We start from the raw sequence: 66,127 nt of genomic DNA, 5'->3' as shown, positions 1-66,127 counted from the left end.
TTTGTAAAAATTTTTGCCCTAAAAACTTGAAAAAAGTCCGAAAATTGTCTGGTTTTCTATTGAAATCTGGTCAAACTTTCAAGGGTCTACGACGCGAAATAAAGAAGTTACAGGCGTTTAAAGAAAAAAAAAAATTTGTAAAAAATTTTGCCCTAGAAACTTGAAAAAAGTCCGAAAATTGTCTGGTTTTCTATTGAAATCAGGTCAAACTTTCAAGGATCTACGACGCGAAATAAAGAAGTTACAGGCGTTTAAAGAAAAAAAAATTTTTGCCCTAAAAACTTGAAAAAAGTCCGAAAATTGTATGGTTTTCTATTGAAATCAGGTCAAACTTTCAAGGGTCTACGACGCGAAATAAAGAAGTTACAGGCGTTTAAAGAAAAAAAAAATTGTTGTAAAAATTTTGGCCCTAAAAACTTGAAAAAAGTCCGAAAATTGTATGGTTTTCTATTGAAATCAGGTCAAACTTTCAAGGGTCTACGACGCGAAATAAAGAAGTTACAGGCGTTTAAAGAAAAAAAAATTGTTGTAAAAATTTTGGCCCTAAAAACTTGAAAAAAGTCCGAAAATTGTATGGTTTTCTATTGAAATCAGATCAAACTTTCAAGGGTCTACGACGCGAAATAAAGAAGTTACAGGTGTTTAAAGAAAAAAAAAATTGTAAAAATTTTGGCCCTAAAAACTTGAAAAAAGTCCGAAAATTGTCTGGTTTTCTATTGAAATCAGATAAAACTTTCCAGGGTCTACGACGCGAAATAAAGAAGTTACAGGCGTTTAAAGAAAAAAAAAATTTTTGTAAAAATTTTGGCCCTAAAAACTTGAAAAAAGTCCGAAAATTGTATGGTTTTCTATTGAAATCAGGTCAAACTTTCAAAGGTCTAGGACGCGAAATAAAGAAGTTACAGGCGTTTAAAGAAAAAAAAATTTGTAAAAATTTTGGCCCTAAAAACTTGAAAAAAGTCCGAAAATTGTATAGTTTTCTATTGAAACCAGGTGAAACTTTTAAGGGTCTACGACGCGAAATAAAGAAGTTACAGGCGTTTAAAGAAAAAAAAAATTTTGTAAAAATTTTGGCCCTAAAAACATGAAAAAAGCCCGGAAATTGTATGGTTTTCTATTGAAATCAGGTGAAACTTTTAAGGGTCTAGGACGCAAAATAAAGAAGTTACAAGCGTTTTGAAAAAAGATTTATTTTCGTCCTTATTTATAGAAAAATAGAAAAATAAATTGACAATAGATAATACGGCGAGAGCCGTCATCATGGAATAAATAAATAAATATTTAAATAAATAAATTGACAATAAAATTTTGCCAAAAAATCTGTTAAACTCATATCCCCATATTATCATAACCAATTTCAAAGCTTTATCGTTTCCAGTTTTTTCAGTTTAATGAAATTTATTTAATTTTAAATTTAATAATCATAATTTAAAAATTCATTACTTAAATGTGGTTTTCTAAACCATACATCATTTCTTCGATGCTGTTGACTATACGTATGCTCTATGAATATTTTTGTAATACAATTTTGTATCTCATAATATAATAACAATCTCCTAAAATTACATTTATAAAAATACGAATTCTAATTTATTGAACAAAGCTACAGATTTCGGATGATTGCTAGCAGTGCTAACAATAATTTTATCTGTATTATAACTTCTTATTTTTAGACGTGGAAATCATAAAAAACACGCCCAAAATTATGTAATCGACGAGATTTATGCATCTACGAGGATTCATTAATCTTTTGAGAATCGACTCATGATTTGAATTCCTCGTTAAAGATTCATATGAATGACTCTTCACAAATGATTCATTAAGCACAACACTAAAGCATTCCATTTACAGAACTCCTGTATAACTTTTAAAATTGCCTTTTTAACTATGCAAATCCATCTATCAGCAACATTTCCTGCTTCTCTTTCTAATGTTCAGGCGATCCAAACAAGAATCGTACAGCTGAAATTTGTTGTTAAGAAATGCTGACCTGTGATCGACAAAATTCGACAAAAGAATCATTTTGCCGCCCTCTATGTGTTTTAATTCGCACTACAGAATATGTAAAAGATATTTATATTAAAAAGGTGCAGCATACTGAATGATCTTTCATTCTGTTAAAATAAAAAAAACAGTTTCTCTCCGCAGGTTGAAAACCAATAAAAGATGTTATCTGTATATAAAAGAGGTACTTTACCCAACCCGCCTGTGTCCCGAGCTCTGCGGTTAAGGAGCTTGGCCGCCAAGAGACTCATCTGATGTGGATGTGTGGCCAGTGTCGCGATTCCTACTTCAGCGGCTGGGCGGGTCACCGTGAGCTGCTCACCTCGGCCATGGCTGAATTATAGCGCGAATTGTCTGCTGAAATCGAAAAACGGTTTACATCGGCATTCGCAACCATCAAGCACGATTTGTTGATGGCTGCTAAGAGCCACACTCCTACTACGCACACTAAGCTACGTGACACTGGCTCTATCATAGCACCTTTAGTCACTAATACCACATCAACTACACCACTCGTCACTCCACGCATCGCACATACATCGCTGAACCCTATTAGCCGTAATACGCCTAAACGTAGGCTAATCGATCGCACTCCTCCAACCGTTATACCCGCACCACCACTATTGCAAGGAACTGCTACTCGTGGCCCACCCTCATCCACACTGCAGACTGTCCCTCAACAGGAGCCAAGGTTTTGGCTCTACATTACCAGGATCGCCCCGTCGGTTTCCGACAGCGTGGTCGAATCCTTTATTAAACAACAGCTCGGTACTAACGACATGGCAATATACAAGCTGCTTCCCAAAGATCGCGATCAGAGCACAGCAACTTTCATCTCATTTAAAGTTGGCTTGTCGCCCTCGCTTCGCGAAAAAGCGCTCAACTCGTCCACGTGGCCCCAGGGTACAGGGAATTTACTAACCACCGCATGCCCGTTACGAACTTTCGCATCCCAACCTTCCGATTCACATCAGGGCCGACTGCCCCTCCTTTCAACAATCCTGAACCAGCACCAGCCGCTCAGGATGCACCAAATATCACCGCTGCCACTTCCTAATGCTTCGATACACTCGCGTTTTGTTCTACCGGATAAAGACATAACTGCACACTTCGATCCCGTTACTTCATCAACGTCGCACGCACCACGCGCTACTACCACTCGCTCGGGTTGTAATACACCTGACATTGCTTCCACTGCACACCTCGTGAACGCTAATCCAACTATGACAATATACTATCAGAATGTAAGAGGTTTACGCACGAAATTGGATGAACTTCGCCTCGCCGTGTCCGAATGTGATTTCGATGTGTTGGTGCTTACCGAAACCTGGCTCGACGTCACCATACCGTCAACACTAATCTCCGAGAACAGCTTCGACATTTACCGTTGCGATCGCAATCCTGCTAACAGTTCCTGCTCCCGTGGCGGTGGAGTGCTGATTGCTTGCACACCAATACCTCGCTGGAAGTGGTGTGGCTACGCATTAAACTCGATCGTCGCGTTTTATTTATCGGCGTCATCTATATTCCGCCGAACCGAAGTGTTTCCGCATCAGTGTTTGAAGATCTCTGGGAAAATGTAAGTACGATAACCGATAGCATGAAACCATCGGATCTGCTCCTGCTGTTCGGTGATATTAACGTACCGTCGCTCTCCTGGCACCATGCATCCCCGTCTTCAAATCATCTTATACCGTGCAATGTGGCCTCAAACAATTACGCCCTCATAGATGGAATGAGCTTCAACGGACTTCTCCAAATTTCCGGGGTGAAAAACGGACTTGATCGTCAGCTCGATCTAATATTCGCCAATGCAAAGGCAGTTGATCTGTGCTCTCCAGTTTCCAGCCCGCCAGTACCTTTAATTCAGCTGGAGGCTCATCATCCAGCTCTTGAATTGTCATTGTCCAATCCGCTTAACGGCCCAACCGAATCCGGAGCCCATCATCACGACGTACCCCGTCGCTTAAACTTCCGGAAAATGAATCATGCTGCACTATCGAATATCCTCTTAGCCGCTGACTGGTCATTTCTTGATCGGGAAACCTCCATCGACACTGCAGTTGCTAGGTTTAATTCTATCCTTACATCCGCTTTTCCACTATGTTGTCCTTTCCTTCGTTCCTCTCTCCGTCCGGCATGGTCGAACAGATCTCTGCGGAATATGAGGAGTGACTTCAAAAGGTCACTTCGTAGGTATCGACGCCAACCAACTCTTCACAACTTACGCATTTATAAGTACGCCGCTAATGCCTACCGAACATATAACCGGGCACGCTACAATTCGTATGTCTCCTTGCTGCAATCGCGCTTCCGCTCTAATCCCTCGTCGTTTTGGCACTTTGTTAATAGTCGCCGCAATTCTCACAATATTCCCTCCTCTATGACTCTGGATTCATTAACTGCCTCCTCCCCTTCAGATGTCGTTGCCCTTTTCGCCAAGCATTTCTCCAGTGTGTTCGATGCTCCTGTGAGCGGCTTAGTTGCTTCGGCTCCTGGTGACTCATGCTCTCACGCGAATGCCTTCGACTGCCATAGCATACCGATGAGCACACCTATTGTTTGTGCTGCGTTACGCAAGCTAAAATTATCTTTCTCGCCCGGACCAGACGGTATCCCCGCATCTATCCTTAAAAATTGTAGCGATGTCTTAGCTCCTATTTTGTGCAAACTGTTTTGTCTATCTTTACGTACGTCCTCGTTCCCTTCACTTTGGAAACATTCATGGTTAATACCTATTTTCAAAAAAGGTACACGTAACGATGTTACTAACTACCGAGGTATTGCCATACTATGTGCTCCCACCAAAGTGTTTGAGTCTACTGTTCACTGTTCAATCCTTTCATGTGCCCTTAACTCCATTATCCCTGAACAGCACGGTTTTACACCAAAGAGATCAACAGTAACGAATCTTTTATGTTTCACGTCTCGTGTCTCCGCTTTGCTGGATGCTGGTCATCAAGTTGACACAATTTATACTGATTTCAAAGCGGCATTCGATCGGCTACCGCACGGTTTGCTTCTTAAAAAATTGGAATCCTCTGGCGTGGGCAGATCTGTTTTAGTCTGGCTCAGCTCCTTCCTGCTAAACCGATGCTACCGTGTTAAAGTGGGACAAAATTTGTCCGATCCCTTTTCTTCCTCCACTGGTGTCCCACAAGGCAGTGTACTTAGCCCACTGTTATTTGTACTCTTTGTCAATGATGTTGCCTCTGTCCTTCCTTCGGACGCATTCCTTTGCTATGCGGATGATATTAAGATCCTCCGTCCGATTAAATCCCTTCCCGATTGTATATCCCTCCAAAACTATCTTCATGTTTTTTCTAACTGGTGCTCGTCTAACTCTCTCATTTTGTCCCCAAATAAGTGTCAAATTATTTCTTCTGTAAATTCCGCAGCTCCTTACTTTATAATTACAACCTTTGCGGCTTACCGTTGACCCGGGTATCTTGCGTCAAAGACCTAGGTGTTCTCCTGGACTCGAGACTCACATTCGTCAATCAAATTGATGATGTGGTGTCGAGAGCCAGCAGAGTCCTTGGTATGCTGCGCCGTTTGGCATCCGAATTCAGAGAGCTAGGCTGCTTGAGGATGCTATACTGTTCTCTGGTGCGATCCACGCTGGAATATGCCTCCATTATTTGGTCTCCGACCAGTAATGCTGCGATCGCACGTGTGGAACGAGTACAGAGGGTTTTCACTCGCTTTGCCATCTATAATGTTTATGGTACCACAGGCTCTGCAATGCCTCCGTATCCTACACGTTGTCAGCTGCTGAGCCTGGAGACTCTTGATACTCGTCGAACACGCGCCCAATCATCCTTCATTGCCTCCCTCCTTCTTAACAACCTCGACGTTCCTTCTCTGCTCTCCTCAATCAATTTTTATGTTCCTTCCCATCGTCTTCGCCCTCGTCCTCCCCTGGCGATTGCAACACGGCGAACTGTTGTAGGCGCGAATGACCCGCTGCTCAGGGCAATTCGAAGTTTTAATTCTTCCGCAGAGCTGTTCGACTTCTCCATCTCCTTAGCTTCTTTCCGTGATCGTCTTCGATCGTCAGCCACTCCTCTCACTTAAACTCCTATTAGCAATTAAGTTAGGTTAAGCAACATTGTGCAGCTTAAAGCAGACAATAAATACGTACCATACAATACAATACAAAAAAAAAAAATTGTAAAAATTTTGGCCCTAAAAACTTGAAAAAAGTCCGAAAATTGTATGGTTTTCTATTGAAATCAGGTCAAACTTTCAAGGGTCTACGACGCGAAATAAAGAAGTTACAGGCGTTTAAAGAAAAAAAAAATTTTGTAAAAATTTTGGCCCTAAAAACTTGAAAAAAGTCCGAAAATTGTATGGTTTTCTATTGAAATCAGGTCAAACTTTCAAGGGTCTACGACGCGAAATAAAGAAGTTACAGGCGTTTAAGAAAAAAAAAATTTTTGTAAAAATTTTGGCCCTAAAAACTTGAAAAAAGCCCGAAAATTGTATGGTTTTCTATTGAAATCAGGTCAAACTTTCAAGGGTCTACGACGCGAAATAAAGAAGTTGCAGGCGTTTAAAGAAAAAAAAAATTTGTAAAAATTTTGGCCCTAAAAACATGAAAAAAGTCCGAAAATTGTATGGTTTTCTATTGAAATCAGGTCAAACTTTCAAGGATCTACGACGCGAAATAAAGAAGTTACAGGCGTTTAAAGAAAAAAAAAATTGTAAAAATTTTGGCCCTAAAAACTTGAAAAAAGTCCGAAAATTGTATGGTATTCTATTGAAATCAGGTCAAACTTTCAAGGGTCTACGACGCGAAATAAAGAAGTTACAGGCGTTTAAAGAAAAAAAAATTTTTGGTAAAATTTTGGCCCTAAAAACTTGAAAAAAGTCCGAAAATTGTATGGTTTTCTATTGAAATCTGGTCAAACTTTCAAGGGTCTACGACGCGAAATAATGAAGTTACAGGCGTTTAAAGAAAAAAAAAATTTTTGTAAAAATTTTGGCCCTAAAAACTTGAAAAAAGTCCGAAAATTGTATGGTTTTCTATTGAAATCTGGTCAAACTTTCAAGAGTCTACGACGCGAAATAAAGAAGTTACAGGCGTTTAAAGAAAAAAAATTTTTTTGTAAAAATTTTGACCCTAAAAACTTGAAAAAAGCCCGAAAATTGTATGGTTTTCTATTGAAATCAGGTGAAACTTTTAAGGGTCTAGGACGCAAAATAAAGAAGTTACAAGCGTTTTGAAAAAAGATTTATTTTCGTCCTTATTTATAGAAAAATAAGAAAAATAAATTGACAATAGATAATACGGCGAGAGCCGTCATCATGGAATAAATAAATAAATATTTAAATAAATAAATTGACAATAAAATTTTGCCAAAAAATCTGTTAAACTCATAACCCCATATTATCATAACCAATTTCAAAGCTCTATCGTTTCCAGTTTTTTCAGTTTAATGAAATTTAATAATCATAATTTAAAAATTCATTACTTAAATGTGGTTTTCTAAACCATACATCATTTCTTCGATGCTGTTGACTATACGTATGCTCTATGAATATTTTTGTAATACAATTTTGTATCTCATAATATAATAACAATCTCCTAATATTACATTTATAAAAATACGAATTCTAATTTATTGAACAAAGCTACAGATTTCGGATGATTGCTAGCAGTGCTAACAATAATTTCATCTGTATTATAACTTCTTATTTTAGACGTGGAAATCATAAAAAACACGCCCAAAATTATGTAATCGACGAGATTTATGCATCTACGAGGATTCATTAATCTTTTGAGAATCGACTCATGATTTGAATTCCTCGTTAAAGATTCATATGAATGACTCTTCACAAATGATTCATTAAGCACAACACTAAAGCATTCCATTTACAGAACTCCTGTATAACTTTTAAAATTGCCTTTTTAACTATGCAAATCCATCTATCAGCAACATTTCCTGCTTCTCTTTCTAATGTTCAGGCGATCCAAACAAGAATCGTACAGCTGAAATTTGTTGTTAAGAAATGCTGACCTGTGATCGACAAAATTCGACAAAAGAATCATTTTGCCGCCCTCTATGTGTTTTAATTCGCACTACAGAATATGTAAAAGATATTTATATTAAAAAGGTGCAGCATACTGAATGATCTTTCATTCTGTTAAAATAAAAAAACAGTTTCTCTCCGCAGGTTGAAAACCAATAAAAGATGTTATCTGTATATAAAAGAGGTACTTTACCCAACCCGCCTGTTCACTCTGCTGCACATGGCCGTACGGTCCATGTGACAAGAATTGTAGACGTGCGTCACAAAGTCGCTCGTACCACTTGTTTTTTTTTGCGTCTCATCCATCCAAACATAATGATGCTCGTTTTAATCGTCCTGCTAAAGTCAACGTGCGAAATAATTAATGTGTCATAAAACAAGTCATCTAAATGGTTGCTTCCCTGTAGGTCATGGCCTCAGACAGATGGTGTTAGCCCTCAAAACAGTCTACATCCGATGTATATTGTACTAAAGCTGCCTTTAAAGTTGGTAGTGCTGTTCTATCACGCCTTACTTATTATTGCTATTCAAGAGTTAATACGTTTATTTCAAGTCCTTCGCGTTAATGGATTAGGAAGTCGAATAAAAAAAGGCATACACTACAACTTCAAACTATTCTTAATCGCACTGTTCCGTAAAGCTGCTATAACGTACAAGTCCACTTTAGAGAAGATTTAGTTTCCATTCAGCAGCAGCGCGGCAGTGGATGTGGATAACTAACTCTCGCGCGTCAGTACCTCCCCGAACATCTTCCAACGATGAAATCCATCCAGTTTGCGAACGTCGAGGAGCAGTATCGAAAGTATGCCGGTGAGCTGCGTGCTTCCGATGTTCAGAAGTTGCGTGAATGGGTCAGCAATCAACCGCATTTACCACCGGTCACTGAGTTGGAATTGATTCTATTTCTGCACTCAAATTACTACGATTTGGAAGCGGCACTACGTACGATCGAGTGCTACTATACCTTTCGATCGAGCTGTAAAAACCTGTTCGGGAATAGAAACCTCGAAGCGAAATCGATACAGATGGCCATGGGTGTACTGTAAGTTTTGGATAGTAAGGTGACTTTAATTCCCCTGATGTACTGACCAAAACATCGCCAACATTTTCCAGAGATCTTGTCATCCTTCCTGAGTTGACGCCCGAGGGTTATCGTGTCATGCTGGCAAAGATCGTTGATCCGGACGCAAGCAAATTTTCTCTCAGCACCATACTGACCTTGTACGTATCTGTCATTAATTAAGGCTACGTTTTCTACCAAAACTTACGTTCTTCCTTCTTAGTGCGATAATGTGCGTGGATATACAACTCTTTGAAGAAGGATGCAACAATGGTTCAATTCTTATCATCGACATGGACGGTATTCATTTAGGCCACCTGCCAAAGCTCGGTATATTTACGCTCAAGGATCTGCTGTACTTCATCCAAGAGGGGCTCCCAATACGGCTGAAGGGATTACATCTGGCCAACGTGGTACCGTTCATCGATCGCATCATGACCATGATCAGACCGTTCATGAAGAAGGAGTTGTTGGAGATATTTCATTTACACACCAGCATGCAGACACTTTTCCCGCATATCCCACAGCATCTACTACCGGCCGATTATGGAGGTATCGCACGACCTCGCAAAGTACTCAGAGGTAGGTTTAAGAATGACATATAACAGACGGTTGAGAAGATGCGGAGCGTTTTATTTTAATTTTGAATTATCCTTTTATTTAGATGACTTATACAACCGTACCACCGAATGCGGAGATTTTCTGGTCAATTACGATATGATAAAACGCGTAGACGAGAGCAAACGTATCGCGAAACAACGCACAATGGGTAATCTATTTGGGTTGTTCTGATCTAGGAATTTTAAAATCTTTTTCTACATTTTTAAGTTTGGTAAAATATTGTCCTTTCAGTATCTGTTTTCTTTCTTATTTTTGGGTGCTCTATTTCATATTTGATTGTTAATACCTTTGCATAAATTTTACGAAGTAATAATTGCTAGCTAAACAAAAACAAAGGTAATTTTGATAACATATAGGATTGAAACAAATTCACTTACCTTTTTTGAACGACGGAAAGAAAACGTTTTTCTTAATAACCCGAAAACAGTTCACTGCCAAATTGCAATACGCCTGAAGTTCTGCAATAATTGTTAAATCGTCATTCATTCGAATAAAAAAAAACTTTGAGTTTTCCACGTAGCTGCGCTTTAAGAAACTTGACAAACCACAAACAATCGTTTATTATTCCATCCTGTTTTAATTGAATAAATATTTTCCAATGCAAAAAAAATTAACTCAATAATTTACCCGTCGCATCAACTTATGACGCTCACTGTACGTCGCACTGCAACCATTCCGTTTGATCCGTGCCGTTCGAATATTCGTGTGTACAACACGAATAAACGGAGCGGAACTTTATTGTTCGAGATTTCACAGCTGACGGACGCATTGATGTTCGCTAGCGCTATTTTGAAGATTTTCCGGCGAGAACGTTTTCCACCGCCAGGAAAACACTGAACCGTCGAAACTGATAGCGAACCGGAGTGATTGTATCGTTCGACGGTACATATTTTACAACTAGTGAGCGAAAGTTTCGAATTGTGTGCGTGCGCGTGTAGTGCTTTTTTATCGGGAGAAATTTTGGTAGTTCCATACACTTCCACCCCGTCAGTCGTCCAGTGGGTAGATGGGTAGAAATTTGGCCCCCAAAAGTGTATGCGTGTGTATACAAACGCGCTCAGGCGAATACCTTGACGGTGTTTTGACCCTCAATCGCACGCTAACTGTGTTTGAGTGTAGCTAAGTTAGATTTGTTATTTTTAATTCCCGGCTAGTCGTGATGCTTTGCAATGTTGCACATTACAGCTTTTTCGCACATTGCACACCAACTGACAGGTGCATAGCGTGCAAAGTTTATGAGCTCCTGTGTCCATAGCTACTGCTGAATAGTAGCCGCGTGCTAAACCTACAAAACCGTTCTCTTACCGAATGTGAACCGAGAACGGAGTGCGTTCGACCCTAAACGTTGCGTTCGCTTGTCATCTGCAGGTCGGAAATCCGTAAAACCGTCCAAATTGTGATTAGTAATCGTTTATCAGTTTGTTGTGCGAGATCGAAATCCGTCCTGCGCAGTGATAGGGCGTAAGGGAGTGATTGGTTTTTTTAGTGTTGGGCAGCAGCAAATAAACATGCAGTGATTAAAGCAAGAAGAACCAGACCGCTTATTGTTCGATTTCGTGAAGGCCATCCGCTCTTGGTGGTAATATGATGGTAATTGGTTTTGGTTGCACTCTGATGTTCGCGCAACCGTAGGTCCGTCCGGCGGGACCGTTCCAAAGGTCACAATCTCTCAAGATCGGTGCCATTTAGTGTACCACTTCGTGCCTGGGCGTGATTTTATAATTTGCTCGCAGCACGTGTGAAGCAAAAAACAACACCTCCGAACAGTGAAATCAGTAAAACGTGCACGTGTACATGTGTGTTTGTGTGCGCGCGGAAACAACTTCAAACGTCATACCAGCGGTGCCTGCTTATATAATTTTATGATCCCGTGTGTATCACAAAAAAGGGATTTACGTGTAAGTAAACAAAGTGATCGCTGTCTCTTCGCACGATGCTGTTAGTTGGTCAAGACTCTTCCCATCTATCTAGCTGATTTGTGTACCGTGACACGTGACGTCATTATTTGGATGACGGAAGAGTGTTCTATTTCACCGAAGCACGCGGTTCGTTTCGTCACTCTGTTTAACACAAAACATTAAAAAAATGCTTTGAGAATTTCGTGCCTCTCGTTTCTCACGCAACCATCCTAACGTTTTGCGCGAGTATGTGTATGTGAGCGCCCAATAGCTCTTTCTCATTTCATTCAATGAAACCGGCGCCACGAACTGTCATATGACAATCTACGCTACCATAACAACGTGCTGTGCTTGTTGACCCGTCGTACAGGCGGAGCATGCGTAAATTCAAGGTCGATTCTTCGTTCCGTTTACTCTCCCATTTTTAGTTTGATAAGGCGATGGGTTCTGTAGGAGGAAGAAAGAGAGTAAAGCAAGAAAGGAGAATAAAGTTAAAAAATGTTTAAACACTATTTACACGAGAGTTCGATGGGGTGATGTCTGGAAACTTACTAACAAATTGTAATGCCTTCACGCTATTTATTGTGCACCGTTGAGATAAGGAGTTATTTATTTTATACGTATCATATTGCACGTCGCTTGTGATGATTCTTAATTGTACGCTTACATACAATTACAATACGTATGAAGCATTTAAGCAAATTGCAACGTAGACGCAGCTATGCTTCCGTTTTCAAACTCCCCATCTTCTGCAACACACCAAACTTAAATTATTTAAAGAATCTTTATTAACGCATCGCACGTTGGCACATACGCTCCCAGACAGTGATTTATGCTTGCCCACCGAACATTATCTTCGTCGTAAGATTGTTCTGGTTGTAACCATGGCACGAAACCGTCGGTTAAAATAGCAGCCAAACGATCGTGTAAATAAACACGCGCCAAAAATCCCGCGCATCGACCGGGCGAAACGATTTGCAACAATGTTGCTAAATTGCGAACAGTGTTGTGTCATAGGAACGGGCAGTGGAGGATCAATCCCCTTGGAGGCCCAGGGCGGAATTTTTAAAGGGGGGGGGGGGGGGGGGGCTATAATTTTGCTACGGCATTATCGGTGTTAGGGAGGTGTACTTCAAACATGATTTAACAACACCAGCAAAGTCTTTCCGAGTTGGGAAACAGTATCAGTTGATGGCGATTGGCGAATTGACGAAACCGACGGCCAATATGTCATGCAAAAGATACGGTACAATCCGACATGTAACAGCTTCTTAACCATATCTCGCAAATGTTGAAGGCGCAGTAGTTCACATTCAAGTAACCACGCTGCCCGTTGCTTTACTGTACCTAATTCGCACTGCCAAGAACAACAATCACTGCTCTCCATAACACGTTACAATTTGCATACGTGTTGTGCTGTTTCAGCTTTCCAGCAGAAACAAAGTACACACAATGTTATTAAAACGTCAACAAATTGTACAATCAAATCGAATTCGTTTGTGCGCGCATCTTTGCAAAATGAATACTAGGTTAAACCCCACCCTGTAGTAAGTTTTGTTTCATTGAAGACAGTGTGAGTGGCTGTCCGATTATCTTTGTTGACTGACGGGGGCAAGCCGCAACCGAGGACAAAACAAAAAAAAAGTCGTATGCTTATGTGGCTTCCTTATGCTTCCTATCCCTATAGCACTTCTCGCCCAACAAAACCACATTCACACGTATCTGCAAACCTGATTACAGCTTCAACACCGCGGTGGGGTCACTTATCAGTTGTTTTTTGGTACAATATAGTACAATGCGAAAGATACGCAGATGATCATCATCTTGATGTGCGTCCGCATGTAGATGAGCGTCTTATCGGGTGCCATAATGACACTCGCTCGATTAGAAATTTTTATAATACAGCTTCATCATGTTGATAGCAAGCGCAAAGCATACAATGTTGCAAACACTTCCGAGAGCATCCGTCTACCGAGTGATCGATCATATATTTGTGTTACTGTTACCCCAGAAACTAGAGCACTGGTTAGGCGGAATTGGGACACAAGGTCGGTGTTTCCAACTTTCAATCGACCTATCCCAATTTTGTTGGTGTAAAACACCTTAATTGGGAAGCATATTGCGAACAATGGTCTGCACCGAAGAACGATCCAAAGATCAACGTCTAGCCGCATTGGACGCATGCTAATGGAAGCAATAACCAGACTGGATCGTTGCCCAGTGCCCTGCCAAACATTATGTAACAGATGAACAGCGCAAGCTTCAGTTGTAGTTTAAGTGCCTTTAATTGCCCAGAAGATGAAAGAAGACCGCAGCACACCAACATGGACATCTCGTTTAGCCCAGCTAGACTGTGGCTATTTGGAAATATTCACGCTGGTTCTTACTGCTTCTAAACAAAATATTCAAACACTTTTCGGTACCGTACCTCTGACAATGAATTGCATTTGATGAAAGTGTAATTTTCCTTTGTATGTCATACTGCATGACGAGACAATGATCAGCTGTTGGCATCGTGTCTTCAACAAGGTGTATCTTCAATATCAGTTGTGTCAATTCAAATGAAAGATAACGTCCAGGATTAACTTAATTAAGAGTGTTGTAATCATTGTCAATTGCATTTTGTTGGAGTTTGTGTGTGTGTGTGTGTGTGTGTGTGTGTGTTGGGCATCTCTTATCTTTTATTGTTCAAAAGTGCTGATTGTTGCTGAAGCCTCAGTTGAAACTGCAGCTTTATCGGCCACATCAGTCACTAAAAGGCAACCGACGTCTTAAAGCACGCGGTTGAATCTTTCCTCTTTATATGTACCTGCAAGATATATTTCAATTAAAGGTACTAATTGCGAAGAGCCGAAATTAAAACCCAGTCCACAAAAATCTCTCTCATGGTCCAAACCGCTCGGCAACTCAGAAGAAGAACACAAGGTGCCAACGATCTTCTTTTGCGACGCATCGAATATTTTGGGTTCAAAAGCAAACCCAAAAGAGTGGTGCTCTTTTCGAATTTAGCCTTTGACACAGTTTCCTGCGGAAGGCTCCACATAACAGTCACCTCAAGAGCCTCTTCAGGTGCCTTTTCGGCATTACAGTCCCGTATGTATACATACACACTCTGCGCTTTAATTCCACTCGAAACAATATAAACAATATAAAGCAACCTAACAAAAGCCACGGACTTGCATGGTTCGGCAGGAAACAAAATGAACATTCCATAGAGACACGATCTTTGAACTTACTACCTCTCGTCACTGAACGAGACACCCTTCAACGATCCCGCCTAGAGGGTGATTTCTTCAAGCACGTGCAATTACTCGAACGATATCTCTCGCCGCGTTGACGTGTTGTGTATGGGTGTGTGAGAGATTGCCGGACACGCTTTCCTCGGATTTCCCAAATGGTTAGGCATATAATGAGGTGGTTGGCGTTCGCCGCCTGGCAGTCGCTCAAATCGGGACCGACCGTGAAGCAGGCCACACCGGCGCTGGGCTTAGAATGTCATAAGTTTTTGCATTTAACGAAGCGTGGTTGAATCGTGCCGGACGAAAAAAAAAAAACAAGTGGTGGTAAATAATTAGATGCTGCTTATAAATCGCAACGCGGGCAATAATGTAGCTTACGAATTGTCCGCAATTAAGCAGTTAACTGACGCGCTCGTCACCTAAAGCATCTAGCTTTGGTTTGCTTTCTAATCAGTGTCTTTTTTTCCGTCCGCTCTTACAGGTGTTAGCCGTTTGTCGATCAAGTGCCGTAGTGGAACGTATGATATTTGATAAGCATCCACCATCCACATCATCATGGCTTCATCGTTCGGTGTGTGGGACTATGTGGTGTTCATCGCGATGCTGCTCGTGTCCGCCGGAATCGGAGTGTATTATCGGTTTTCCGGTGGCAAGCAGAAAACAAACACGGTACGTATTGCAGCCCGGTGAAAAATTGGCCCTCGAGATGTGGAAAAGCATCAAACAAAAATGGGCATTTCGAGTAAATTAAAAGAGCTTCTAAAACTCCACAATTCGACAACTCTTAAGTTACACACCACACAAAAACCCAAATTCAACTTAGCACCACCAATTGGTACCGTGAACCATTTTGAAAGCATACCCATAACAATAACATACGATCGTGCGATCTTTCGCTGGACTTTGGACCCGCGAAACACGCCGGCGAACCCGATACATAGCGCTCGTTTTCTTTCACGCTGTACCGCTGTTTTCATTCCCTTCCCGCACAGGAGTACCTACTCGCGGATCGCAACATGTCGATCTGGCCGGTATCGTTCAGCTTGATGGCCAGCTTCATGTCCGCGATCACGCTGCTGGGCGTGTCGAACGAAAACTATCAGTTCGGCACACAGTTCGTGGCCATCAACCTTTCATACGGGCTGGCCACCCCGATCGCGGCCTACCTCTTCCTGCCAGTATTCTTCCGCCTGCAAGCCTGCAGTGCGTATGAGGTAAGACCGAACCGGGGTAAACCGAATGCAAAACATTCGACGTTCGAAGTGATCATTAACGATTTTTTTCCCCCCAGTATCTAGAGAAACGTTTCGGCAAAAAGACACGACTGGCTGCGTCGTTGGCGTACACGCTGCAGATGATTCTGTACATGGGAATTGCGGTGTACGCACCGGCCCTAGCCCTACAGGCTGTTACCGGGCTGGATCAGGCCTATTCGATACTAGCGATCGGTGGCATCTGCACGTTCTACTCAACGATCGGTGGCATGAAGGCGGTCCTGTTTACTGACGTCTTTCAGTCGGTGCTAATGTTTGCCGCCATCTACGCGGTCATTATTTGCGCGGCCATTAAAGCCGGCGGACTTGGACCGATCTGGGACGCCGCGTCCGACGGTGGACGGTTGGAGATTTGGAAGTAAGTGTTGGCATCATTCTTCTCCGTTACCCCGAGTTCTCACGTATCGTTGTTTTTTGTTTGCTTACAGCTTCGATCCGAACCCAACTACGCGCCATACCTGGTGGACGTTGACAATTGGTGGTATGTTTACCTATCTGTCGCTCTATGCCGTCAACCAAACGCAAGTGCAACGGCTTAAAACGGTGAAGAATTTAAAATCTGCCCAGAAAGCACTGTGGCTAAACTGGCCCATTCTGTCGCTGCTTAGCCTCAGCACATCGTTCAGCGGGCTAGCGATCTATTACTTCTATCGCAACTGTGATCCCTTGAGGCAGGGCCGTATTAAGGTGCGCGATCAAACTATGCCACTGTTCGTGGTCGATGCTATGGGTGATATGCCCGGTCTCCCCGGCCTGTTTGTGTCCGGTATCTTCTCCGCCAGTCTGTCGACCGTATCGGCAGCCCTCAACTCACTGGCGGCGGTTACGCTCGAGGATTATCTGAAACCACTGTACCTAAAGGTGAAGCGGAAACCATTGCCCGACCTGCAGTCTAGCTTCCCGAGCAAGGTGATGGCGTTCCTGTACGGTATGATCTGCATCGCTGTGGCTTTTCTCGCGCAAAAGATGGGCGGTGTGCTGCAGGCATCGCTCACGATTTTTGGCGTTGTCGGTGGACCACTGTTTGCGCTGTTTTCCATGGGAATGTTCACAACGCGTGCCAATCAGCGGGTAAGTCAAATGTTTCGATCAATATTTTTTTCCATATCTTACATATTCTGTTCTGTTTTTGATGTGTACCAGGGCGTGATTACGGGATTGCTAGTGGGGCTATCATTTTCGCTCTGGATAGGCTTCGGGCAACCTAGACCACCGATAAAAACGCTCGACTTCTCCGTGGAAGACTGTTCCGACTTCGGGGGTTTCAATCAGACGAGCCTACCGCTGGCGATGGCTCAGCGAGCCGCAGAACCGCGTGACGATTCTGATTACTTCTACCTTTACCGGGTGTCTTATCTGTGGTTCAGTGTGCTTGGGTATCTTGTGACGTTCATCGTTGGCTACGGGACCAGCTTATTACTGCGATGGCGCGGTGCTCAGGGTACCGAGCGGATCTACCTGGACGAGCAGCAAACCTATATAAACACAGACTTATTTTCACCCCCGGTTGCCCGCGCCATGAAGCAGCGGATGGCAAAGTTTATCGAAAACGGTGGAGATGTGCGTATGACTTCGCTGGAATGTTCGAAATGATGCGAAACCATCCAGCATTCCTATCATTCCCCCCTATCACCATCCTGCCAAGAATACTAATCGCTTAATTTTTCTTTCTTACTCTCATTTCTCCTCACTAACGACCTGCTCCCTGATTCCCGTTGGTTTGGTTAACGCAACAGATTGACGCTACAACTAGGCAGCATCACAGTAGTGTGGAGATACCTACGGCTGCTAAGCAAGGTGCAAGTCCACTCTAATTGCCAATCAGACACCCTCTTATTCCCATCCCATCCCTATCATTCAACGGCTGTGTAGGATACATGTGATGTGTTCCACTCATCAACAAGCGCACACAGAAAATGCACAACGTGTGTGTCACCTGTATCGCAAGCCAGCTTTGCGTTTCTCCTCGATCCTTCAAAAGGATCGCAACTCTATGCACTGGCACGACGTAAGAACTGGCCTCCGGATCCGGTTGGTGAATGCGTTAAAGCTAAAATGTGCTACAAAATTTAAAGAAAACCAAACAAGTCTTCCAGTAGCGTGACACACTACCGATTAAGCTACCAAGTAGAACACAAGAACAAAGTGTACATGAGTGTGTAAGGAAGTTGTTATGTACGCGCTGTGTGTTTGAATGCGCAACATTTCCTGCAACTAACGTTAAGCAACGACCTGAGACAAATAAATTAGCTAGTAAATTAGAAGGCGTATGACTGTAAACACGCGGTAGTAGCAAATGCAAATGTGCAGCACACGTAAACGTACTTCATTGTTTAGTTTTGTTTAGTTGATCGCCAGTATAAGCTACGAAAGTGAAGTTATATATGGTAGAGTTGTAATTTATACACCCGTTTGTATGTGATCGTTTGATGTATATAATAGAGGCAACATAGTTGTGCAGCAGCGAAGATCGCTTAGGAAAATCAGGAAACAATAGGAAAGTTAAACCAATATACACAATGCGAACTGTATTTCATAAGACAAAAATAAAACGATACATTCATGATGAAAGTTTTATTAAAACCGGCAAGAGAATATTCAGAACAAAATTATGTAACGCAATTGGTACTTCTGGAACACACTGTTGCAGTTATTCCACGGGGTTAGTGTATGCGTGCGTTCAGTGGATTTAGTATTCTTCCGACCATCAGCGCCATATCTAGCTCGTTATCTAAGATGCAGAACAGAAACGGATAGTTGACGGCAAGCTCGACCGGGTTTTTGTAAAGCGATGTAAACCCTGCAATCAAGAGAGAGATAGAGACAGATTATTTTAAATGCACGCACATTTCAGCCAAATGAAACACGAATGTACAAAAACGAATGCACATCTCCACCAATGGCACCAACGGTGTACGGAATGCAAACGAGACCCATAGCACCAACGCCCACTCATCATTCGGCAGTGCAATTACAGCCATCGGTCATGCAGAAACATACAATGATACAAATGCGCCTCGGTGCAGTAGCATTCGCTTTGCGTCGTGTTACATAATTACGCTTTAGCTGCTGCAGCGAATGCGTCCGGATGTTAACGTTGATCGATTGTTCGATGTGCTTCGCGTAGACTGTGGGATCTTCCGTCATGAGGGAGAAGTCAGCCCGGGACGGTTCAAAGATATCGTTAACACCCAGCTGTGTAAAAAGAAACGGAGCAAACGAAGGAAAGTGGCAATAATTCGATATAAATCAATCCCATCGCGCACGTTTGCATCTTACGTTTTGCAGATCGCTCGTCAGGATGATGTTTCCCTTGAGATTAAACTTCGGCACGATCGTTTTCACCCAGGTTGGGCTCATCTGTTCAGTGATTTCACGCAGACTCGGCACATTTTCGCCTATCTGCAGCAACTTCAGCACATTGCCCAACCCAAACTCGTAGTCTGGCAGTACGATGAGCAGCTTGTAATCCTCAGAATCCAACTCCAGCTCGATAACGGTGGATTGAAGCCTTTCGATGTATGCATACTTCAGGATCGTGTTGTACACCTTGTACGGTACCTTCACAATATCCGTTTCGGTCAGATAAAAGTTGTGCTCGATCGTATCATCCAGCAAGCGGTACGCATCCGGTTGCTGAAGGAAAGGATTCTTCCGGCCCGTGGTATCTGTCGCGCCGGAGAGAAATGCGGACGTAGCTAGGATTGGTGGCGCACCGGTCGTTACGTCCTGCAGTAGGAAGTTTTGCAGAAACCGTTGATGGCTGATGATATCGATCTCTTCCGGCTGTCGCTTCACACGAAGCGATCGTCTCCGTTGGGATGAGTTTGGATTGCGGCGCTGGAGCAAGCGCTGTCCACGTTTGCGCAGATTTCGACGACGCTTTTCGCCACCCGTTGCCTCGGTGGGTTCGTCGCCTTCCACCGTTGCGGTTTCGGAAGTTTCCTCCGTTGTTTCCGCTAGCGTGGTAGTTTCCTCCGCTGGTTCGGATGGAATAGTTGTACCCATATCCACGTCGACAGTTTCATCCGTGCTCTCGGATGCCTCCATCGTTGTTGTTATTCCATCAACCGTACTCTCCGTAGTTGACTCCTCGGGAGATGCCATCATGGTTGTGGAAGAATCCATCGATTCCGTTGAATTTCCCATTTCGGTCGCTGCATCGGTTGTCGTATCATCCGTTTCCAGTTCCGTCGCGGTGGAAGGCGATGCAGTTGTGGTAGATGACATTCGCATCTCGGGTATATTTTCCAAGTCGTACCCATAAAACTTTAGCACCGATTCATACTCCGGCCTAATGAGCAGGTGAATTACAATGAAGCACACAGATTGATTTCTTCCCCAAAATCAAATGACCCGCACACACACATAAAGGGTTTTGGGGGTTTCGAATTGTAATCACGCATCATCCACGCATGTTACCATACTCACCTTATCGTAATATTTTCACTACTCAAACTAAGCCCATTTAATAGATTTTCCCTTTGGTAGAAATAACTTCGCAGCCTGCGATGGATGTCCCTGTATCCGACCCGCAATACATCCTTATCGTACGGCACTACCAGCTGCTCGTGCAACTCGGCCGCACTCTGTCCGGCTGATCCTTCATACAGCGCAACGAGAATGCTGGCCAAGGCGCACGGCGAGAATGCTATATTGTTTCTGTTCCCTTTCGAATGCTGGTGAAGCACCCGAAACCCGAGGTGATTTGTCTTGTCGATCATCGCCTCGAGTGGGGTCACCTTTTGGATACGGATTTCCTGCTGCGTCGGTCCAGTTGGGGCCGGCTGTACCGGTGCAGCGCTGTAGCTTTCGTCCGTCCCGAAGCTTAAGCTGTAGAACTGAGCGTTTACCGTTGTTTGACACCAGATCGCAACCACCGCGATCACGATCGCGGCAAGAATGGATGCTGTGTACCGCCTCATCCTTAGCACACACACACACAACAAAACGGTTTGCGGAACAGTTGGAGATCAACGACCACGATCACGTTATAAAATTATCGTTCGCTCGCTTAATACACGCTTTAATCACAGCACACGAGATGATCGCACGTTACTACTGCGATTCATCGATCGCACACATTTCGAACGTGTTTTTTTTTTTTGTGTGTGTTCTAGACAAGACGGAAACCCCCCACAGCACAACAGCGACGGAACAGACGCTCGGAACACGTTCTACAATCGACTAACTTGTTTGGCGCCCAGATGATCTTCTTTTATAATTCATCGCAAAATAAAGAACGACCGAAAAGAATGCCGATGCCTCGCTGACGAGGTAGCCCGAGCGCGGAATCCCGCCTTTTTTCGTACCCATCCGGTGGTGCTTTTATTGTGTACGAAGACTGCGCACCTTTGCACCTTTCGCATGTCTTCCACTATTCTGTTTCCGTTTCGTTTCTGTGCGTGTGCTCTTCGTTTCAGTTGCTTCGGTTGCCAAGGTATTGCCGTGTGTAAACGCCCAGCAAGAAACATCAACAACTCGCGAAACTCGTGCGTAAAGCTTCTTGCATCATGTTAGCCATAGTAAAAGAGTATCGATATTGGGGCGCTTTTCGAGGGATTCACGTTGCTGGCATTTCGCAGAGTCATCTAGTACCACCGGAGAAATTCGTCACAGAACGTACTGCGATGGAATATCTTACCAATTTCCGCTGGCAATACATATCGATTAGCAGATTATGTATTTTCATACACTTGATGGTCATGTGTGTAGACAAATGGTAGAAATTCTTATGCTCATTTGATCATTCCAAAGCCGGTACTATGTCCCACATTCTACATGACCCACATTTCTTCAATCAATATGATAGAATGTACTAAAAGGATGCTACAACAATGCGATTTTTCAAGGATTTTTTCTATTTAACAGGACTAATGGTGTCATGTCTAAAGGGTTTTTGTCTGATACCTTGAAGGTCGTGGATTAAATTTCACTATTACCTTCAAGAAGGCAACTGGATACCCGAGTATTTTTTTTATCTTTAAACTGCAATTACTTTTGATTCATTGCTTGTATTGACCTGAAATTTTCAGTAGCCTCCCAACATTTTATTTCCAATTTTGTGGTGTATACATTGTCATTTTCAACAAGCAGTAAGTATTTTATTTTAATTTATTTTAAACTTTACCACCTACCACCGGTTTACAAAGATTTGCAAGAATATAAATAAATAGAAAACATTTTTTAGCTACGAAAACCGTTAATTGTATAAGTAAAAAAAGGAAGGAATACCCGGGTATGCCGGTTGCCAACTTACTTGTATAAATTTGGTTGACAACTCTACGGTTAAGGGGATTCAAAATGGAATTGGCTGGCCGACTATGTGAACGGGTCGGACGTTATCGGACAAGAATAAGTGGAGCGCTATTTCGAAATCAATTTTAATCCGTTTTGAGAGATTGTAAGCGACGAACTTCATCAGGCGGTTCGGATGCTGAAAAGGACTGACTAACTCGAGGAGTAGTACTTGTAGAAAAAGTTTCATATATTGGCTTGGACGTTAAATCTCCAAAGTTTTACAGTTCGAATCTAATCTGTTACAGCCTCATCGCAATGACTGCCCAAATTAAAAAGTTGAAAAAATAACCCTAGTCCACCAATAAAGTTCCTGTAATATAACCCATTAGGTCGTTACGCCAAGTCGTTCTTAATTTCATGTAAATTTTCGAACTCAAAATGTGGTTCTAATCTCCAACAACACATGGTTTAATAGGTACAATAACGTGTTCAATCATGTCGTAAAACATCAGTGCTCAGCTTCACGAAAGCTGTGGGACAAAATGGGACTCCTTACGAAACAAGGATTCAAAACAAAATTGTCCTAAATATGAAGTATTAGCAATAAACAACCTACAACAATTTTGATTAGCTGTACACGTTGTACTGCTGCTGATTTTCCCGCTTTTGATCGGTGCGTGAGAATGAGCAAAGCGGGTATCTCACTAATGAGCAATCGTGAGAACACTGATCGAATTCTGTGCTACTCGATTTTTGCTCGATTATGCTGTCATTCGATGGAATGTCAAATCGGGACAGTGATTTTTTTTTCTATTGCCCAAAGTTCCACTTCGGTCAGTGCACAGAAAGGTGATCAAAATGTACACAACTACTCTTTATTTATTGTGAATGCAAAAAGCAAAAGTTATATCACCAATCTCGCCTAAAGAGCAATAGTTTTATTGCGCACAAAACAACAGGTAAATTGCTGGGCTGTTTGCATCGAGCACGGCACCTGTGAAGCAATGGGGAACCACTGATGACATCAACGCCTCTGTTCTCCACAGTGAAAGCAGCAACAGCAGCAAAGGTACACCCGCACATCGAGGCACCAGCAGGCACGGCAAAACACACCCCAAATAGAAAGATCCCGATATGGCCGAAAAGTATGTAAAAATTGGCCAGCGTGTCGAACTAACCGGTAAGGATGTACGTGGCACGATTGCGTACGTCGGTATGACCTCGTTTGCGGTCGGCAAATGGGTTGGCGTAATATTGGATGAAGCTAAAGGGAAGAACAACGGATCGATAAAAGGACATCAGTATTTTTCGGTAACGTAGCCAATCGCCTGCCGTAGGTTGTGTACCGTATCCGTAAATTGTCTAACTAACGCACCTTTATTGTAGTGTGAGGAAAACTATGGAATGTTCGTACGGCCAACGCAGCTGGTGTTTATCGATGACGCTGGTAATCCGATCGAGGATGCACAAACACCGGAAGAGAAACCACGATCCAGATTGAGCAGGTTAGTATGCAATAGGGGGCAAGAATGACGCTCAAAACCCATGGCCGTTACCCAACGCCCCTTGTTTGTGGCTGCAAACGAACCTCCTTTGGGTTTCAATCGTTACCTTTGGAACCATTTTGCCGTCGTCACGTCGTATGTGGTGCCACCCGTTACTATCTATCTCTTACGTCTTTCTCTTCCATCTACATACTCCTGTGTAACTTTTGTCGTTGTTAAAAAACGCCCGCTAGTGCTAAGCGCGCAACTGGCAGAGTACCGTAAGTGCCAAAACACAAACACCCGCAAAAACACACACACATTTCGTTAAATCTTTTATAAATTGCTGTTTTTAAAGCGAAATGCTACATTTGTTCATCATCCCCTGATCCATGTCCACATTTGCGTAGGTTACCTAATTTTTAGTACGTCACGTTCTTACCCTTTCATGTACACGGTCCGTTCCTCCTCTATTTCGTTCGATTATTGTTTTGCAGAAGATGCTTATAGCTCACGAAAAATAGTGCGTTTAAACAGTTTCCGGTCTGAATATTTGTTATGCATTAGGCACGTAACCTGTTTTAGCACCTTCATCTTCATTCCGGATGTGTTGGGTTCGTTTCCGGGTCCGGTTTTTTTTTTTTTTGGTTGTAATTAGATTGACTAGGTGTAATAGATGTTTCGAATCACACTGTTGTTTTTACACTCATAGCTCTTCATTTTTCGGAAATCGGGTAACACGAGAGTTGTATGAGGCCACAAAGTTAAATTCATCCCCAGAATGGGTACTCATCCATCATCTTAACGAATGTGTCTCCACCAAAACATACCCAAAAATGCAGCTTCTGTTCGCTGTTTGCTGCTGTTTGCTGCTGCCGATGTTTTAGCCAAAGCAATACGCTTTCGTATAGTGTAATGGGGCGCAATCTAACTAAACCTTATCTTTATGTATTTCAATGCACACAACCTCATCTGTCGCGCCTCAAGTGCGGGCTCTGTTCGATCACTCGCCTCAATGCCTGGATCGACACAAACGTTTACGGCCAAGCCAACAGCGTAAGTGTGAACGATAAGTTTGCAACACCAACCTGTAGTTTGTCACCCCGAAAGTATCAAACATTATCCTTGCAGAGTTCCCGTAACGATTATTATTATATTTATGTTCATTTCGTAAACTAAATTCTTTATTATTCTATTGTAAGCAAAGGTTCCAAATTTTCGACAATGTTCAATTATGGTTTCTATTGTCCCTGGTTCGTTATTAATTTAGCGTAACGTAGCTCTATTTTTCCATTTTCTATGCTAGAAATTTTCTTACCGGAGCATAATTGCAATATTTAACCCATTATCTTTCTCTTTTTCTTTCCTTTCCCCCCCCGTAACACATCGTCGTTGCCTAATGTAACACTAATCAATTCATCCGCCCGCCCCGATGTTCCATTCTTGTGCGATGGTTCTATGTGAACACGCTCGCTACTAACAACTTCGTGCCAACAAAACCATACAAAACCCACCTGGTTATACATCCATCATCCTGTTAACCATCCGTATTCGTATGGGTTGTACGAAACGGTCCACTCCCACGGTAATCCTTCTTCTAAAAAACCCCACGACAACAACGATCAGGGTGCGCCGAAAGTCTCCGGTTAAGCAGCCGCAAACGAAGCGTGCCTCCATGACAATGACACTGTCAACATCCAGGTTATATTTAATATCATCCATTTACTTAGCAATATTATGATTTTTTCTGCCTTGTTTGCATCATCATCTTGTGTATAGTCACTGAATATTCCTTTCTTGCAATTGCAACCGATGCAACCTTCTTTTGCATGATTCCACGTTTCGCACACATTTAAGGCTCTTCGCAAACAAATTTATACGCGACAACATCATGACCGCAACGCTATTTTGTTGCTGTTTTGGACTGCATCCACATATTGTCTCGAAATTATTCTTCCTTTTTGTTTTGTTAAGTTTTTGTTTCCTTTTTGCTATGATATTTTGCTTGCATATCCTTGAGTGCGTTCTCCTTTACGAAATTATGCGCACACGCGTCTCTGGTTTGTTTCGTTTTCCTGCTGCCCGCACCCGTTGGTTGTGTGTTTTCTTTTCTGTTTCTTCTTGCGCTTCTATACCGTATCAACACGCGCTTGTTCTGTTGTACAAACCGAATAATGTTCCTTATGTAGATATTTGTACTTTGAGGATATTGTGTTGTATCCATTATAGCGCTCTATTCAGCTGCAATGTGTCTTCTGTGTTTCGGTGATGCTATAGTGTTGTAGAAGGTCGGTCATATCCTAAAGCCCACGCCTTATTAAAGCCTGTTCTGTTCTTTCTTTTAGCTCTAGGATGTCGCTTAACCGCAGCACGAGTTCGCTCGGTTCCAAAACGCAACTAACCTCTCCGGGCAGTGAGCGGGCCTCGGGCCAATCGTCCATCCCGACACCGGTATCGTCCATCCCGACGATGGTGAAATCCGATCGGCATGAACCGCTGCAGCGATCGCACATGAGCCCACCGGAATCGCTCCAAACCTCCAAGCGAGCGTCCTTCGTCGAGACCGGTTTTGTGGAAACGCTGAAACCACAGTTCACCCCGGGACAATCGCTCATTTCGCCATCGCCAGCACCGACGCCCGCTCCCGGTCCATCTGTCGAGGATCGCATGCTCATGATGCAGATGCAACAGGAGTTGGAAGAGATGCGTAAGCTAAATACCGATCTAGCCGAAAAGCTGGAAACGCTAAAATACCGCCGCTCGGAAGATCGTGAGCGGTTGCGTGAGTTCGACAAGATGAAAACACAGTACGAGCAGCTGGTGGAGTTCAAGAGCAAAATCATGGACGCGCACTCGCAGCTACAGCGCGATCTGCAGCGGGCAAAACAGGAAGCGAAGGATGCAATCGAGGCACGTGATTTGCACAGTGAGGAAATGTCCGAACTGGCGGAAAACGTCGAACTGATCACGCTCGACAAGGAGATGGCGGAAGAGAAGGCCGACACGCTAGCGCTCGAGCTGGAAACGGCCAAGGAGCGCATCGAAGAGCTGACGCTGGATCTGGAAATTTTGAAAACGGAAATGCAAGAAAAATTGGGCTCGAACGGTACGGCCGGTGCGGGTGTAATCAGTGGCGACGGTACGGGCGTAGCGTCGACCTACGAATTCAAACAACTGGAGCAGCAAAACGCACGCCTACGGGAAACGCTGGTACGCTTGCGTGATCTTTCCGCACACGAAAAACACGAAATACAAAAGCTGGAAAAGGAACTGGACACAAAGAAATCGGAAGTAACGGAACTGCAGCGCACGAAGGAAAAGTTTTCCGCCAAAATCGATGAACTGGAGGCGCAGCTGAGTGATCTGCAGGAGCAGGTGGATGCGGCACTTGGCGCGGAAGAGATGGTTGAGCAGCTGGCAGAGAAAAAGATGGAGCTCGAGGATAAGGTAAAATCGCTCCAGGAAGAAGTGGCCGAACTGGAAGCGCTCGAGGAAGTGCACGAACAGCTGGTCGAGAGCAACCACGAGCTGGAGATGGATATGCGCGAGGAGCTCGATCTGGCGCATGCGGCAAAACGGGAGGCAATGCGCGAAAAGGATGCCGCCCTGGAGACGATCGTCGACCGTGACCAGACGATACTGAAGTTCCGCGAACTGGTCCAGCGGCTGAACGAACAGTGCCAGGAGTTGCGCGAACGTTTGAGCCACGAATCGACCAAGCAGCAGCAGCAACAGCAGTCGAAGGATACGGCACTCATTACGGAGACGATCGACTTCAAGCAAATGTTTGCCGAATCGAAGGCGTTTACGCGTGCGATCGATCTGCAGCTGCGCCAGATCGAGCTGACGCAGGCGAACGAACACGTGCGCTACCTGACCGCGTTCATGCCGGACGTATTCATGGCACGGGGTGGCGATCACGATGCCATCCTCGTGATACTTCTCGTGTCGCGCATCGTCTTCAAGTCCGGCATCATTGTCAGCCAGGCGCGGGAACGGTTTTCCAACGTGCCGCAGATGGACCGGGCCGCGATCCTGACCGGCCACGAGGTGGCACAGTTCGGGTTCCGGTCGCGTTTGCTACACCACGTTCACAATCTGCAGAGCATTATGCATCAGTTCCTGTTTAGCATGACGGGTTGTAAGGCGGATACGCTGCTCAAGATCGGTGCGGCACTGCCGGAGATGCAGGCGCAGGAAAAGATGGTGGACGAAATTGTCGATCTGCTGAAGGCGAACCAGCTGGATGAAAACTCTTCCACCGACAGTAAGTCGAAAATGGTGGAGACAGTTTTGGGAGCGAGATTTATGTGTTGCTTTTGTATCATTTCTCTCACAGATCTGGAAAAGTGTGTAACATTCTTCAACGCAATGTACGTGGTATTACTGACCGGTGAGGATCTCGTCAACGAAACGCAAATTGTGCGCGATTGTACCGCATCGATCGGTGCAGCATGCGATTCGATCGCGAACGATTCAAACATCGTTAAGATATTGATTAAGGTATGTTGGTGTGTATTTATTATCCTCTGAAAATTTATTTATCTTCAAAGTAATTACATTAGATTAGATCTTTATAATGTATTCTAGAATGACTTGCTTTTTGAGATTGGAAGTGTACGCTCATGATTCAGACGACACATTGCTGAAGATTTAGCTGCATGACTCTTCTCAAAGCATTCAAAACCTACCACAAGTAGTTAATTGTTCTTCGTTGCATTCATTTTACCACAGCCCGGAGATGAAACCAGCGATTCAGGACTACTCCTGCAGTACATTCTACAGAACGTGGAAAACATACGGCAACAGCTGAAACTCGTCAAGCGTCGCCTGCCACAGGATATCGCAATCACAAAGTGCAACCTCTCGATGAACACGCTGCGCAATCTCAAGCGTACCGCCGAAGCACTGAACAAGGTGATGAGTGTACTGTTCTACGCTACCCGCCAATGTCTGCAGCTGGTCACGCTGGATCCCGAAACGGAAACCTCCGTACCGCACGACAAGCTGTGGGAAATCCTATCCAGCGGTTGCGAGAAGGTGTATGAGCAGGATGATCTCGGACCGTCGCAAAACGTACGCAACGTGCTCAGCGCGGCCAGTACCGATATGGGCCAGCTCGCACAATATCTGCTCGATCACGAGTACGAAATCATCTCGGCCACGAACACCGCCAAACCGGAGGAGAAACCGGTCGCGCCGATCATACTGCGTGCGCAGGCAGTTAAGAAACAGCTGGAAGAAACGAAAACACTGACGGCAACGCTCGAGAACCGAGAGGCGGAAATACGGCAGCTTAAGCTGGCCGCCAAGCTGAAGCAGAACGAATTGTCCGAGATGCAGATACGGAAAGATTTGGCCGAGAAGAAGCTGTCCGTGCTGCAGCAGGATCACGAAACGAACACGACACGGCTACAGAAGCAGTACGATGAAGTGTGCGCCAAATTGAAACAGTACGTAATTGGGTTACGCGCGTTGTATGTGCTTTATAGGATTAATGTTTTGTTTTCCTTTTCTCCCGCCCACATTGCAGGAAGGAGAAAGAGTTCGAAGAAACGATGGACCACCTGCAGAGCGATATCGATTCACTGGAGAGCGAAAAGAGCAGCTTGCGCGATAAGCTGAAAACGTTCAGCTCGCGTAAGGTGGACCTTAAGACGACGACCGCGCTGGACATTTCGGCCAGTTCGCCGTACATCGCACAGGAATTGTCGCTGCTGAAGCGTGCGTTCAAGGACGAACGAACGGAACGGTTAAAGGTACAGGCAAACGAATACCGGAAAATACTTTCCGGGTTGGAACCATTGCACGTACCGCAGCCAAAGGACGATCGTATCCAGGAACTGGAACAGAAGATAACGCGCGTCAAGCACGATCTGATCATGTCGCTGGTTAAGGGTGCGGAAATACCTTCCACCCATACCGTGCACGGTAGCGTCTCCAAATCGATCCTTGATCACGAGAATCACCAGAAGCAGCAGCAAACGCAGATACGTGCGAAGGCGGAACAGCTGGCTTGCGATGTGATGCAGGAATATCTCAGCAGAAAGCCACACCGTGCGGCAAAGGCCGATTTTGCTTCCTTCCCGTCGAACGAACTGTCAGCGGCGTTTCGGGTAAACGTTCGTGTGTAAAGCGATGTCTTTGCGCTTTTAGGCGCGCGTGTGTTGGGGTAGGATAGATTCTTGCTAAGCTTAAAGTGATTTACTCAGGATCGTGAGGCTGGCTTACAACTGCTTACTTATGCAAAGAGGCCAGCTCGAATACGCAAAAGCTCACGGTAACGCTCAGTCCTGATTTTTGTTGTTGTTGTCCTTATTTATTATATAATTTTGTGAGTTGCGCTGTACGTAATATCTATATAGTCCCATAAATCAAAACACATTGTGCAACACGTGGAAAGGCCGTTCAAGTAGTTAAATCTGGTCTGGAGGTTCCAATCGCTACTGGGCGGCTGTATGCCTCACAATACAACACACAGGACTGACTATCCAATATAAGAGAAAGCAGCAAACCAAGGTGGCAGAACGCGAAAAGAAAACATTGCTAGTTAGTTTAGTGTTCTTTACAAAATGTGTTAGACATAATCGAATTTGTTTCGTTTGTGTGTGTGTATTTAGTTAGTTTTCAAGTTCTTTTTAAAATCGTGGATGCTTACAAATTGTGCATTATTTAACGTAACTTACATTCATAAGACTCAATGCGCGGAACACAATTGTAGTGGAACCTTCTCCTCCCCTAATGTACACCATTCCTTTCTGCTTCCTTTGGGCAGTAACAACCTTGTTAATAAACGCATCGTGATATGAATACTAATAACTCGCACACTTCTTCCTGTTTTATCGCAACAAAATTGAACTGAAAACTGAACCCGGATTAGTTCAAACAATTTCTTTCATTTACTCATGGAGCGATCGTCATTTTTGTATCATCTTGTTTCTTTTATTTTATTTTTCTCTTCCTTACATTAGGTTCAGTCGATGGACGAGAAACAATGAAACGAACTGAAACGGAATTGTAGCACTTAGGGTGTACAAGGTTTTACATGGAAACTAAAGGATCTTGAAATCGCACATGTGTTTACCTAAGGTTTTCGTTTATCTGTAGAGTTTGTTCCGGAGGGGGTTTCCCTGTTTCTCACTGTCTGGGCAGTAGAGAACGTGCTTTACATCGTTGATTAACACAACATTAACAGAAGTCTCTCAGGAATGGTAAAAATAACACAAAAACAAGCGAGTCAAAGATCAACTTCTTGAGGTAAAACTTCTTCAAGGCTTTACAGATCGGATTTAAGCATATTATCAAGGTTTTGCTTTCGTTTGCATCATTTCTCGCTCTGGTTGAGGGACGCATGAATTAGGATGGTGCTGTGAAGTTAATAGTGAAGGAAGAAGCTTCACACTATCAGCACCCCCGTCTTCATATTCTACCTATTACTGCACCGTGCATAACACAGCACATTAATGGAACTAACGTAATAAGAAACACGATCCGCGCTGTCTGTGTCGGTGTGGAAGGTTGAAAGGACATGCAGCAAAGTGCCCCGGGCATATCCTTGTGAATACCTTGCTGTATATCTTGAACACCTTCCCTTCTGGGGCCTCCAGGACCTATTTTTGCTACTTTTCTTTACTAGTTGCGCGCTATTTTCTGGTTTTCTGCCTTGTGTAAGTATTATCTTTAGGATTTCTGCACTTCTCTTGCTCAATAAATAAAAAACAAAAACTGCGAACGACTCATGCCTACATACATCTACTCTACACACCTACCCACCGCTGTTGTTGTTGCTCGGACATAATATTATTTGTTAAACAATTACAAACAAACGAAAGCTTGCAACTATTACTTTAAGAGAAAACAAAAAAACACCCCTGCGTAATTCTACCGTGTGTGTGTGTGTGTACTGCTCTTGTTTTATCGCTCTGTTAAATTTCTTGTTATGAAAACTTGTTCCACACTAATACGAATCTCCATTTTCTTCTGTTTGTGTTTGTAATGCGTGTTTTGTTGTTGGGTGAGTATCACTCATCTAGAAAATAAGATGAGACTCGGAAAATGTGCTGCTCCAACGATCTTTCCATATGGAGCGCATTGCGTCCGGGATAAAAGGCGCCAATAACTTCCAGCACGCTCCCCCCATATATCACTATCGATAAAGTTTGCGATGAAGTTGACTGCTTGAGATGTGGAAATGAATTCTCCCCCGAGAGATGGATAGAAACATTGTTGAATGATGCCCACATCACAGCAAGTGTTCCAAATAGCGCCCCCACATGATAAAATCATCACAAAACAGAACAATGAGAGTGTGTGTGAACGACGATTTTAAATGTGCATTTTTACGGCAAATGCAATTGCTTTGTCGTTATGGAAGGATCGCGCCTTTTCTTCGGGGTCGGCAAAAGCATCTTTCACTTACAGCTCATCCTTCAGCTCATCGTCATCTTCACCACCGGCCGTCGGTGGTGGGGCACCGCCAGTACTGGCGTACAGCTTGGCAATGATTGGCTGCACAATGTCTTCCAGCTCCTTCTTCTGTTTCTTGTACTCTTCTGCCTCCGTATCCTGGTTTTCGTCCAGCCACTTGATCTTCTCGTCGATCGCTTCCTCCATCTTAGCCTTATCGTCGTCCGACACGCTTGCACCGAGCTTATCCTTCGAGCTAAGCTGATTCTTCAGGCTGTATGCATAGCTTTCCAGCTCGTTCCGTGCCTCGACACGTTCCTTCAGCTTCTTATCATCATCGGCAAACCGTTCCGCATCCTTAATCATGCGGTCAATATCATCGGGGGTCAACCGGTTCTGGTCATTGGTGATTACGATCTTTTCCCGGTTGCCAGTACCCTTATCCTCGGCCGACACTTGCAGAATACCGTTGGCATCGATTTCGAACGACACTTCAATCTGTGGGATACCACGCGGTGCCGGTGGAATGCCGGTCAGATCGAATTTACCCAACAGATGGTTATCCTTCGTCATTGGACGCTCACCCTCGTACACCTGGATCGTGACGGTGTGTTGATTGTCCGAGGCAGTCGAGAAGATCTGTGACTTCTTCGTCGGGATGACAGTGTTGCGCGGGATCAGCTTCGTCATCACACCTCCCACCGTCTCAATTCCCATGGTCAGTGGGTTGACGTCCAGCAGCACAATCGCATCGGTATCCTGTTCGCCCGAAAGCACACCGGCCTGTACAGCGGCACCGTATGCGACAGCCTCATCGGGATTAATACCACGGGATGGTTCCTTGCCATTGAAGAATTCTTTCACCAGCTGTTGCACCTTCGGGATACGAGTCGATCCACCGACCAGCACAATCTCATCGACATCATTCTTCGTCATGTCCGCATCTTCCAGCACCTTGTGCACGGGCTTCATCGTCGACCGGAACAGATCCATGTTCAGCTCCTCAAACTTCGCCCGGGTAAGCGTTTCGCTGAAATCATCACCCTCGAAGAACGATTCAATTTCAATGCGAACCTGGTGGCTAGCCGAAAGGGCACGCTTCGCCTTCTCCACCTCGCGACGCAGCTTCTGAACTGCGCGATTGTCCTTGCGAATATCCTTGCCCTTCTTCTTCTTGTACATCTTGATGAAGTGATCCATCACGCGCTGATCGAAATCTTCACCGCCCAGATGGGTGTCACCGTTCGTGGCCACTACCTCAAACACACCGTTGTCAATGGTCAACAGCGACACATCGAAGGTACCACCGCCAAGATCGAACACCAGCACGTTCTTTTCACCATCCTTCTTGTCCAACCCGTACGCAATGGCGGCCGCCGTCGGTTCGTTGATGATACGCATCACCACCAGTCCAGCGATCGTTCCCGCATCCTTCGTAGCCTGACGCTGCGCATCGTTAAAGTAGGCCGGCACCGTGACGACCGCGTGCGTAACCTTCTTGCCCAGATAGGCTTCGGCCGTTTCCTTCATCTTGCCCAGCACCATGGCGGAGATTTCTTCCGGCGCGAACACCTTATCACCCTGGCCGGTCGATACCTTGATGTGTGGTTTCGAATTCTTCTCAATCACCTTGAATGGAAGCAGCTTAATGTCGTGTTGCACCGTATGGTCGGTGAACTCGCGCCCGATCAAACGTTTCGCATCGAACACAGTATTTTCGGGGTTCGTCGTCAGCTGATTCTTGGCGGCATCACCAATCAGACGTTCACCGTCGGCGGTAAATGCCACGTAGGACGGAGTAATACGGTTACCCTGATCGTTGGCAATAATTTCTACGCGTCCATTTTTGTACACACCGACGCACGAGTACGTCGTGCCGAGATCAATACCGACCACCGTACCAATATCCTTGTCCTTCTCCTTCTTTTCCTCCGCCGAACAAGCCAACACGGCCAGTACGACCACTAGGGCCGATTGTGTTAATAACTTCATTGTTGTTGTACTGTGGAATAGTGGAAAAATACGACAAAACCGAATGCAAATTAGCGAAAGGTAATTTGTAAATTAATGTAAGTCAGGAACAAACGGTGCACTCTCTCGTAGCCTACTAAAATGACACGAAACACGTGGTACGGCAACTGTGACACGCGAATTAGAATAACTATGCAGAAATACCACATCGAACAATCGCAATTAATAAGGGATTTGGAAATAAGAAGACTATCTAAGCAACCTTGAATAAGTTCATCCCCCATGCCGCCACATAATCAATTCAACATCCGCCATAGGGCCACGTCAGTGTTCGAACGAGCAGCATTCGAACAGAGAGCGGCACAATTAACAAGGCAGGCGACGTTCATTGTTAAAACCAACGAAAAAGAATACACACTGAGAATATATCACTGAATATTTAGGTCATTCTTGACTGTTTAATATAAAAATCACGTCATCTTACGCGACTCGATTCAAACGCGAAAAACAACCGTTATGTCTGTTGACCCCATTACACTAGAAGCTCCCGTGTATCACTATATAACGCCGGTATCTAGAGAGGAGTGCTTAGTTCGCACCAGTAATACAACAAAAGAAAGCTGTCTAATATATTCCAAAACAATTGTACAGATTACGCATTACAGTTCTAGAAAACTCACTTAATTGCACCCGACGACGATGAGCAGGCGAGCAAAATGATACCCAACTTTCTACCACAACGACTGAAATAGAACTACAAAAGCGTCTTCTATCCCCAAGAGAGCCAGGCCTGCTCCAATGCAAAAAGAACACGTCAACCGTTTCCGTGCGTACTACCTATCCTTTTCTAGCCTGGCAACCGTTAAATCGACTAACCGGGGATTTTCCATCTCTGTTTGACGCTGGCTCGATGCGCCCGAGCGCATTGAAGCGGACGGAACACACGCACGAAAAATGGCCCCCTTAGCTACATCTTTTTGCGATTCTGGCTTCTTACTACTTTTTTTTATCGCCACACCACCACCATTCTAGAATGTTCTGCTTCGTCCCGGCCAAAATGTCCTGTTTGGGGTCTACGCACTCTTCTCCGGCATTTCGATAACCCTACAACATATCACACTCTTTTCGCATACCATTTATCACACACCGCCGTGTTCGTGTCGGTGTCATTGCTACCGGCACCTTGATACAATTTGTTATAGCACGCCTAGAGCGCTTACTTTCAACTTACTTTTATGTATTACTTCTTCCAGCTTACAAACTTCACCAAGCACTAACGGGACTTTTAAACCCTGTAACAACTTGTAATCACAGTATTGCAGAGACCAGATTCTCGCCTTGCTTTTCTCTATTGCTGAACTGGAAATGATCGACCTGTGCTACCATTCGCCCAGGCTTTATTGTTCCTAAAGTACACGTCAACCGTAGAGTAGACGGGCCTCACGCACACCATCGAAACAAGGGTGCATGACGTGTTTCGTTAAACTGGTGGGGGATGAATTTGACATTTTCGTTTAGAGACAGGGGTTTCGTTAAGAATGTAAAAATATCACAGAAAGCTGAGATGGAAAAAAAATGAAAAAGATATCTCATTATAGGCTATGTTCATCGAATACACAAATTCAATTAATAATCATTCCTGATTATTTCCACCTAACACGCATCGTACTATCGAGCGAACATTGTTCTTGCCCATGCAGCATAAATTATGACAGCTTGGGTTGGCATGCTATTTTCTGTTTTTTCTTTATCAATCGTAAACAACTGACGAAACAAACAGGAATTTTTAACTCATCCACGAAATTTGATTGCCGCCGAAAAAAGAATTGCAGATAGTTCTAATCAAACATCAGCAAATATCTAAAAATGCAGCGCAATCTAACGCAATCCAAGGAAGCCCTGTTGAAATCCTACAATTCTCGACTGAAGGAAGACATTCGAAGCATGCGAGAAAATTTCGAAGGTAGGTGTCCTTTTCAGCCCCCGAGTTTTTGTTCGTTTGTTGGCAATTTGCGTCCTGTGTTTTGTTTCAGAAATAATTCGGCTTGCCAAAGGTGAAAATGATACCCAACTATCAAAGATAACGCAATGCGAACAGGACACGTACGAAACGCAAGTACGTGCAGCAAACATTGTGCGGGCTGGCGAATCACTTATGAAGCTCGTGTCTGACATCAAACAGTACCTAATCCTGAACGATTTTCATTCGGTCAATGAAGCCATCTGTAGCAACTCTACGCTCTACCGTACCACACAGATAGATCGCGACAACAAGTTGATGGCTGTCCGGGATGATATGGCGGCCGATCTGTACGACCTCGAGGAAGAATATTACACAAGCATTTACAAGTGAAAAGATAGGTTTATTTGCCTTAATAATAAATTAACATAACACACACGATATGGGTGCGATTTTATTTAGAAGCTTTCTTCTTTTTCTTCGAGCTGAAACGATCGAGCACACTTTTCGATTCAAGCGGTATGAAATCGGTCGATTCCGGTGTAGTTTCTTCCTCTGCCAACAGTTTCTCCTTGATCTCGCGCAACTCGTTGGCCGCCTCGCGGAAACGAGCTTCCGTTACGTTACGTTTAATCTGGACAAGTTTCGCCTTCGACACGCGGTTCCGTTTGCGCGGCTCAAAATCTATCCTTGGTGGTTTTAGGGTCAACAGTTTTACCTTGCGTTCCAGTCGTTGTTTAGCGGAAGGTACATCGACCTCATCGATTTGTGTAGGATTAAGAGCAATGAATTCGGCAGGAACCTTCTCGAGCAGTTTGTGTACCTCCTCTTCACGTCGTTGCGAACGTGATTGGTATGGATTAGCTTCAAAGGTGTCGAAGTTCGGTTCGCCCGAACCAGGTACAATCAATGACACGAAGCCCTTTGTTGTACCTAAACCGAGAATATCCTCATATGGACAAAATCTGATACTACTTATGGAACCGTCCGTGCTATGTCTAATATAAGGCTTCATTCTATCTTCATTGGAATTGTGCGTTCTGCGGTAAACCTCACACACATTGCCCATGGTCAGTGCTAACAGTCCGCGCTGGGACAGCTCGATCTCTGACGCTGCTATATTGATGTGATACGTTTCGAGCGGACCTTCCAGCTGTCGTATGTCCCATATTTTTACCTTACGATCCAAACCCGCTGTTGCCATGTGAATACCTCTAGGATCGATCGTGATTGCAGTCAACGGAACCGGGTGACATAACATCTTAGCAAGCGGATCTCGCACCATCGGTGACCACATTGACACGACACCACTCGAACCACCGATACACGTAACCGCGTTCCAAGGGTTTTGTGTCATTGCTGATATTTTTCCCATTTTGGTATTGTAGTTTCCTACTGACTGCCCGACCGATATGTCCATCCACGAAAGAAACCCATTCTCTCCGGCACTGTTCAGCAAAAAGTGATACGGCAGATACTCTAACCGTATGCTCCGATGCATCGTCTTAATGCAATGCAACTCCGTTCCTTTGTTATCATACACATGCACCCAGTTTTTCTGCGCTGCAGCGTACATCGTTTGATTCATCAACCATGCAACGTCGTGCACCGATTCCATTACGTTCATCTCGCATAGCAGCTTCTTTTGTACCCAGTCGAATGCTCCAACGTGGCCACGTTTCCCGCCCAGCAGCAAGAACTTACCGTTCTTCGTATAACGTGCGCGATACGGACCAAAGTCAAGAGCTAAGTTGAAGTGTTTCGTTGCTGTTGTTATGTCCACATTGTCCACTATTTCCTTTTGCGTGATGTTGGTTGTGCTTTCGCCTTCATCCGCTTCAAGATAACCTTCCTCTTCGTGCAGTAAAATTTCCGCCCGAGCAGCTTGCTGTGCAGCGTACTCAATATTAATGTCCTTACGCTTTTCATTGATTTTATGCAATTTTGATTTCACACCGGCTATATTCATAGATTCGCCCCGCGAATGACGCAATAAAGCGGCCGGATCAATGGGAATTTGAAGTGCTTTTTGATGTTTCTGTCTAATGGGTGCATTTTGGTAGGCATTTTTGTCACGTTTTCCTTTTCTGGTTGCCGGATGTTTCCCTTTCTGTTCCGATTCTATGTCCTGTTTTATTTCAACCTTCGGGAGTGAAGTATCCTGGTGTTCCTCTGACGCATTGCTTGCTTCTTTCTCGGTGAAATAACGAGACGTTTTTTTGACCTGAAATCATAGTTAAGCGTTTTGGTCTTTCATATACACAACGACATTTACAGAAGCTTACCGCTTTGTTACTTACCATTTTGTATGTACGTTAATTAAAGGTTTTAAATGAGAAGAAAACTTTTACAAACGATTCAAAAGAACAGGAACAATACAGCGCAAACCATGCTTTCCAATTGTTGTTCAATGCGAAACGTCAACAACTCAAAACTGTTTGACGTTTGAGCAGACTTTTGTTTTAGTACAATAAACATTTTCGTTTTATTCTACAAAACAATTTTTCAAAAATAGTACTTTCAACTAACTAAACTACATTGTTCCACTTTTGGATCATTTCTTAGTGCATCTTTAGAGAAAACAAAAGTTTGTATTGATTTTCTGGTTCGAGCTAATCCGAGGTCTATTTCTAGAACTGTCATCAGTTTAGAACAGCCATTTGTCAAAAGGAAAAACGCAGATAAAAGGTATCAAAGCACGCAGCGCATACAATAAAGGTTTTCCGGAAAAGAGAACGGTAAATTTATTCGGTGAATAGTGAAAACCCAACGATTGTTGCGATAAAAGAGCAATACTGACGCGAAAGTTGTAGAACGGATGTTAAAATTGTTAATCCGTTAACGCAGTGAGTAGCTTTACGGCGGGCCACAACAGCTTGATATCGACAGACGGAAAATAGCGCAGGAAAAACGATGTAAATAATGGTCTCCAACAAGGCCCCGATTAACGAAGGAAACAAACGCGTAGGCAATCAAATGGCTAATCGGCAGCGATTCAAACAGGGCATGAACAAGCCGTACAATCCAATGAACAACATGCGAAGCATGAGCGTGATGTTCAACGCGAATCAACTAGGCGACGATCCCGGCTTTGTGGATTTCAATGATGATTCAGTTACATCCAACGCAAATGGTACGGGTAACAATGCCGGTGGACCAAAACCATCCGTCTCGAGTGTGTTGGATGGTGGAAACAAAAACGGGCCCTTCGCCAACGGTAATCGACGAATGAATCCCCCGATGAAGCGTTCGATGAAGAATGGAGCACCAGGCATGAGGAATCGCATGAATGGTGGAGTGAACGGAATGCCTAGCTGGGGTCACCAAATGCCTCCGCCAAATATGTTTCCTGGTCCACCGGCAGCCGGTCGGCGAGGACATATGAATCCGCCACCGATACCACCACCAGTTCCGCCAGCCCATTTCCGCAACGGTCCGGGAATGCGCATGAGAGGACCACAGGGTGGAAGATACGGCACCGGTCATCCTGGGCCGATGTCGCTATTGTCGATGAACAGAACACTACCTCCTCCGATACCACCCATGGCCGGTCGGTCGATGCCCCCACCACCACCCGGTATGGGAAGAATGATGCCACCGCCTCTACGCCATGGTTTAGACGGACCGATGCGTCGCAATATGAACGGAAATATGCATGCACGTGGTGTGGGTGGTAAGATGGGGCCATTCCTACGCAACGGTATGGCACCGAATGGTGGTGCGATAGGATTGAATGGAAAGCGAACTCGAGCAAGACCGGCACAGCACCAGAGCAGAGAAGAATACCCACTGGACAAACCGTGGGTCACGCAGGGCATTAAAGCAGAGCATGATAAGAAAGCAGAGCTCGCAAATCGCCTGAAAGGACACCGGGATGATGTGCTGTTTGCACAGTTCAAAGAGCAGCGGGATAAGTTTGTCAAAATGTATGAAGCAGCACGCCTGGAATACATTGGAAAGCACCCCGAACAGGTACGTTTTTTTGCATTTCATGTTCATGTTCTTCGTCCTTTGTAATACGATAGTATTATTCTTCATGGAAACTTTACTTTGGTTATATTTTTTTTTATTTTTTTCAATTGCGCTTTGCTGAGGTAATTTTCCTTCACAAATAGTTCAATTCAGATGCGTATTCATTGGTGCAAACATAGATAACTTAAGTTAAAAATATTTATTAATACGCACAAACATTGAAAACACATTTTACCCACGATTCATTGCAGGATGTAGATAAAATATTAACAGCGCCGGCTTGTAAAAAAGCCCGTATCGAAAATGTAGAAAAAGCAAACGCTGCGACAGAGAATACCGCTAAAACCGATGGAACAGTTAGCAGCAGTGCTCCGGTTGCTACTGCCACAACTGTCCTTTCCACTGATTCTACTGAACCGACGAAATGTGACACAAACGGTAGTACCAATGCAGATGCAGATGTCAGTTGCACTGTTACGAACAATACGAATTCTACATCCTCTACTACCACTACTGCTACTATCGATACCAATGATACCATTGAAATCACATCTGCTACTGCTAACCAGGAACAATTGTCAGCAGAGACAGAGTTAAGTTCTGCGGCCGCTAGAATTGAACCTGCTGTACCCGTTTAGTAATCCAGTGTGTATTTTTTGTTTTAGTGAATAGAGAGAACAGATGAAATGATCCGTTTTTGCGATTAATGAAGAAACGATCCATCTAGAGACTACATAACTAAAAACTTATCAAACTCGTAAAAAAATCGCTTTCCATCGTTGTTGATGAATCGCAAAGTATAACATCATGCGTAGTGTAGGACATGCTGAGTATGTAAAAAGGACAGAGCAGAGTGTTAGCGTTTAATGATCTTTTTGCATAATGATGTTTTGTTCTCCCTCAATTATACTCGTTAGACTGAACGCCAAAAACCCAAACGAAGGATTAAAATGAGCATTTCAATGATGAGTAATTTTCAACAAACCTCCGTTTTTGTATCGAATGTAACGTTACACAGATAATCTAAACTGCAGAGATAATCTTTTACACATATATTGTTACACGCGTTACACTATTTAGCATCATACGCGAGGAGAAGAAAACAATACAAACCTATTGAAACTATGTCTGTTTGCAATAACAATACATCATATAGAAAAAATAGATCCCACCAAATAAATCAGCAAACTGTTTAACGATTTACCAGAAGGCAGAAGTCTATGAAATGTACTGTAAAACAATAGCTAGCTTCTGTTAAACCGAACATCGCACCGCATGCAATATAATCGTGGTACTGGTGTGAAGATGTATCCTTTACGACTATTACTAAGTAATACGAATTTTAATCTAAAACGAAAAGAAAATCTTTAAAGCAAACACAGTAGTATTCAGAAGTCGTCAGAATTGCTTGTAATGGAATTGGAAATTAGTATATGAAAACGTACACGGAACAAATTAGCGGCAAAACTGATAAAATATTTCTAATCTTTCGAGGGCTGCTGATTTGGAGCGGTTTTGTAGTAGTAAATATAATATATCGAGAAAAATTACACCGTTCACAGCCACTGTCGGCGTGATTTGTAATTGAAGGTTGGTGATAAGCGATCGAGTATCGAGAATTAGTAAAATTTCACGTGCGATATATATGATCATGATCAAACTATCCGCTAGCCAATATATAAGAGAAGTACAGATCCATGTACCCGACTGAACTTAAAAAAACAGAACCTCTGTCATGCACTATTGTCTATAATGCTACTGCTGCTGCTACATAGAATCCTACAATGTATGGTGGAGTTATAGCAGCAATAAGTGTACGAATCATGCATTTCATTTGAGTACTCCATTAACCTATTACATCCCAGAGGTACGAAATCTTCATTCAAATGGCTTGAAAGTTGATAGTCTGAGTCTGAAACGAGTCCAAATTAGGTTAGGACATTTTTATTTCACCGTCTTCAGAACTCGCGATGTCTGAAGAACAAAAATTTTTATTTTCTTTGGACATTTTTTTTCATAAATGTATTGTAACCCCTGGCAAACATTGTTTTCACATAAATTGTAGCAATATAGATTCTGTTAAAATGCCAAACTGTGAAATATTAGTTGCACACTTTTCCAACTTAATTTTTTCCGAACTTTGGACACTACTTAAACGACCAAAATTAATCTATTATTGTAGCTGGTATTAAAGGTACTCTTCAATTATCATCTGATACCATTAAAAACAAGCTAGACACTTCGGTTTCATAAACACAGATGTTTATAACAGAGTATTTTGACGAATGAAATTTCATACGCTGGGATGTGTGATTGGTTAACTTTGCGCAAAACGCTAACGATATAGGTAAAGTTTCACTCATACAAGTAGCAGCTTCAGCTGGAGAGCGAGTAACGGATAAAATATTTCAAATGTTGTATCAATTGACCATAACAAAGAGTAACAAAATTAAACGGTGAACGTTGCATATGTTCATATTGCTTTTCACTATCGTTACTGTTTTCAAGAAAATTATGTGAAGGTTATATTAAGCGTTAAGCTCCACATATATTTTAGGCATTTCTTTGCAAGATATTCCCATTACATTGGTTTATTTGAAAAAAGCTCTAAATATCATGATTGAATAGGATCTACAGATAAAATCATTGAGTGCTTAACGTGTAGACAGCTTCGCTTTATCATTTTTGTGCCTTTATTATGTATCTTTCCCGTGTCTGTTTAACTGTCTTAAGATTGTATTACATTGTATTTCATGTATCAATAGCAATAGTCCGAATAAGTCCGGAAAGCTTGGCATTTTAATGATGAGTTAAAGTTATATGTATGATTGAATCGCAGTTTTTTAAATGAACTTTTGAAATTGATGGTAATTGTTTTTTAGTGTACATGTGGCCACGTTTTATGTAACGCTGTATAACAAATACCGCGTTTTGTATATTATTTCCTATTCATAAAAGAGCCATCGTTGTGCAGTTTTATCATCTTACGTTGTATATTTTATTTTAATATAGTTTTCCATAACGCTTCCACATTAATTGGTCTGTTTACCGTATGTGCACGTAACGCGACACACCGTTGCTGTATCTTCTCAGGATTGCATTTACGTTACTTATTTATGATAATTTATTATGAAATAGCAGACCAACAACAAGTAATGGATGTGTAAAAAAGTGTTTGAACCCCTAACAATCCAGCCTGATATTGTTCTACTAGCAAACAACCCCTACACACAACAATCATATACACATCGTTTACGTTTGAACGTTCAATAAATGGAGTACAGTCTACCAACGAATAACAATAGGCCAGTTATTTGTTTTTTGTTAGATTACATCCAAAAAACGCGTGTATTTTTATTAAGAGTGCTACAGTTGCGGCACGCACTGTATTTGTAGCTCACGTGCTTTTAGCCACCCCAAGGACTAATTCCGCGCCGATCGTCACGTGCGGTGTGGGGGTAATTTTTTGCGCCGGTCTGTATATGCGCAAGATTCGTCATCCAGTGTGCATGCGTGCGTACGGGGCTTACATCGTACGATTCGCGTTGCTACGGACGATGACACAACTACCGCTGCATAGTGAAAACCGGCACTGGACAACGAAATCTTTCAGCCTATAGCGCACAGTGGAGGAATGTGATGATATTAGCAACATAACATAGCATACAACATAGCAATATTTACTTCCAAATTATAGGGTTGTTAAATCATTTACAAAACGTGGTAAGTTATTGATTATTAGTTGTTTTTACTAAAAAACTAATATTAGAAACTAGTTTGTATAATCTTCGAAAACAAATTACCAAATATTTCTATTAAAGCAGTATTTTAAACATTTACTTGTAGATTTCAAAGGAGGAGAATCGTCAAACAATTTCTGCGCACATTTGACACACTTCCAGACAAGTAATGCCCACTGTGTCATTGGAACCGTATCGTGTCGGTTCGCTGAAGCCCGGCGGTACCGATCGAACGACATTCGGCTGTGTGCATAGTGTGTGAAGCGACGTGTCTTCCGTGCGTATCGTCTGGTAGCTTCATCGAACACCTTTACCAAACGCCTGTACCGCATTTCCTCGCCAAGTACCGAAGGGGTATTACCCAGTGAATTCAAAATTAAATCCTTACGCCGTTTGCTCTGCACCTTGACATCGTACAACATGTCCAGCCCGTAAGTTGCGTACAGTGCGCCGCCACCATGTTCGATTCCTGCTCGTGCCACAAAGGGCACCTTCACCTGCCCCTGTGCAAGTCATCGTTTGACGCGTCGATCTTGCAAACACACTTGCGGCTAGTCAATTCCAAACCAAATGCGTTGGTTCGCTTTTTTGATTGGATTACCGAAGTTCTCCAGACATGGAAAACACGTTTGCTAAAGTGTCCCGGTCCCGTGTGAGCCCCACAGTAAACAAACAGACAGCGTTAATTGTAGAACCCGACGGAGCCATTGTGAATCGGCAGAAATTATGCGTCTTTTCCCTATGGTTTTCCCTTTTCGAGGGGTTTTGTGACGTTGTTTGAACCGTGGCCTTCCGTCAATAGGTGTTGTCTACTTTTAGCTTGAATGTTTGTTCCGAATGTTTGCCGTTTTGCTCGATACTCGACAAGAGTCCACAGTGTTCTTATCTCGCTTCCGTGACTTGTGTCGCGAATGATTGTGCTTGATTTAAACGTCCGTTGAGCGGGTTTGGAACGATCAAACTTTGCATCAAATATTGCACAGCAAAGGCGTTCTTCAAATCTGTTAGAAATCGTGCACAGTTCATATAATTGCACCTTGTCTTTCCATGTGAATGATTCGTCACAATAGTGCGAAGATCATCAGCATTCACAAGCATGACCCTCCAACCATCCAAGCATTGCCTGGACAAGGTCACCTTAAGCGCGATGCTAGGGTAGGCTTAACCAACCGTAAGACCTTTCCGAATGGAATCACAAAACCCTGTGGGCTGTAGAACAGGTCTGCTTGCATAATTATAAATGCGATTGGAAGAGGACAAATTCGTGCGATCGAGTGCGGCGATCGTGCGCGTCCGGTGACCTCTGGCAGGATGGATTAAGTGCACTGTTGGTAATGATTGATCTGCAATGGTTTTGCCCCATGTTTGGTTTTTTGTCCCTTTCCAGGAAAGCTGATATTGCGCTGATCGGTTTGGCCGTGATGGGACAAAATTTGATCCTCAACATGGACTCGAAGGGTTTTGTCGTTTGCGCTTACAATCGTACCGTGGATAAGGTGAGTTTGAAAATTTTAAGTACAGTTACCTTTATTAGGGGTTTTCAAAAATTTGAACCTTTGCTGTTTTTCTTTCCATCAGATTGTTACTTTCGATTCGTGGCCGCTTTCGTTGTTTATGCAACAAAGGCTATATAAAAGTTATTGCGTCATATATAGAGATAGAGTTTTAACTTTCACCGGGAGTTGCTCAATTAACTGAAGCGTGCCGGGCATGATCTCGTGATTACATTCGTTGTAATTTACGATTATCATTTCATTACACTTCGTTATAGTATTGCTTTCGCAGATATTTTGTAGTAACTTCATTGGAGAGGAAACTCCTGGTGAGATTTCTTTAAATTGTACAATACAAAGCCCTTTATATCGGGCAGTAACGTTTAAGTTTAATGTTAAAGCTTTACATGTGTCCTTCTCATAACTTTGAAATGACCTCACGAGGGCTATTGTACACCGCACAATTTAACGCAAAACGCACCAGCAGTGACCTTTCACCGTGCTGAAACGATCGCCGTGGATTAACATAAATGGGTCGAATGCGTTCTCTGGCATTGCTATCGATCGAATAGAACACCTCCTGTGCCTTACTTTTGTATCATGCTATACGACTGTCCTCTAATTGCATTCGTTTTTCCTATTCTTATCTCCTTAGGTTACCCATTTCCTGGAGAATGAAGCCAAAGGTACCAACATCATTGGGGCCACCTCGCTGCAAGATATGGTGAACAAGTTGAAGACACCACGCAAGATTATGATGCTGGTAAAAGGTAAAAGAATACTGTGGGTACTTAGGGTCATTTGTAGGTTGTACACCGCCATGCGTGCCGATCGAAATTCGCAAACGGAGAAGACGGTCTCTATCCAAGCGATAAGCAGTACGCTCAACCTAACTGTGTTTTCGCGTTGGTTCAAATGGTCATGTGTTGGCCATCGAAGCAGCGGACCAGCGGTAGTGCAAGGCAATAAGTGAAAGCTCCCGATCGGTGTTGACCTTTCAGGTTAGGCTTGCCTGTCACGCGTTCGTGCTAGCCGATGATGTCCCTGAGCATTGATCTTGAATTCTTTGTAAAGTGTCGCGGTTAATGAAACAGGAAGCCATCACACGGAACGTTAGTAAATGTTGCGTGCTGAAAAGAGATCGATGATGTTCTAGTTCGTGAGAGAACGAGGATCGCATGTTTTTGATCCGTGCGCGCATGTGACCCTTTGTAGAACGTTCGATGTTTTTTATGGTTATTTTGAAAAAGGCGATTGATCAAATAAAAAATCTTTCTCTTCTTTAATAGCAACAAAAGTTGATCATAGTACAATATGTACATCTCTTAATTTTATTTACAGCCGGCAGTGCAGTAGATGATTTCATTAACCAACTACTTCCGTTGATCGAGAAGGGTGACGTGATCATTGACGGTGGTAACTCGGAACATCAGGACTCGGCCCGTCGTTATGAGGAGCTGAAGGCAAAGGGTATCCTGTACGTGGGCTCGGGTGTAAGCGGTGGGGAGGAAGGTGCCCGCTATGGGCCATCCCTAATGCCCGGAGGACATCCAGACGCTTGGCCGTTGATTAAAGATATCTTCCAGGTGTGTAAAGATTTTGCACCAAAAAGTGTATTGCGCGAATGAAACCAAATTTTAAACTAATTTTCTCTTTGCAATCTTTAAGGCAATTTGTGCCAAATCGAATGGTGACCCATGCTGCGAGTGGGTTGGCGAAGGAGGTGCTGGTCACTTCGTGAAGATGGTACACAATGGCATCGAGTACGGTGATATGCAGCTCATCTGCGAAGCGTACCATCTAATGCTCGCTCTCGGAATGACACAGAAGGAGATGGCACAGGAATTCGACGAATGGAACAAGGGTGTTCTGGATTCGTTCCTGATTGAAATCACTCGCGACATTCTAAATTACCGGGACGAGGAGGGCTATCTGCTGGAACGCATCCGTGACACGGCCGGACAGAAGGGTACGGGCAAATGGACAGCGATCGCCGCACTTCATCATGGTGTACCAGTTACGTTGATCGGTGAAGCCGTATTCTCACGTTGTTTGTCTGCACTGAAGGAGGAACGCGCTCGTGCTAGTAAACAGCTTGCAGGACCCAGCACCAAAGCTTCCGTGACTGATCGCAAAAAATTCCTTACGCACATCCGCAATGCACTGTACTGCGCCAAGATCGTTTCTTACGCCCAAGGATTCATGCTTCTGCGGGAAGCTGCGAACGAGTACAAGTGGAACCTAAACTACGGTGGGATTGCACTGATGTGGCGTGGCGGTTGCATCATTCGCAGCGTGTTCCTTGGCAACATTCGCGATGCGTTTGTGAGAAATCCACTACTGACGAACTTGTTGCTGGATGATTTCTTTAAGAAAGCCATGATGGATAACCAGCAGTCGTGGCGTGAGGTGGTGAGCCAAGCTGTGCTGTGGGGTGTGCCAGTGCCGGCCCTATCGGCTGCACTCGCCTTCTTCGACGGGTACCGTTCGGAGCGTTTGCCCGCCAACTTGTTGCAGGCACAGCGTGACTATTTCGGTGCCCACACATACGAGCTGCTGGGTAAAGAGGGTAAATTCGTACACACTAACTGGACCGGTAAGGGTGGTAACGTTTCCGCCAGTACCTATTTGGCTTAAGCGGGCTGTTTAACCGGTGGAACGGTAGATCAATAATACTTATTAACTTTCGCACGTCAGAAAGCGCTCCATTCCATCATCATAAAATTAAATCTCCTTCCCGAGAACAGTGTTGCATGTTTGGCATTGTTTTTTTTTCTTTGGCTCATCGATTTCGATGCACCCACACGTTTTAGGTGCATCAGTTTATTTATTGTTGTATATTTTTGTACTCTGTTTTTCTTGTAATAAAAAATCATGTTGAACCCGAATGTCCACGTTATAAACCTTTATTGAAAAATTATGATTTTCAATTTGTAGAATTTTGATAAAAAACATTTGTTAGAAATCGAATAAAAAAGAATCGCCCAACTGATTGTTTGAATTTGTAGTACCTAGCGCGATCTTGTGGCAAATAATTTAAGTATAATTGAATAAAATGTTTTGCACTAATATAGAGTCGTAGTAAATATTGTGAATTATTAAAGTATAAGTGTTTAAATATCAATAAATGATAATAAAACGGAAAAACTAGTTTTTTCTATTGATATTTGCTTGACTGCATGTGTCAAATTTGACACATTGAAAAATAATGTCAAAAATGCGTGTTGGGCCGTGTCTGGGAATGGGGAACGCTTTGTTTTGATTTGCATTGCGTGAAAGACACCGCATATTATCAACACAAACATTTCACCTACTGCGAGAAGCTGTTCCTGATTTCATTCCACTCTGATAACAAATTTGCCGTGTATGGCCGCACCGGGACACAAGATGAAGGTGCTATCGCTCTACAAACAGTTGCTGCGTGCGTCACAGAAGTTTGATTCGTACAACTATCGGTAAGTGCCGGTCATGATATTACGGAGCAGATTTTAATTGATTACGTACTGTTTATTTTTTACAGCATGTACGCACTGCGCCGGATTCGTGATGCATTTAGAGAAAACAAAGCACTGACCGATAGCACCACCATTGCTAGTGAGCTCTCGTACGCACAGAAAAATCTCGACATCATCAAACGGCAGGTGAGTGCGATAGGGTTTGTTTATCTACTTTGGGTGTTTGAGGTTAGGAATTTCTTGAACCGGAGTAATATGATGTAATAATAGTATTTTAACGTGGAAATTAATTAAACGTCTGTTTCGTTTGCATTGAGGTAGTGAGAAGTAGTTTAATGCTTGATGTACAGCAACAGCGAATTGTTTGGCAGCTTTTTATTAACTTTATTTCCCTGCCTTCTTTGCGGTACCTACGACCGATACCTTCTTTCAGACTATTGTTGGACAATTGTATGGTGCACCGGATAAGCTAGTAATAGAGAAATAAATCCAATCGACCTTTAAGGATCGAATCCGAATGCTGTATTTCCACTATCCATCATTCTGGTACTACTGCCGGCTAGGCTACAACATCAAAGAACCAAAGGAAAACATTCAACCGGGCGCGATAAGTTTTGCAAATTTTCGCGGCATTTAAAAAGATACAGCAATTTAACATCGAAACGATGACGATGTAGTCCGAAAGCCATAATCGTAACAGCAAGAGCGAAGAGACAAATGTAGCGAAAGACACAAAACCTATAAATGCATGCTGTGTAACTAATTACAATCGTTTAACATAGTTGCTTTTGAATATAATGAAATTAATTAACTAGTAAACGGCTTCTCTTCATTTGTACTGCCTATGTACAACTTCTGCCTGTAGTAGATTGTCAATGGCATATTTGAGGCGATTCGTTTTGATTATTTAGCAATATATTTTAACTAGCTAAATACAATGATTTACGAAGTAAGTATGTTCAATTACAAATCAGCTATTTGTAGTTATTAGTGATATAAACTATGAGGGTTCGAAACAGTTTTTAGAATCATTTGGACGGGATTGTATATCAAATCAAATACTCCTTTATTTTACAAACTTAAGCATTCGTTTAAAATATGTACCTGTACACCCATGCTATTATGAATTGATAACTTCATGCTACAAACGCCTTAAAAATTTCATCCTTTCTACTGCTCAAAATCCGCATTAATCCTCACTTTATATACGCCAGTTCGCAATTGTTATTCTACCGCGACTGATCGGGTGATTCGGGTGGCAACACTTTGTACGGGTTCAGGATACCGTTCGGGTCTAGCAGTTGCTTCATCTGGTGCATCAGTCGCAACGGTTCCGACTGTTTCGAGTAGTGCAGGTACTTGCGCTTGAGAAAACCGATCCCATGTTCGGCACTGACACTCCCCCTCAGCTTCGAAGTGTACTCGTACACGAACGGTTCTAGCAGGCCGTAAATTTCCGGCGTAAAACGAGCACAGGACACGTTCAGATGGAGATTCGAGTCTCCTATGTGGCCGTAACCGGTAACATTAATCGCCAGATCACCGACACGCTCACGCACCGCCAGTACAATATCGTAAAACTGATCCAACGGTAGCGAAATGTCGTACTTGAAGCAATACCCATCGCTCAACAGACTGTCCGCAATCTGTTCACGTAACATCCAGATATTCTGAAAAATAAAAACCCAACAAGCGTTAAGTGTATAAATAAAAAACGACGATTATTTTGTAACAAAAATAAAGCAACAAACCGAGATCTTATCTCTCAATACCTTAGATAAAAAGTACAAAATGGAGCGCGATTTTGTTATCTTCTGCGATACCACGCTATCATCTAGCTTGATACACAAGCGTTTGACAAATATTAGCATATGGTTAATGCATGCGTTTAGAAAATGGAGTCTATTCTTTGTCGTTATCGATGCCTCAGAAGGGAAGTATAAATATTTGTACTTATTGGCTGATTTGGATAAGAAACAGGCACAGAGAGGTGAAAGAAATCCTCAAGAATTATTTAATTGTGCGTCTTTTTACAATTTCAAGAACAAACATATTTACATTAATAAAATATAACGTTCAAAATGGTCTAATTTATGAGCTTTCTTGTGCTACGACGAATCGTAGACTGGGAAATAGACCAGAATATTAATCTTCCATTAATTCCATTTTAAGAACAAATACAACTTTCACTTAAAAAATTAGAAACAAATTCGTTCAGAGAAGAATATTTTTTTCGCTACCTTCATTTTGGTGGAATCGTTCGTGACTGTGCCATCCTGTACCAGGCCCTGCTCCATCGTTTGTTCCAGGAAGCGCGTAAGCTTCTCCTCGTCATGTTCTGCATCACTTCCGGACGTTTCGATTAGCATGTAGAAGGGATACTTCTCAATCGGTGACCTTAGTTGGAGAAGTTTTCACAGAAATACTGTTGTTAAAATTCTGCTTCCGATCGCTTCTTACCTCGCGCGCTTACTGCAATCCATGGAATCGTGTGCAGCTATCCAGCGATGGAGCATCGATCATTTCGCACGACGACAATACCTCCCCGAGGCCACGTTTCGCAGCCAGGAACGTGCGCTTGACGTCATCGTAGCTGTTCAGTCCAAGGAATGCAACATTGACGGAACGGGAAGCGGTAGGGCAGAACATGGACAGACGTGTAATGATGCCGAGGGTACCCTCAGATCCGATGAAGAGATGCTTCAGATGGTACCCGGTGTTGTCCTTCTTAAAGTTAGACATCAGATCTAACACGCGTCCTTCGGCCGTTACCTTTAATCATAGAAATTGAAGTTCAGCAAGCTATCAGCCAAGCAGACTCCACGTAATACCTACCGCCTCAACGCCAAGTACAGAACCGTGCAGATTGCCATATCGCACCAGCCGCAAACCGCCCGCATTCGTGGACACATTGCCCCCGATATGGCACGATCCCTTAGCACCGAGATCGAGCGGCATAACCAATCCGCGGGCACCGACCTGCTCCTCTAGGTTGGCAAGCACACAACCCGCCTGACACACCACAATACCCGCGTACTCGTCGATCCGCTCGATCGTATCCATCAGCTGCAGCGACAGGACGACCTCATCAAACACGGGCACCGAACCACCAACCAGACCCGTATTTCCACCCTGAGGACACACGGCCAAACGACGCTCGTTGCAGTAGCGCATCACGTCGGCCACTTCGGCGGTAGTTTTGGGTTTTAGCACCACCCGACCGAACCCGCGCACACTGCGCAAATAGTCGATGTTGTAGTTCTGAACTTCGTCCGCCGCTGTCAGCACGCGGCTCGTGTCGGGTCCGCCAAGAATGCCTCGAAATACGGCCACATCATCATCGGTCAGCTCAGCGAACGATCCGCGCTGGACTGGGTAACGATCGCATGTCAGTGCCGGCACTTCGCGGGGCCCGGTGGCGAAGGCACGTAAAGCCGAGGGCGTCAAGTTCCGGGGGAAATTCACGCGTTGCAATGCAGAACGCAGCAACATTTCGTATTACCGCAGTGCAGGCAGGTTGGTTGAATGATTCTAAAATTGTGTAACCAATAGATGAAAATGTATAAACACATTGTTAAAATTGTAATGGAATTTTATACAAGATTTCGAAAGACATAGACGCTCGCTAGGAGTCTAGAAGAGTCAAGCAATAATGCGGAATTTGGTACATATCCTGGGATTGAACCAGGATAATGGATCACATTATGTTCATTTGTGTTGTATTAATGTTAATTTCCACTATACCCACTATAATGTCGTGGAAAGTTTCAATCGAGGATGTCCAGGCGATGATTTAGTGTTGGAATAATTAAAGCAGCATTAACTGGAACTCACCAGTACAGTATAGCTGCTATAAAGACAACCAATTCAATATTTTAATCGATGTACCAGACTGTCAGGTGGTAGTGCTCTAGCACTCCTGAGAAAGTTCGGATTCGTCAGGTGAACACGCTACACCAAGTGCGCCTCTGAAAGTGGCAATCTGTTGACCGGTGGACATCATCATCCAGACCAAAAATTTACAAACTTTTAAGAAGAGTTATTCATATGACTCTTTAGTGAGAAGAAATCAATTCTAAAAAGAACCATAAGAATCCCTAGAGCGGACTGGCGGATCATGAAATAGATTCAGATTCATCCATTTAGTTGAATGATTCATTCAGACTCATGAATCGGAATCAAATTAATCCAACATTACTACTTCAAAACCTGTAGCGTATGTAAATCTGACACACAGCCATAGTCCAGCAAAGTAAGATCCACCAACATGCGTTTATTTGTGGAGTTGTTATATCTGCCGATTGTTTAGGGCACAACAAGGCCAGTCAGAAGTACAAAGTCGACGATATCATCGATAACATATTTGCAAACATAAACATGCAAACATAAACAAATTTGCTAACCTATTTAAGACATAAAAAACTAAAAAAAAATAAACAAAAATGGCTTTAAAAAAGGGACAAAAAATCACAAATTTATACAAAAATACAGAGAGGAGAAATTAACCTACTGATTAACACCAAATTGTACCACTAATTAGTAAACTGATTGCTAAAACATAGAGACAAATATTGCCATATTGGCTGAACTGCATCTAAGAACGTATTTATATAAACGAAATAGACAATAGAAGAAAGTCGATATTATTTCTTTAATTTATGACAAATTTACTATCGCGTTGCACGAATAACTGTTTCATTATATAACAATAAGGAAAAATTTCGAACCTCCATGAACATGAAACATTGCAGTGAAGAACCATTTCCAAGTATAAAGAAAGGTTTTTCAGATGTAAGAAAAAGCCCGCTGACTCCGAAAAATGTGTAAAATGTGAAAAGTTAAATCACATTATGCACGTGGACGGTTCCATTATTCATTTTCACGAAGATAGTCGCGTGGCGAGCGCTTTTCGGCGTACAGTACGCAAAAGATCCAGCCAGTGGCTTTTTCAAGTCCACTACCATTTGGCTGTTTTTTATGTTTGCTTGCTTATTCTTGAAACTAGTTAAATAATGCAACACAAATGGAATCAGCACTAATCTACGACTCATATCATATAGCCATCAATTATCCTCGCAAGTCAGTCAGTTCAGTAAGTTTAGTGCAGACTAGAACCTCGATGTTTGGTATGCGGGTGTCAACAGTTGTTTTAATTATGAAATCTCTTTTGATGCTAAAATAAAGAAAAGCTTTCGAACAAACCCACAAATATATAAAACCCTTTTTTCTAACTTCAACTATTGACTATTGACTTTGTTTTCGATAAAAGAACAGTTAAAAAAAGTAACAGCGGTCAAAGCAAAAAACAATCAAAAACATTCCTCAAGCTTGTTCAGTGTTTTGTGGCACTTTTATAAAGGTGAGCACAAATGCCCAAAACCAAATTGATTACAAATTAACACCAAAAAGCAAAATGTATCATGATGAGAGAAGAAAAAACAACAACCACACACAACTACACAATTGGCCTGGTAAAACATAAGCCAACGGTTCGCAAAAAGCTGTGGTCCTGTTTTGGCTTTTTGTCACATTCCAAACATTCAAATGGAATCGTGCTGTTTGCGTTCTCATTCTGTCACCCTTGCATTTGATTATGCTGTCGGTATGTTGCACATTTAGCGTTATCGTGGAAGAATATTCCCACCACGCATGCGCACTGATATGACGTAAGATGGGCAATGTGAGATTGCACCCGAAGACACACCTGAAGACGGTTGACAATCAAATCTGCACGAAGTTTAAAGTTTAATTTTACTACAATTTTGTTTGTTTGTTCCATTAACAACAACATATTTCCAATGATCTCTTTCTGTTTTGATATCGTACGTTAATCATCGGGAATACAATCGGGCTAAAATAATTCGTATCAAAATGAACAAAAACAGCGTTCAATGGTCAGGCGAAGTCACAGCATGCTTTGGTGCTTCAAAAAAATGATTCGCGAGACAAACAATACGAAGAAAACGCGAGGTACAGCAATCGAAGAACATCGCTATTCTCTGTTAACGCACCGACAAAACGGTGTGGCCTGCAGAACGTTTCATTCCAGTTTGCCGCAGGAGTCCGAAACGTGACCGTGACCGAAAACCGGTTCCATTTGCTTTAAGCCACACGAAAGAACAAGGTAAAGGAAGGTTGGAAGGAAGAGCATGGCAGGAAAGAATAACGCAACAAGCACAATAAACACTCCAGTCGCGCAAAAAGCAGCAACCATCTTTTAAGGAATGCGAAAACATTAAATTAGAAGCTTTTTTTCCCGTTCGCGCCCAGCATATTGATCCGATGCGAAATATTGCATCCTTCCAGTTAGAAGGGTTTCGATTTTGGAAGCTGCTCTTTTGCTTGAAACTCAATGGGGTTTTATGTTAAATTAATTAATAATAATAATTAATGAATATGCAACAAAAAATAATTACAAACTTGCAATCTGTTTTCATTCCTTTCATATACGAGTTCTATATAATCCCAGCTTCTACATCCAGACAAAACAAAACAAAAACCAGGCCTAAACACCTTAGTTGATGATTGAGGCATACTAATGCAAGAGGCCGTTGTGTTACAACATGAAAAATTGATCAGAAAGAGTTCTCTGAGCCATTACTTCAATCAGTAAAGCGTAAACGAGGATCTACTGATTACTGAATCATCGTGGTTTAAAATATTATTGCTGTATTTAGCCGGCATTCTATTAAAAACCTGACTGAGGCCTCCATCTCGAGACCATGGTCTAATGGTTATTTGAAGTTTATAGTTTATAGTTTATATAATGGTTATTTTTAGTTTATTTACAAAAAGTTTTCATGCACAATGCACACACATGTCTGTTAAATTGCTTAACAACATCCGTTGCTTTATGTTGGTTCGAAATATGAGAAACTGCATAAAGCTATCGCTATAGCTATAGCTTTAAAGCAAAATGGTTTCAACAAGTAGAATTGTTTTAATAAAGCTGGACAAGACTGTCAAATTATTAAAATAGGTAATAATATTTAATTATTTCCATGGGAAAATATGGAACTTCCCGTAAGGAGGACTATCGGTCAGAACAAGACCAGCAAAGGCTGGACCTTATCAGGACTTAAACCAAAACATCAAAGATCATAACACGTCTCAAGGCACTAGATAACACTGCTTTTCCGTTAAACACTTGTTATTATGTTTATTTAAAAAAAAGTTCTCGTTTACTCTCGGAAAACTTGTCAAGTGTTAAGTAGTATACAATTACGTTACATACTTACAGTTACTGTACAACATTTTTATTAGCCAAATATTTTTTCTTATTTTTATCTGTAGTAATAAAACATGAATGTTGAGAGGCGATGAGAAGCGAATTAAGCAATATTACAATTTACTAAGGCTGAAGAAGCAAAAATTGAGACTAGACAATCTAGGCTAGGTAGTAAATACGACCAGAAATTTCAAAATATGTTTTTAAATGTTATTTAAAAATTAAATTTTATTTAAAGCAAAAGTTCATCATCGGAATTTAAACATGCAGTTGTAGCATGTTGTAATAAACATGTAGCATGTTCAGAATGTAGTTTAAGCATGAGTTATATTCGAACTATGTAAAAATCGAAACTATACAACAAACACTATGTGATTTATGAAAACAAATAGGTGATTAGACGACATTCGGTGTACCTCATTATTTGAGACGTCTCTGTTATCATCAGCAACGTAAGAAAACATGTATCGTTGTCATACAATATTGATAGGGCTCAAATATGCAACGCTTCCGGGTTGAATTGTTCAATGACTGGTTTAAGCATATTGTGATACTTTTTTGTTTATATCATTTGGTATAGCACGAGAGGTGATTAGTTACTTTCCCATTATGTAAAAACTTAATTGGCACTCCCTAAATTGACTGATTGTCAAAATCATGCTGGTGTGATGTTTATAATGATTTTAATACTAGATTACCAGGATCCAAACCATCAAAGAACCAAATATTTTTAAAAAATAGACACGGTATATGTTTTAAAGAGCCAATTTTTATACTAAAATTGTTAGTGATGATGTATTGCTTTATTAAAATTTTGGAATTAATATGTTACAATTGTACTTCACATATGTTCACGTTGCTCTCAGGAAAAATTGATCACCATGTCTAGAATTTAGTCGAGTATGTATTCGAGCTTGTAATTATAATTGTATTCGAGATGAATAAGCCGTAATGTTGAAATGTAGCCAAAATTTGGGGTAAAATTTTAGCAAGCTTGCAAACGCAGCAAACCATACTTTGCCGACCACTACAATCAATTACGAAGAGCAAACCTGTAAAATGTGTTTTTATTAAATGCAATTAAATCCAAAATTCAAATTCAAATATTGTTCAAGCACATAGGTAAGTGGATAGTTCTAAAGAGAATACATTAAACATTGAATATTAAAAAAAGGAACATCCACAGTTTTGGCTTGGCTACGTGCAAACAGAAGTGATCAGTGAACAGAAAAAATGGTACAGAAAAAATTACAACAAAATAATACAAATTACAGCTTATCAAACTATAGCATACTTCTGCCCAGTAAACTTGATTATTTATCATTATTACTGTAAATTTGAAAATTAAACTTCGGTATCTAAAAAATGTGAAAGACAAAAATTCTGTGGTATCAGTTGTAAATGTTTCAGTTTCAAAATGTAAGCCGAACTATCGTACGTGTTCACAATAATAGACAGGTGAGTTAACGTAAAACTAAATGTAATAAAATACAGATTCGACAATCAGGCGATTATACATACATTAACAAAAGAAAAAACTTCCTTAAAACGTAAAAGTGTTGCTGAAGGATAATAAAACACAATTATGATGCTTCGTGTCATTACTCCACAAATTTTTGCCTGTGTATAAAGGGTTAAAAAAATACTGATTTTTTTTTTGAAGTCTAATTTCTTCCCTGTTTATGTGAACACAAAAAACTCTCAATTTTTCAAAATCGCCACAAGTAAAATAAAAAAAAACAATTTATACGGCCCCCGGCACGCTATTCGAACGTTTGGTAAAGCAAAAATGGCGCCATACGCTTACAAGCTGCCAAAGCAGGAAATGGTTAATGCTCGCGCCATCGCAGTTTTACCGTCACGGGAGAGGAGAGAACGGCCACTTACAGCAATAGTGAAGCGAAGATTAACATTTTTGAATGGAAGAAAAAGGAAGAAAAACATGAAAACAGTAAGCAAATAAGATACGTCGAGCAATGGTTTCGGGCCGCAAACAAGATGATCCTCAAAATACAGAAGATCCTCAATATGTTTGTTTCTATACGATCTGATTAGAACTGCACTATTGATGCAAACATTGCTATGCTTCCAAATTAAATTCTCTGCGTTTAAGAAGTTAAGTTTAAAACGGTAAGAGATCTTCTGCATCTATTATAAATGAATATTTTCCTAATTGTAATGGATTTCGCCATTAACCATCATTAAAAAATGAATGTTATGTTCGATCGTGCAGATACTTGCATCTTTTCAAGCCTTCGAAATGAAGATTGCATATTTGAAATTTTTTCTAAAAATTCTATAATATTGTATCATTACAAACACAATCGATAATGCTTTATGTAGTACAATGCGTTAGTTGACATACCATTTCTCTTATTCTTAAACGGTAAAATTGTGGAAACCTAGCAACGAGTTGCTAAAAATAACGCTCCCACAGCACGCGCAATACCGCTCAGCACAAGCGAAACAAGCAAAACACAATGGTGTAAGCGGGGTGGTATTTTTAAGCCCACACGTCGCCCAGAAGTGCGAAATATACAGCTGAAGAAAGGAAGCAAAAATCCCCCCTAGTGGCTCGTTCCGATTCCATGCAACACGAAATTGCTGACCCCGTTTGCTGCACGTGTACGTGTGTTTTTGACGGTTAAACGTGGCAGCAGTTCGCGAGATCGTGTGTGCCCGTGTCGGTGCAGTTGCGCATATGTGCCATTTTTGTACGCCCAAGTACCAAGCGAGCAGACGAAAAAGCGAGTAACGCTCTCACCACGGATGGACTTGTAATGTGTGTGCTCGGCCGGGGTCGGGGCATTCGGATGTTGTTCGCGAAGCAAATGCGCAATGGCGCGCTGCGAACAAAAGCGAACAAACGAACAACCGATTATCGAATGGGGTGGCTTTAGGACTCCATCGCAAAAGTGATATTTTATTTTTTGTATTTGCTTCGAAACCAACAGTCCGATGTTGCTTTTGTTCATTATACAGTAGCTTTGTTTTAACACCTCGGTCCCATTTGCGTGGGAGAAGAATGGTGGAATTATAATCGTAAGAATAATGAAGTAAGTGTTTAACATATTTTTTTTTCGCCCATTGCTCATTCCATTGCAAAATAATCGTAAAAACGCGCGTTTGTTTGCTTGTACACGTGTGGTTGTTTCATGTAGGACAACCACACACTCAGTCACACACAGTTGTTTCGCCAAACAAAAAAAGCACCAATAAAGCCTGCGCGACAGAGATAGCCAACTCCATCATTTCATTCTCTTACTGTCTCCCTTCAGCTGTATCATTATGCTGCACATAGCAAACTTTTCCCCTACATTTTACGCACAAATTCAGTACAAATGGTGGGGGATTCCTGTTACATGGGAGAGACATGGCATTTGCCCACGCCCTTCGAAATAGCTGCAGTATCTTCGGTTTGTTTCACTCTCGCAAACATGTTGAGCAATTTTCTTCCTTGTCTTCTCTCGCTCTCCCTCTCATTTTTTCTTCCTTTTCTTGTCAGTGTGTTGTGTCAGAATAAAATGTGTGCACGATACACCGAACTACCGTCAGGTAATGCGTTTTTTCCCGACTGTCGGTTGTAGTACGAAACGACCAATACGATTTGTTTGGTGCGCAAGCGTTCACGCGTCCCTGGCTATAGCAGGCTGATGAAGAGAAGCTTCACAAACGCACTCACATTCACAGCACCTCGTTCACGTTCACGTACGTGCAGCGAAGGGTAGAGCAGTGGTGATCACTGGCAGTGAGAACGAGAGATCCGACAGCGCTAACGCGTGCACCCTGCTCGCTCGTGTGGCTGCTGCTCCGGACAAGAAGCAGAAGAGCAAGCGCCAGTGCCAAGCATTCGACCAATTTCGTCAACATCCAATTCGCCAGTTCTCCGTAGCATACACGCCGAAACACGGCAACACGGGAGTTCCCGGGGTTCAGCGATGCCAATCAACAACGGAAGCTGCTGTCTCAGCACGTAACGCCCGGTAACGGCATAACAATCTAGAAAACGCAAGGTAAGCAAAAGCGGGGATTATTCTACCAGGGGAAGTTCTAGTCCATCCATTAGCATATAGGCGCTAGAAATAGAGCAGGGATGCAGTTTGAAACTTTTGTTCGTTCGTGGGATATCTTTTTTTTGCTGTGTGTTCAATCGTTTCGATCGTAGCAGTCCCATCTGTCACAGTTGTCAAATCGTTACTGTGGTGTAAGCGAGACAACGTTATACTTGCGTTACGCGCGATATAACTGATGTTAGAGCGAAACAGCTGCTTGTGCGCTAGCGGTTGTTAGGAAAAAACGTCAGACATTCATTAGATTGAACGTGTGGAAGAACAGCAAAAAAAGGTACAATTTATTAAGCATCTTCAGCAAAATAAGCCCATTTCGTCCCCTTTCTGCCCTTCCCTCTCCCCTTCGGTTCCTTCTACAGCATAAAGTGCGCAAGTGCTGGCCAGTATACATGAAGGAAAAAACCTTTTCACACACCACAATCGAGAACGAGAAAGAGAGAAACAGAGAGAGAGAGAGAGAGAGTAACGAATAAAAGTGGGGACTCTCTTTCGCAAAGGTAAACACACGGCACAATATCCCGCTTGCACTTACACATGAACGCAAACGTCGCTCGGTACACGGTAGCCACTGTAACGCATCTCCCTTTGCGAGCGCCTCTTTACGCAGCGGCACCACAGCTGCACGTCCGCGCGCGCCATCATTATACGTTCGTCCGTCGCCGGTGTGTTCCCAAGAGCGCGGTTTCTGCCTTCTTGCGCCAGCTTGCTTTGCCCGTGCAAAGGTGCAAGCAGCAGCCGAGAAAGGGAAGTGGTGCGTGCGCACACCCGACACAAGTATCACGCGGGTGTGTAACTGTGGTGGAGGAGTGTCAAAGAAAGCAACCAACTAATGCGAAACGAAGTTCTCTTCTTGGCCTCGAGACCTGACCACACATACCGTTTTGTGTTTCACCACATTGGATTGGTCGGTAGTGCGCGGGTGTTGATAGTGGAGCGACTGATAACAAAAGGGCATCTTTTGTACATAGAACAAGACGAGAATAGAGAAAAAGGCCGAAAGTGTACGCACACACACACACACCGTCTTTGTCGCGATTTGAATAAGAGAGTGTGTGGTCGCGGTTGTCATTAAAATCCTTACCAGTGCCCTGAAGTGTCATCTATTCGTGGCCTATGCCTGTGTGTGTGTGTTATCACTACAGAAAAAACAATGATAAGTGAACGCGTGGCGATAGGCCCTTCATTATGCAGAATGCGAGCAGAATGTTAAACAAACAGAAAAAGAAACGGAAAATCGAGGGCAACTTTTCGAGTTGTTCCACTGAGTGAGTAAGAGGAAGAAAACTGCGCACACATACAGTGAGCAAAGTAATTGTTTCACAGTTGTACTGTAGTAGAAGACGAAGGAAGAAAAGACCGTGCAATAATATTCCAATCTTGAAGAATTCACCGATTAGACGTCAAAAGGAAATGCAGCCAAACCTTTAGCCTACGAAAGATGAATATGATGAAGTATCGTGAAAATGCCGAAATAATACGCTGACGTGAGTGAGAAAAACGTCAACATCGATGTTTGGTGGTGTTGCGATGGAAACGCATCCCATCCCCAACGCATCGCGCGCAGTGATTCCATTTGTGCCGCCGAAAAGTGTGTGTGAGTGTAATATTATGGTGTACGAAAGTGTGCGTGAAGTTACCAACACATCAGTGTAGAGTTTTATACTGTGCAAAGCGCTCGTCGTCAATAGTTGGCAAAAAAGTTAGTTAGTGTTAGTGCGTTTTTTGACAGACTCCCAGGCACACTCACACCGATCGACAGCGACAAAAAGTGCGTTTTTATGTGCGTGTGCGTGTCTGTGGTGCTGCCCTACCGTCGTCGGTTTCGTTTGCGCTTGAAGACTGTGCGGAAAAGAAGCACGAAAGGTTGGTATAAAAAGCGTACACCCGTTTGGATTAATGATTTCCCGTACCTTTTTTGTATTGGAAGTCGGCTAAATGGACATAGAAATAGAAATTGTAGAAATTGTACTCTGTTACGTTTCTGCTAAGCTGTAAGTTTATTATTGAGTTTTTCTGCAATAGGTTTGGCAAACTTCCCAAAAGAAATCATTCTTTTTTTAGCTAACGGGTTGATTTATTATGATAATAAATAATACGTTAAACTATTTAACAAGCAACAAATTTTCCATAAAAAAACATAACAATAAAGGTACACCACTTGGGAGAAGATCATCATCGGTGAAAATTCTCTCAAGTAGACGTCAGTAGTAATTGATCGTATCTAATGATTCAAACCCGTACATAGAACAAAGAAGAGGAATACACCATCAATATGTTAATGGGTACGGGCCTTTGAGGCACATAAGACCATGAAATACTTAGCCAGATCAAACAAGCATATCCTGGCGGCAGTGTGAGGATCTGATCTTTACGTTTCCTTCGATTAAAAGTCACTTTCATCTTTCTTGTTGCCTGTTTCATTCCCTTGTGGTTGCTCTGTTCCCGCTCTGTTTTTGCTGTTTTCATTCGTCTCAGCAAAAACTAAGGACCTTTTTCCCTGAAATGCAAGGCAAACGTCCGGCGCATGATGTTTTTTTTCGCCTCTTACCACTCTTTTCCGGTATCTCTTTTCCTTTCCTTTCGATTAAAATTAACACGCACACACATGCATTCTAGTCCGTCTGGGTTCGGTGTTTGAGCTTCTAAGAACGAATTATCGTTCGCATCTTACACACAAACGGGCAACGCGGATGGTACAAGCCTTAGAATCAGGAACTGAAGGAACAGGAAAGGAACGTATGTCCTGTCTTGTGGGACCTTTAATCAACGGTATCCCCTGTGTAATGTGGCTCGTGAGAAAGGGCAGGATGGCGCTTGTGTCTTTTTCTTTCCACCTTTCCAAAACTGTCGTCAGATGTCAGCTTGATAATTAATGTCATGCCACATGTTGAAGTCTTAACTATTCTCTCCTACAATCCAAGGGATCTCTTCTACTATCCAAGTCCAAATATATTGACTAGGACTATCAGAATTATTGCTTAATGAAGAACTCTATAAAATTAAAATAAGTTCTTATAAAATGGAATGAAGGATATAAACGCTTAATTGATGTACAATTTATTGCTCCTAACCGTAGTCCTCTTCGTTAGAACTTCTGTTCGATGGTCCACTCATCCTATTGAACGATGAGACGACACACGATGCACAGAGTTTGCTTCTCACATCAGAAGTTGTGCGTGCCTTTGGGCAACAATTTGATTAATGACAGGTCATTATCGGTTCCCTGCTCTGCCATCTTCCAAACTGCATACGAGCGTTACCAGTATGGCAAAGTGCAATAAGTCTGACCGTCCAGGGGAAAACGTAGCGTCCACAACCACATTCGCGCGTACACACAGCGATTAATGACTGGCCGAGGATTGAACAATCCTTGCCTGACGCTTCTACGCGGTAGCTACGCGACTATTTGACATGCTAATGGCTATGTCGCGCTGAGTGGGCCATGGAACAAGGGATGAAATAACCTGTCAAAATCAGCTGCTGCTACGATCAGATTGATGCGTTTTGATTTTGTCGACTACCGGTGTTTGTGGAATGTGTGCATTTGCAAGATGATTGACAGAGGTTGAATGGATTCTGGCTGATGAATGAAACCACGTGGCCATGATCAAGTCGAATGATCCAACATGATCGTTTCCGCTTCATGGTGATCTTTCTTCGTTTCTTTTCTTATGTTGATGATGTTTAAAATTGAGCTAACTCTCCTCTCAATATTGCTGACCAGCTTCGATATGTTATTCGACCAAATTGTGTTGCATTAATCAGAATTGTAGTAAACAAATTGCAATAGTTTATCTACGAGATTTTTAAAGGCCCCCGCGATTAGTGTTAGATTGAATTTGGACTTGGCCAACATGTCTAATGTCTAATCACACCTTAATCTAATCTCATCTCAAGTATCATTAAATGTTCACCAAAGACTAACAGCTTCGGGTAAATATAAATCATGGAAAGACAGAAATGGTTAACGAGCGCATGCTACTATCCTGAGGAATTTGTTAAATAGTTCTCAACACAACCGCGTGAGTTCATATCGGGTTCACGAAGAGGACATGATTGGCAAATAAATTATCCTAGAAGAACGTAAAAATCATCGTACCAAAGCGTTCAAATATGAACGTCAGAAAGGAACATTTTTCCTTGAGTTGAACACTCCGATGTGTAAGGAGTGTTACAGCACCCGGAACAGGATCATCAAAAAATATGCAATGTTTAAAAAGCAGACGAATGCAAAATTGTTGTATGTGATTCGTTTCGGTAGAAAGGTAAATACCGTAATAGCCTGTTACCGGTCTCATGAACTGCGAGAAACCGTACAACGTTTGAAGCCAGTCAAGGTCGTTACACCGACCGGCGTCGAGTGCGAAAACGTCAGCCTCACGCGACAGTTACCATGGCGCGCACGCTTGCCGCAATCCGCCAATGTTACGCTTCTCACGCCCGTTCTACAGAACGTCTCGTGCACGGCGAGACAGAACCGTCCGACCCGAGTCGGAGCGCGAGTGCAATTACGAACCATCTCTCGTAGTGCCACGGGACGGGAACTACCACTAACTCTGCAGCAGCAGTTCCAGCAGTTTGCCTGCGCTTGTGCCCACTGCTTCCCGGTTTTTTGCAAATGAACCGGTTTCACACCGATATGGCATATTATGAACCTTACCGGTGGTACGAACGTGGGTCTCCGGGAGGCACCGGTGTCGCGTATATGCTGGACGTGGTTAGAAAGCGGTCGTAATAGTAATAACAATAATTATCGTCATCATCGGATTGTATAACCTCTGCGACCGCTGCTGTTGTTTGCCCCAGCAACTCAGGTTGTGCCAGCATCTCTTTCGCTTTGGTTGGGCTACTCACTTTGATCTTAAGTTGGCACCAAACCAGTTCAGTAGTACGATTTGTCACCATGCTTATGATAAATATATCAGGAAGCATAAAAGATTTTAATAAATTACTATCCTTTACACGAGTGTATCACTGAATCTGATTTCAGATGAACAACTTTTAATTGCAATCATCAACACCACCCCATCCTGGCGATTGTTATGATGTGCTCACAGAGTTCATCCGTTGAAGTGCTTTCAAGGCCACTACGGGAAGGCGTGCAATAAGCGACTGCCGATTAACTATTGATGCTGCATCGGTATTTCAAATTAATTATGGATAATCAAAACCTTGGTGAGCTATTTATAATTTAGTTACTGTTACTCTTATTACCATCCCGAAGTGAAATGTTCCTCTGGAAAATGGTACAGCATAATGCTGGTATACAGTCTAGAATTCGGAGTTCTCTCAGTGTTCTAGTTGGGATTGAGTTTATTCACTATAGCATTAGATTATAATATGACCAGTTCTAGAGGACTACGCAGGACTGACTATCCAGCGATGGATAAAAATAAAATCAAAGAAGGCCAGAAATGACAGCTCTAGATCTCTTGAGGTAGTAGTGCCGATAAAGCAACCCTGGATGGAAACAGATGTTGTTAACATGCGTTAATCTTCACACTATAGCATGGGTATCAAATCAGAATCGATTTCTGACGCTTCTAGAACTAACTACCCAACTTCCATAATGCCATGGGAAACCAGAAAATTCTGATTAAGAACGATTTAGGACAAAGAAGATATATACATCGTCTTCTCCATATTCAATATCTTCCTCTTTTTTATCGGCACAACAAGCTCAGTAGGCCTATCATTTCTGGCCTTTTTAACCGTATTATTTACCCGTTTCCGGATAATCAAGTCCTGCGTACGGTGCACTGGTCCGGATGAGATTTTGGACTAGTCCCAGTTGAGATCGATGTTTGACTCTGGGCCAGGGACATGAAGTGGTGGTGGCTTTGGTGGTGGATTTTAATAACCTTATACCACAATAAACAATATACTGCACAGGCTATTATTATGACGGTGGTACCAAAGATCATGTGAGATTTGAACTCTGGTAGACCATGTTATAAAGTCGCGCGCTTGCGACTG

At 42.7% G+C, this 66,127-nt stretch overlaps 10 protein-coding genes across 14 annotated transcripts; 7 read left to right on the top strand and 3 right to left on the bottom strand.

Annotated features, from left to right (window-relative positions):
- The first annotated feature begins 8,798 nt into the window (after positions 1–8,798).
- On the top strand, positions 8,799–9,892 carry LOC128298295 (alpha-tocopherol transfer protein-like). Its single transcript, XM_053034040.1, has 4 exons — positions 8,799–9,082; positions 9,154–9,261; positions 9,324–9,682; positions 9,765–9,892. Exons 1-4 carry the CDS (start codon positions 8,799–8,801, stop codon positions 9,890–9,892), a joined length of 879 nt encoding a protein of 292 aa, XP_052890000.1.
- A 5,521-nt stretch (positions 9,893–15,413) lies between these two features.
- LOC128309893 (putative sodium-dependent multivitamin transporter) lies at positions 15,414–18,692 on the top strand. The gene is made up of 6 exons (XM_053046390.1): positions 15,414–15,527; positions 15,851–16,072; positions 16,150–16,490; positions 16,561–17,203; positions 17,276–17,692; positions 17,869–18,692. The coding sequence occupies exons 1-6, from the start codon at positions 15,414–15,416 to the stop codon at positions 17,944–17,946; spliced, it is 1,815 nt and encodes a 604-aa protein (XP_052902350.1). The 3' UTR covers positions 17,947–18,692.
- Positions 18,693–18,795: 103 nt separating this feature from the next.
- LOC128298369 (uncharacterized) lies at positions 18,796–21,057 on the bottom strand. Its single transcript, XM_053034121.1, has 4 exons — positions 20,564–21,057; positions 19,412–20,426; positions 19,192–19,327; positions 18,796–18,932 (listed from the first exon to the last, which is right to left on the bottom strand). Exons 1-4 carry the CDS (start codon positions 21,055–21,057, stop codon positions 18,796–18,798), a joined length of 1,782 nt encoding a protein of 593 aa, XP_052890081.1.
- Positions 21,058–23,196: 2,139 nt separating this feature from the next.
- Positions 23,197–30,273, top strand: LOC128298220 (dynactin subunit 1). Of its 2 annotated transcripts, XM_053033965.1 has the most exons (7): positions 23,197–23,331; positions 23,419–23,683; positions 23,759–23,877; positions 26,202–28,123; positions 28,196–28,359; positions 28,591–29,309; positions 29,390–30,273. In XM_053033965.1, exons 2-7 carry the CDS (start codon positions 23,507–23,509, stop codon positions 29,988–29,990), a joined length of 3,702 nt encoding a protein of 1,233 aa, XP_052889925.1. In that variant the 5' UTR covers positions 23,197–23,331; positions 23,419–23,506; the 3' UTR covers positions 29,991–30,273. The 2 variants fall into 2 exon arrangements, with proteins under 2 accessions (XP_052889925.1, XP_052889926.1); XM_053033966.1 differs by lacking the exons at positions 23,197–23,331; positions 23,419–23,683; positions 23,759–23,877 and adding an exon at positions 24,826–24,912.
- A 545-nt stretch (positions 30,274–30,818) lies between these two features.
- Positions 30,819–38,599, bottom strand: LOC128298221 (endoplasmic reticulum chaperone BiP). 4 transcript variants are annotated; one of them, XM_053033967.1, is made up of 3 exons: positions 38,494–38,599; positions 37,871–38,417; positions 30,819–34,226 (listed from the first exon to the last, which is right to left on the bottom strand). In XM_053033967.1, exons 1-3 carry the CDS (start codon positions 38,494–38,496, stop codon positions 32,272–32,274), a joined length of 2,505 nt encoding a protein of 834 aa, XP_052889927.1. In that variant the 5' UTR covers positions 38,497–38,599; the 3' UTR covers positions 30,819–32,271. The 4 variants fall into 4 exon arrangements, with proteins under 4 accessions (XP_052889927.1, XP_052889930.1, XP_052889928.1 ...); XM_053033970.1 differs by lacking the exon at positions 38,494–38,599 and having other exon boundaries at positions 30,819–34,160; positions 38,245–38,260; XM_053033968.1 differs by lacking the exons at positions 37,871–38,417; positions 38,494–38,599 and adding an exon at positions 35,465–35,612 and having other exon boundaries at positions 30,819–34,264.
- On the top strand, positions 36,002–36,738 carry LOC128298224 (mediator of RNA polymerase II transcription subunit 22). Its single transcript, XM_053033972.1, has 2 exons — positions 36,002–36,196; positions 36,267–36,738. Exons 1-2 carry the CDS (start codon positions 36,100–36,102, stop codon positions 36,584–36,586), a joined length of 417 nt encoding a protein of 138 aa, XP_052889932.1. The 5' UTR covers positions 36,002–36,099; the 3' UTR covers positions 36,587–36,738.
- Positions 38,600–38,875: 276 nt separating the features above from the next.
- On the top strand, positions 38,876–43,412 carry LOC128298222 (DNA-binding protein K10). Its single transcript, XM_053033971.1, has 2 exons — positions 38,876–40,165; positions 40,417–43,412. Exons 1-2 carry the CDS (start codon positions 39,116–39,118, stop codon positions 40,801–40,803), a joined length of 1,437 nt encoding a protein of 478 aa, XP_052889931.1. The 5' UTR covers positions 38,876–39,115; the 3' UTR covers positions 40,804–43,412.
- Positions 43,413–44,157: 745 nt separating this feature from the next.
- On the top strand, positions 44,158–48,286 carry LOC128310646 (6-phosphogluconate dehydrogenase, decarboxylating). Its single transcript, XM_053047339.1, has 5 exons — positions 44,158–44,336; positions 45,293–45,401; positions 46,054–46,168; positions 46,740–46,984; positions 47,067–48,286. Exons 1-5 carry the CDS (start codon positions 44,326–44,328, stop codon positions 48,033–48,035), a joined length of 1,449 nt encoding a protein of 482 aa, XP_052903299.1. The 5' UTR covers positions 44,158–44,325; the 3' UTR covers positions 48,036–48,286.
- Positions 48,287–48,678: 392 nt separating this feature from the next.
- Positions 48,679–49,690, top strand: LOC128309774 (LYR motif-containing protein 4). Its single transcript, XM_053046243.1, has 3 exons — positions 48,679–48,853; positions 48,919–49,039; positions 49,287–49,690. The coding sequence occupies exons 1-3, from the start codon at positions 48,765–48,767 to the stop codon at positions 49,338–49,340; spliced, it is 264 nt and encodes an 87-aa protein (XP_052902203.1). The 5' UTR covers positions 48,679–48,764; the 3' UTR covers positions 49,341–49,690.
- A 211-nt stretch (positions 49,691–49,901) lies between these two features.
- LOC128309773 (D-2-hydroxyglutarate dehydrogenase, mitochondrial) lies at positions 49,902–52,374 on the bottom strand. The gene is made up of 4 exons (XM_053046242.1): positions 51,689–52,374; positions 51,327–51,625; positions 51,094–51,250; positions 49,902–50,523 (listed from the first exon to the last, which is right to left on the bottom strand). The coding sequence occupies exons 1-4, from the start codon at positions 52,343–52,345 to the stop codon at positions 50,083–50,085; spliced, it is 1,554 nt and encodes a 517-aa protein (XP_052902202.1). The 5' UTR covers positions 52,346–52,374; the 3' UTR covers positions 49,902–50,082.
- Positions 52,375–66,127: the final 13,753 nt, after the last annotated feature.

Source organism: Anopheles moucheti, chromosome 2, assembly GCF_943734755.1.
Source record: "Anopheles moucheti chromosome 2, idAnoMoucSN_F20_07, whole genome shotgun sequence".
NCBI classification, from domain to species: Eukaryota; Metazoa; Arthropoda; class Insecta; order Diptera; family Culicidae; genus Anopheles; species Anopheles moucheti.
This window is presented reverse-complemented; position numbering and strand designations above follow the sequence as displayed.

Coding starts and splice junctions, on each gene's coding strand:
- LOC128298295 (XM_053034040.1), top strand. CDS start 8,799: ATGAAATCCATCCAGTTTGCGAACGTCGAGGAGCAGTATCGAAAGTAT. Junction 9,083..9,153: donor CAGATGGCCATGGGTGTACT/GTAAGTTTTGGA, acceptor AACATTTTCCAG/AGATCTTGTCATCCTTCCTG. Junction 9,262..9,323: donor CTCAGCACCATACTGACCTT/GTACGTATCTGT, acceptor CTTCCTTCTTAG/TGCGATAATGTGCGTGGATA.
- LOC128309893 (XM_053046390.1), top strand. CDS start 15,414: ATGGCTTCATCGTTCGGTGTGTGGGACTATGTGGTGTTCATCGCGATG. Junction 15,528..15,850: donor GCAAGCAGAAAACAAACACG/GTACGTATTGCA, acceptor CTTCCCGCACAG/GAGTACCTACTCGCGGATCG. Junction 16,073..16,149: donor AAGCCTGCAGTGCGTATGAG/GTAAGACCGAAC, acceptor TTTTCCCCCCAG/TATCTAGAGAAACGTTTCGG.
- LOC128298369 (XM_053034121.1), bottom strand. CDS start 21,057: ATGAGGCGGTACACAGCATCCATTCTTGCCGCGATCGTGATCGCGGTG. Junction 20,427..20,563: donor AGTGAAAATATTACGATAAG/GTGAGTATGGTA, acceptor CCTGCTCATTAG/GCCGGAGTATGAATCGGTGC. Junction 19,328..19,411: donor TGACGAGCGATCTGCAAAAC/GTAAGATGCAAA, acceptor CTTTTTACACAG/CTGGGTGTTAACGATATCTT.
- LOC128298220 (XM_053033965.1), top strand. CDS start 23,507: ATGGCCGAAAAGTATGTAAAAATTGGCCAGCGTGTCGAACTAACCGGT. Junction 23,878..26,201: donor CCACGATCCAGATTGAGCAG/GTTAGTATGCAA, acceptor TCTTTCTTTTAG/CTCTAGGATGTCGCTTAACC. Junction 28,360..28,590: donor TCGTTAAGATATTGATTAAG/GTATGTTGGTGT, acceptor ATTTTACCACAG/CCCGGAGATGAAACCAGCGA.
- LOC128298224 (XM_053033972.1), top strand. CDS start 36,100: ATGCAGCGCAATCTAACGCAATCCAAGGAAGCCCTGTTGAAATCCTAC. Junction 36,197..36,266: donor CATGCGAGAAAATTTCGAAG/GTAGGTGTCCTT, acceptor GTTTTGTTTCAG/AAATAATTCGGCTTGCCAAA.
- LOC128298221 (XM_053033967.1), bottom strand. Junction 34,227..37,870: donor CTTGCTGCTGGGCGGGAAAC/GTGGCCACGTTG, acceptor AATCGGCCCTAG/TGGTCGTACTGGCCGTGTTG.
- LOC128298222 (XM_053033971.1), top strand. CDS start 39,116: ATGGTCTCCAACAAGGCCCCGATTAACGAAGGAAACAAACGCGTAGGC. Junction 40,166..40,416: donor TTGGAAAGCACCCCGAACAG/GTACGTTTTTTT, acceptor GATTCATTGCAG/GATGTAGATAAAATATTAAC.
- LOC128310646 (XM_053047339.1), top strand. Junction 46,169..46,739: donor GATTATGATGCTGGTAAAAG/GTAAAAGAATAC, acceptor TTTTATTTACAG/CCGGCAGTGCAGTAGATGAT. Junction 46,985..47,066: donor TGATTAAAGATATCTTCCAG/GTGTGTAAAGAT, acceptor GCAATCTTTAAG/GCAATTTGTGCCAAATCGAA.
- LOC128309774 (XM_053046243.1), top strand. CDS start 48,765: ATGGCCGCACCGGGACACAAGATGAAGGTGCTATCGCTCTACAAACAG. Junction 48,854..48,918: donor TTTGATTCGTACAACTATCG/GTAAGTGCCGGT, acceptor TATTTTTTACAG/CATGTACGCACTGCGCCGGA. Junction 49,040..49,286: donor TCGACATCATCAAACGGCAG/GTGAGTGCGATA, acceptor ACCTTCTTTCAG/ACTATTGTTGGACAATTGTA.
- LOC128309773 (XM_053046242.1), bottom strand. CDS start 52,345: ATGTTGCTGCGTTCTGCATTGCAACGCGTGAATTTCCCCCGGAACTTG. Junction 51,626..51,688: donor CTGTACTTGGCGTTGAGGCG/GTAGGTATTACG, acceptor CTATGATTAAAG/GTAACGGCCGAAGGACGCGT. Junction 51,251..51,326: donor ACACGATTCCATGGATTGCA/GTAAGCGCGCGA, acceptor TCTCCAACTAAG/GTCACCGATTGAGAAGTATC.